This window comes from Oncorhynchus tshawytscha, linkage group LG01 (assembly GCF_018296145.1).
Source record: "Oncorhynchus tshawytscha isolate Ot180627B linkage group LG01, Otsh_v2.0, whole genome shotgun sequence".
Lineage (NCBI taxonomy): Eukaryota > Metazoa > Chordata > Actinopteri > Salmoniformes > Salmonidae > Oncorhynchus > Oncorhynchus tshawytscha.
In genome coordinates, this window is record NC_056429.1 from 89,542,031 (window position 1) to 89,603,861 (window position 61,831).

The 61,831-nt window shown below is 42.9% G+C and overlaps 3 protein-coding genes across 7 annotated transcripts; 1 reads left to right on the forward strand and 2 right to left on the reverse strand.

The window, feature by feature from the left end:
* Positions 1-28,132: 28,132 nt before the first annotated feature.
* Positions 28,133-35,975, forward strand: LOC112259889 (ras-related protein Rab-4A-like). Of its 3 annotated transcripts, none has more exons than XM_024434612.2 (8): positions 28,133-28,300; positions 28,811-28,891; positions 29,074-29,188; positions 29,641-29,703; positions 31,464-31,618; positions 32,499-32,594; positions 32,752-32,896; positions 34,066-35,975. In XM_024434612.2, exons 1-7 carry the CDS (start codon positions 28,285-28,287, stop codon positions 32,865-32,867), a joined length of 642 nt encoding a protein of 213 aa, XP_024290380.1. In that variant the 5' UTR covers positions 28,133-28,284; the 3' UTR covers positions 32,868-32,896; positions 34,066-35,975. The 3 variants fall into 3 exon arrangements, with proteins under 3 accessions (XP_024290380.1, XP_024290349.1, XP_024290340.1); XM_024434581.2 differs by lacking the exon at positions 28,133-28,300 and adding an exon at positions 28,360-28,670 and having other exon boundaries at positions 34,367-35,975; XM_024434572.2 differs by lacking the exon at positions 28,133-28,300 and adding an exon at positions 28,365-28,670.
* A 6,662-nt stretch (positions 35,976-42,637) lies between these two features.
* On the reverse strand, positions 42,638-45,818 carry ccsapb (centriole, cilia and spindle-associated protein b). Of its 3 annotated transcripts, none has more exons than XM_024434482.2 (4): positions 44,963-45,818; positions 43,930-44,286; positions 43,214-43,521; positions 42,638-43,057 (listed from the first exon to the last, which is right to left on the reverse strand). In XM_024434482.2, the coding sequence occupies exons 1-4, from the start codon at positions 45,150-45,152 to the stop codon at positions 42,887-42,889; spliced, it is 1,026 nt and encodes a 341-aa protein (XP_024290250.1). In that variant the 5' UTR covers positions 45,153-45,818; the 3' UTR covers positions 42,638-42,886. The 3 variants fall into 3 exon arrangements, with proteins under 3 accessions (XP_024290250.1, XP_024290263.1, XP_024290259.1); XM_024434491.2 differs by having other exon boundaries at positions 42,640-43,057; positions 43,247-43,521; XM_024434495.2 differs by lacking the exon at positions 44,963-45,818 and having other exon boundaries at positions 43,930-44,943.
* Positions 45,819-45,904: 86 nt separating this feature from the next.
* On the reverse strand, positions 45,905-49,026 carry LOC112259792 (actin, alpha skeletal muscle 2-like). Its single transcript, XM_024434414.2, has 7 exons — positions 48,872-49,026; positions 47,769-47,905; positions 47,328-47,652; positions 47,038-47,199; positions 46,696-46,887; positions 46,416-46,597; positions 45,905-46,278 (listed from the first exon to the last, which is right to left on the reverse strand). Exons 2-7 carry the CDS (start codon positions 47,895-47,897, stop codon positions 46,135-46,137), a joined length of 1,134 nt encoding a protein of 377 aa, XP_024290182.1. The 5' UTR covers positions 47,898-47,905; positions 48,872-49,026; the 3' UTR covers positions 45,905-46,134.
* Positions 49,027-61,831: the final 12,805 nt, after the last annotated feature.

Genomic DNA, 61,831 nt, shown 5'->3' on the forward strand with positions numbered 1-61,831 from the left:
AACTCAGTATGTTTGGACACTTCATACCAGTCGTTTAAACTCAGTATTCTTGTACACTTCATACCGGCCGTTTAAAATCAGTATTCTTGTACACTTCATACCGGCCGTTTAAAATCAGTATTCTTGTACACTTCATACCGGCCGTTTAAACTCAGTATGTTTGGACACTTCATACCGGCCGTTTAAAATCAGTATTCTTGTACACTTCATACCGGCCGTTTCAACTCAGTATTCTTGTACACTTCATACCGGCCGTTTCAACTCAGTATTCTTGTACACTTCATACCGGCCGTTTAAACTCAGTATGTTTGGACACTTCATACCGGCCGTTTAAAATCAGTATTCTTGTACACTTCATACCGGCCGTTTCAACTCAGTATTCTTGTACACTTCATACCGGCCGTTTCAACTCAGTATGCTTGTACACTTCATACCGGCTGTTTAAAATCAGTATTCTTGTACACTTCATACCGGCCGTTTCAACTCAGTATGCTTGTACACTTCATACCGGCCGTTTAAACTCAGTATGCTTGTACACTGCATTATTTAAAAAAAATTTAAACAAGCAAGTTAAGACTAAACAAACTAACTGCTGGTTACTGTATGATAATTAGTTCTGACTAGACAAACCAACCCCTGGTTACTGTATGATAATTAGGGCTCAGTTTAACGGACCATTACCCCTTTTGATTTGATGTGACTGACTGATCCGTCTGTGAAGGTCCGCATGGGTTTTAAAAGTAAAAGCATCTGGACACTGAAAAGAGAGATAGAGTTCTAGCCTCAAATCAGCTGGTCTGCAGTCATTTGGACTTTTGCCAATACATTACTTTTGTTGCCAAGAGCATGGTTTCTAAGAAAGCAGTGATAAAATCTTAAAACGCCACTAATAATTGTGCTACAACTGTTTTGCAAAAAAAAAGTGTAATTTATTTAGTAAAGTAAGAAATCTCTTTGTCCAAAAAATATCTTTATCCCTTTTGCCCCTCAAGCTCCCTCGAATGTTCCCATTCCATTGTCCTTATTAAAACCAGACTGGTCTCATAGACTAGACGTAACATAGTAAACGTACATTTGTTGCACCAAATTAGTATGATATGTTATGTTTGGTATGGTTACATAAGATTGAAGGTTATTTAAGGCAAAACGAAAGGAGGGTGGATGATCTAGCAACCCAAAGGTTGATTGTTAAAATCTTATCACGAATAACTTTAGCATTTTAGCTAATTAGCAACTACTTACTACTTTATAGCTACTTTACAACTACTTCACATGTTAGCTAACCCTCCCCCTAAACTTAACCCTTTTAGCTAACCCTTCCCTTAACCCTAAACTTCACCCCTTTAACCTAACTCCTAACCTTAACCCCTAACCCTAATCCCTAGTCCTAACCCTTAGCCTAGCTAGCGTTAGCAACCTAGCCACCTAGCTAACGTTAGCCACAAGAAATTGGAATTCGTAATATATCATATGTTTAGCAAATTCGTGACATATTGTACGTTTTGCAAATTCATAACATATTGTAGGAATTTCAATTTGTAACATATAGTATGAAATGGAAGTATGGACATCCACAAATTAATACATACCATATGAAACATATCATACTAAATGTAGTGTCTCAGATTTAGGTACAAAATGATACAAAATGCTCTAAGACCAGGTTGCAGCAACTGTGAGGAACCTCAAATGTTGTTTTTCTTGGATGGGATGATTACATAGACTAGAGGTTGTTTATTTCTGTGTGACTTGTGCATGTTTACTGTGTTGGCGGAACAGTTGGAAAGTGTCCCAAACACTTTTCAACAGCGTACCCTTGCCGTTAAGATGTCACTACCACTGTACTTTATCTTAAACCTGTCCCTTGTCACACTGTCTCAGCAGTCATCCAAAAAGAACTTCTGTACGCTTGTTATATTATATCCTTCCCAGAACAATGAGGTGAGGATTCTGACATTCACCTTTTGAAATTGTAAAGCAGCAGAGTGTGTAGACACAAAGTGCTGCTGGGAAAAGAAGACCAAAAACAGCCTCCCTCTGGTTTATTAAGTTTTGGCCTAGAAACCAGATGTAGCCACCATCAGGTCGACCCCCTCCACACCCACTGTCAGAGTCATGACAATGGGCAAGAACCAGTCAGAGTCATGGCACTGGACCAGAACCAGTCAGAGTCATGGCACTGGGCCAGAACCAGTCAGAGTTATTTCTCTGGGCCAGAACCAGTCAGAGTCATGGCACTGGACCAGAACCTTTGTCTTGTTTTCCAAATTTGTGAGCTGACTCAAACGAGACAACAGGCAAGGCTTTTGAGGGAAAAACTAATCACCTACGTTCTCCTCCTGTAACCTCATAGCTTATGGCTCTCACATCCTCAAAGAATAGACTCTGCAGCAAACAAACAAGATGAGAAAACAATTGGCAATCCTATTTGCATCCTATGAATATAGTTTTTCCACAACATACACATTTTAAGATCACCATATCTCCATCATTTTAGCAGGAATTATTTTAAATGAAAGATTATTGGAGAGAGTTGACACAACTCTCACACACTGCTAGGAACTATTGGTTTAATGAAATCCCAGACTGCATTAAACACATTGAATTACAGTATAATGCTGACTGAGACTGCAGTGTTTTGTCTTGAAAACTCTATCTGATCCTTTTACCCCATATAACCAGCAAGTGGTTTACAATCGGTTGCCCCCATGTTCTTACTGGCTAATACTTTAAGCCACTGAGCCTCCAATAAACTGTCAGTTGGGATCTGATGACCTGGTATTGAGTGACTGATCTTGTGCTGATGAAAGGCAGGTATTGTAAAGGGGTTAAGACATGATGGAACAATGTGAGTTGAATACACAATTTGAGCTGAATTTGACCCCAAGATTGGGAGGAATACGTTACAACCTCCTGGAGATGCCTGACAACATGTTTAGTTCAGTTTCTATACCGGTTAGTTCCATTTGAACACATTCAATGAACTGATGTGATCAGACGTCCAGATCAAAAGGAGCAAACCTGATAATCTGGGCCTGACCAATAGAAAATGAAGTATGAAAAACAATTTTGAATCAATGGATATATCCTTTAGTACCTGGGGTCAATAAAACAACACTGAAATGTATATGCATTAATTTCGATGTTTCCATGCAGATATAGTGCCTTCGGAAAGTATTTACAGTGCCTTGCGAAAGTATTCGGCCCCTTTGAACTTTGCGACCTTTTGCCACATTTCAGGCTTCAAACATAAAGATATAAAACTGTATTTTTTGGTGAAGAATCAACAACAAGTGGGACACAATCATGAAGTGCAACGACATTTATTGGATATTTCAAACTTTTTTAACAAATCAAAAACTGAAAAATTGGGCGTGCAAAATTATTCAGCCCCTTTACTTTCAGTGCAGCAAACTCTCTCCAGAAGTTCAGTGAGGATCTCTGAATGATCCAATGTTGACCTAAATGACTAATGATGATAAATACAATCCACCTGTGTGTAATCAAGTCTCCGTGTAAATGCACCTGCACTGTGATAGTCTCAGAGGTCCGTTAAAAGCGCAGAGAGCATCATGAAGAACAAGGAACACACCAGGCAGGTCCGAGATACTGTTGTGAAGAAGTTTAAAGCCGGATTTGGATACAAAAAGATTTCCCAAGCTTTAAACATCCCAAGGAGCACTGTGCAAGCGATAATATTGAAATGGAAGGAGTATCAGACCACTGAAAATCTACCAAGACCTGGCCGTCCCTATAAACTTTCAGCTCATACAAGGAGAAGACTGATCAGAGATGCAGCCAAGAGGCCCATGATCACTCTGGATGAACTGCAGAGATCTACAGCTGAGGTGGGAGACTCTGTCCATAGGACAACAATCAGTCGTATATTGCACAAATCTGGCCTTTATGGAAGAGTGGCAAGAAGAAAGCCATTTCTTAAAGATATCCATAAAAAGTGTCGTTTAAAGTTTGCCACAAGCCACCTGGGAGACACACCAAACATGTGGAAGAAGGTGCTCTGGTCAGATGAAACCAAAATGAACTTTTTGGCAACAATGCAAAACGTTATGTTTGGCGTAAAAGCAACACAGCTCATCACCCTGAACACACCATCCCCACTGTCAAACATGGTGGTGGCAGCATCATGGTTTTGGGCCTGCTTTTCTTCAGCAGGGACAGGGAAGATGGTTCAAATTGATGGGAAGATGGATGGAGCCAAATACAGGACCATTCTGGAAGAAAACCTGATGGAGTCTGCAAAAGACCTGAGACTGGGACGGAGATTTGTCTTCCAACAAGACAATGATCCAAAACATAAAGCAAAATCTACAATGGAATGGTTCAAAAATAAACATATCCAGGTGTTAGAATGGCCAAGTTAAAGTCCAGACCTGAATCCAATCGAGAATCTGTGGAAAGAACTGAAAACTGCTGTTCACAAATGCTCTCCATCCAACCTCACTGAGCTCGAGCTGTTTTGCAAGGAGGAATGGGAAAAATTTTCAGTCTCTCGATGTGCAAAACTGATAGAGACATACCCCAAGCGACTTACAGCTGTAATCGCAGCAAAAGGTGGCGCTACAAAGTATTAACTTAAGGGGGCTGAATAATTTTGCACGCCCAATTTTTCAGTTTTTGATTTGTTAAAAAAGTTTGAAATATCCAATAAATGTCGTTCCACTTCATGATTGTGTCCCACTTGTTGTTGATTCTTCACAAAAAAATACAGTTTTATATCTTTATGTTTGAAGCCTGAAATGTGGCAAAAGGTCGCAAAGTTCAAGGGGGCCGAATACTTTCGCAAAGCACTGTATATGTGTTGACTTTTCCACATTTAGTTACGTTTCAGCCATTATTTTATAAATTAATTTAATGATTGAGTGAACTTGAAACTTTTAGTCATAAGTAGCATTCTTGTCAAATTTGTCAACACAATTATTACAGGTGTGCCCACTTGGGAGTCATCCTCATCTGGGATTTGAACTCACAACCTCTCAGTTGGGCAGCAACTTGACTTTCCTGCTATGCCACCAGCACCAGGTCTGTGGGTATGAAAGCATTTGGCCACAGATTTATTGCCAAGAGTACATTAAGCACTGTGCTAAAACACTGTAAATGTTTGTGTTGAGTCACCTTAAAAAAGTGTGTTTCCCTGCTACCTTAAAATAGTAAGTCAAATCCAATCCAGATTTCATCTTGAGTTAAATTAATCTAAAATGACTTCAACCTGCTCTTACTGAAAAAACACATTTTCAGGTGATCACTTGATCTTATGTGAAGTTAATGTGATAATATTTGGCAACATGTAAAGCAACATTTGATAACATGAAACTACACATGCGATCACATGTAAAGTGTTCCAGAAACACATTAAATCATTTGATTTTTCTGCAGGTCATAAAATCATGTAATCATTTCCAAAGAAGAAAGCTTCAGTTTCATGTTATAGAGCTGAATGCCATTAATTACAAGTCTGTCTTGGGGAATAATATAATTTCAGACTTCAAGGTTATGAAAACAAGTGAATCCACAATCAGTAGGGCACTTGATCTGTAAATTGACTTTTTCACCTCTAGAATTTAGATATGTTTTCATGTACCGTCTGACTCCTGCTGAACATGTTTTTTTGATTTACGAGACATTGTTTATTACATTATCAAGCCACTGTGTCATATCTCTGGCCCACTCTTGTGTTTTGGAATGAGATTCAGATAGCGGAAAGCCTGGGACATGACGTAATCTGCCAAGCATGTCCACAACAGATCTGTCAGATGTTTTTGTTTCCACATACTGAATTTTATCTTCTGTTTCTTGGTTAGACAGAGGATGAGAAACACTGTGGGGAAAGCAGAAGACAACTGAGGTTCATGAAAAAAGCAGCAGGTTATAATGACAGTATTTCAACAAATGCGTGTTCCAATGGCCAATGAGTCTACAGGAGACTAGACACACATTTTCACATTCAACCCTAGAAATGCTAGAGGTGAGGCTGACAGCAGAGAAATGCTAATTGTAATGAATCTCTTCGTCGTCTGAGGAGGAGTAGGAAGGATCGGACCAATATGCAGCGTGGTAAGTGTCCATGTTCATTTATTAGACTGAACACACAAAACAAAATAACAAAGTGAATGGAAGAAACGAAACAGTTCTGTCAGGTGACATACACTAAACAGAAAACAACTACCCACAAATCATAGTGGGAACACAGGCTACCTAAGTATGGTTCTCAATCAGAGACAACGATTGACAGCTGCCTCTGATTGGGAACCATACCAGGCCAAAAGCAGAAATACAAAACCTAGAACAAAACATTGAATTCCCACCCCAACTCACGCCCTGACCAAACTATAACAGAGACATAAAAAAGGAACTAAGGTCAGGACGTCCCATACTCACACTCATGGGACAGAGGGTGATTGACCATGAATGGAGGACAATGAAGATAGGCTGAATTGGTCGGTAAATGAACCTGTGATATCGTAGACCCTCTAACCCCTTCATTTTCGTTGTCAACTGTTTCTATGTGGTCTTCATGCTCCACCAGGCACTCCCCTAATGCTCCCTCAACTTTTCCCTTGTTAGATTCTAATTACAGCACACTGGGACTGTTCCCCCAGCCTCACTCCCCCTAATGCTTAATGAAATCTGAAAGGTCAATGCGTTCTGCACTGTGACGCGTTTGCATGGAGGAGGCGGCGAGGACTTTGTAGTCTCAACGGCAGAGCAGCACATTTGCTGTGATTTAGGGGTGTCTTGATTCAGACATTTTCATGTGAACTCAATGGAAGCCTCAGCCTCTTTCCCACTCTCTACAGGAATGCTTAGAGAATGTCCTCAAGCAGACCAAGCTGCAGTTATACTGTTATTCTAGATGTTGCAACAAATGTTGAGGATCTGTACTACCGAATAAAGGGAAATGTTACTGTGAAGTTCTCTTTTGGTTGTAAGGTAACTTTGACCTGAGTAGATGGTCAACTCCCTAACGGTCAAGTCTTTCGTGTTTCCCATGGATGTGTGTGGGTGTGTTGGGGGATGCTTCTATTCTCAGCAAGGGTGACCTTTAAAGAGGACTCTCATTGATCTAGTAAACAAGAATCCAAAGCTACATCTCATTCAAATCACCACATCTGATGAAGAGAATTGCTGGTTCTATTGTTTTCCCAAGCACATGTTTGCCTGCTTGAAGCCAGAGTACTACTACAGCACTTCCCCATCTTTAATCTGGCTATCACTTATAGTTATTCATAACGTTCTAATAAGTCAATTTGAAGAGTGTCGTCATGGGGAAACTATTTCCATTGACTATCCTACCCCACTGACAGCACATACCTGTCCTCAGTATGTAAGTCCTGATAAACAGTCTCCCATGAGTGTGAATGGGTGCAGGCTCTTTTCACACCACAGGTCACCCATTCTAAAAGGGCTCAATAGGGCCACCAATGAAACAATTGACTTGTGAATCAGTAGGCTGAGAGCTGCAACTGCCCCATTACATATTCACATCTCAGATGAGGGGGCCCTTGTTTGGTCACTTTTTTTGCACAGTGACCGGTGTTCAACTTAATACACATTGTCCATTGCAGGGTGTCATGGTGTCCTTGGTCCTCAGTGCCCCCAACTATCAAACATTTACCAGCCAGCATCACCCAGCTCAAAGCCACTGCCCTCTGATGCTCAAACAATTAACCAGAGAGGGTGGAAGGAGGGTGGGTGAGAGATGAGGGGTTGGTGTGGTAGGCAGACAGGGGAGAGGCCATTCCTGTTATTGTGGAAGCCTCTGCTGGACTTTGTATCAGGCTCTGTCTTGCTGACAAGGATGACACACAAAGTAGATATTCCATCCCCCAGCCCCTTCAAACACGGGGTATGACATGACAGTGACAGGATGGAAATCTACCCAGGCAGGTGTTTACGAATCAGCTCACATGACAACTTCCGGTTTCCTGTCTGACCTCTTAAGATTAGCAGTGCCAGGGTTCCCATCAGGGCCCAGAATGCTCCCAGTGACCCTCAGTAGACATGCCAAGTGATCCCAGCTCCCTTTGTGTGTGTTTAGTGAACACTCAAGTCCCACCCCCTTGCCCTCCTCTTCCATGGTTGACTCTTTTGATGCTCTCTGTCCACTGCCTCCCAGGCTGTCCATCCCCCAATATTGATGTGAGGTGGAACAATGGCAAACTCTGTGTACCATGAAGGACTGTGGGGGCATCACTGCCTGAAAGAAGACATTGGGCCTTTCAGAGCAGTAGGAGGGAATGTTTCTTTGATTGTTAATTTCCTTTCTGGTAATGTAATTCTGTGCCAATTTAATGGAAAATATTGCCGGCATCGATTCAAATGGATATGTACTGTACATGTAACAGTATAGCTTCTGTCCCTCTCCTTGCTCAAACCAGGGACCCTCTGCACACATCAACAACAGTCACCCACGAAGCATCGTTACCCATCGAGCCACAAAAGCCACGGCCCTTGCTGAGCAAGGGGAACAACTACTTCAGGTCTCAGAGCGAGTGACGTCACCCGATTGAAATGCTATTTGCGCGCACCACTGCTAACTAGCTAGCCATTTCACATCGGTTACACTCACCCCCCTTTTGACCAAAGTTGAACTTCCATCCCTCTCCTCGCCCCAACCTGGGCTCGAACTTTAGACCCTCTGCACACATCAACAGCTGAAACCCACGAAGCATCGTTACCCATCAAGCGGCCCTTGCAGAGCAACGGGAACAACTACTTCAAGGCCTCAGAGCGAGTGACGTCACCGATTGAAACGCTATTAGCGCGCACCACCGCTAACTAGCTAGCCATTTCACATCGGTTACATACAGTACATGTATTGAGTGCTAAAACGGTTTTGAACCTCTAAGCTACAAGTCTACTGGTCATCATAGCACATCTAATATGTGGGATATTTGTCGTTATGCAATACAAATATCCCACATCTCTTAAGGTCTAAAAATACCAGGCAGACAGTGTATAATAATGGACTGGGAGGTCTGCAGAATGCAGTGACTATGAACATCAAGTCTTGTTTGCTTGTATCTGTCTTATTTAGCAGACTTATATTTTAACTGAGTACCTTGAGGAAAGCATTTCACTCAGACTTCTCTCTAAATCTGGACTGCTGGGGGATCAAGAGGGGATGTACTTCCCTGACAAACTTGTTATGCAAGTAGTTTTCAACAAAATTAGACACTACCGGTTTGGAGTGGTCTTGACGCCAAACCATTTCAAGTCATGGTAACATTACAATATTATTGTCCAGGCATTACAAACTGTGGGCTTTTACAGGCTAGATCAGCTTATGAATACCTGCAGTGTGAGCCATTAAAGAGATGTTGTTGGCAGCAGACATTTCAAGCTGACTGTGCTTCTGTGATCCTAGGTTCCTAGTGTTCTGGGGTCCGTCTCCAGAGCAATCTGTCAAGTTTAAGGACAACTTGCAGTTTCTCTGGAGCCTGTACAAGGAGACCATTCAGGGCGTCTGCGTCACTGTTTGACACTGGTGTTAAGAGGAGTCATTCTTCTGGAGGGTAAATAAGGTTAATACCATTAGAGGTGGCCAGTTTGCCTGTGGGAAAGCAGCCCATCATATCCCAGCAGGGATCAGCAATGTCTGCAGGCAGCTCAACTGAGAGCCATCATTATTCATATACTGCCAGGAGTCTTAAGGTCTCCCCCAGTTTAAGTAACAAGTACTGTTTTGTTCAGTGTGGTATCGAATGACCACGAGTCATATATCTTGTATGGATGGTGTCTTTCCTCAAATCACTCTCACCTGTTAAACATGACCAAAGAAAGATCATTCTTTAGTTAGCTTGGTTGTTTGGAATTTCTGTCACAGTGTTGATACTGTTGACAGTCTGGTCCCTTGTGGCAATGGAGAGCTGGTTGTTTTGGAGGGGCTATTTGTTTAAAGGGACAAAGTCCATTGGTGTGTTTATTTTCACACTATTATTTCAAAAACATTGCTACAGTAACCCTAACCCTAACTACAGAGGGCTTACAGTATTATGTTACAGGACCCAAGTCTGTGTGGTGAATGAGAGTATCACAACCAGTTCTACTCTGAAGATCATCTGAATAAGAAATTATATTAGTCAGTTACATTTGTTATATAGTTACATACATCTGCCCACACAGGTAAAGCAACATCATTTACAACTCCGTCCCATTTCTCTGTTGCTCTTCCATAGCTGGAATATATGATCATACCCCAATTTAGATATTAGATCAGAAATAGATGTAACAAGTAGGAGCATATAGACAATGTCCACCATCCAGTCATTACCATGGTCTTTCCAGACCTTCAGTGTGCTCTGCCCCCCCCAGGGTCTGACCTGAACACAGATGCTAGCCTCTCACTGATTCACAGAAAGAAACTTCCCATATTTTGGAACAACATCCTGATGACATTTTTAGATTCCAAGGACAGGTCATTTCCCCTCTTCCTGGTTTCTATTGTTTTCTAGTGATACCATTGGTCCTCGAGGGGAGCAGGTTCCATGGTGTTAAACCAGCTTACAAGTTGTGAAAGAGAAGACCTCCGTTTTCATTTTCAGGCTCTACAGTAGCCCGGTCTACTGTATAGAGACTTCAGAGGCTGTTCTCAGTACGGCAGAAAGTTTGTAGTTTAATGTTACAACATGCTGGTTGTAATAATATTATACGGTTGTACTGTAGCATGAAGTAGGATCCAACATCATTCATTTCCCCACCTAGAAATAAATAGCATCAAACTATTTTCTGTTGCAATGGGAAAAGATTGTGAAAACATACAACACTAGAAGCTATCCAACGATAGTTTTGTCAAATTAAATACATTACAATTTCCTCAAAACCTAGAGGTGAACTAATTGAATTTTGGATATGTTCTTTTTTTTTTTACCCCAGTGGCATTGGTAGTCTGCATTCTCTTATCTCAACATATTCGTAGTAGCACTTATCAGATCTCATTGAAATGTCAAGCAGATGTCCATAACATATACAGTACATTCAGGAGAGTCTGACTAAACAGGAAATCTGACATAGCGACAGTAAGACTTCTTTACACATCTTTAGGCATAATGTAACATACCACTCCTATTCATCTGGGGATAGGCTACCTTGTTTATTGAATACTTGACAAAACAACTACTGTAGAATTAAAGAATTTAATTGGCTACCAATAAACCCATTTTAAATCTCAAAATAACACCTATTGAGGTCCTGTCCTCATCATTTTACATCTGGGTGGGGGGAGGTAAGTGGAGGCTTGGTATGTCTAGTTATAACAGACCTTCATAGGTGTCATTCAGTACATTTTCAAACCATAGGACCCAAGCCCTCAGAATTTAACACACCAGCTATGTGAAATCCAAAGGCGTGAGCAGTGTCCCCCATGATGGTTCCTCAACCACTCTTTCCCCCTGCTTTAAGACATTTCTGCTTCTGTTGATTTTACAGAAAAAACAAACAATTATGGGGCCTGGATGTTGCCATAGGGGTCCTTGTGAGTCTTATCTGGGAAAGACTGGGTATAGTGTACAGGAATTTGAAGCAAACTGATTCATAGAATATGAATATGGAGGAAATAGCTAATCTACTAGTGCACCCTTGTGGTGGTTTGGGTGTCTGCATTAGGAGACTTTATTGCATGGAGTATTCACTTCACTCCAAATTTTGAACCATAAACATCTAAAAACATATATAAATATAATAACGTTGACGCTGCCTGAAGAAGATTTTGTTGTCAAACCGTGTTGCATGCGTCCTGATGTCTTGTAAACTGTAGGCTATATTTAAGCAATAAGGCCCGGGGTGGTTTGGTATATGGCCAATTTTCCACAGTTAACATTCCTGGACACAGCCCTTAGCCACGGTATATTGGACATATATCACAAACCCCTGAGGTGCCTGATTGTTATTATAAACTGGTTACCAACGTAAAATACTTATTTTCCACCATAATTTGCAAATAAATTCATTAAAAATCCTACATGTGATTGTCTGGATTTTTTTCTTCTCATTTTGTCTGTCTTAGTTGAGGTGTACCTATGATGAAAATTACAGGCCTCTCTCATCTTTTTATGTGGGAGAACTTGCACAATTGGTGGCTGACCAAATACTTTTTTGCCCCACTGTATGTATATACTGTACTCTATACCATCCACTGCATCTTGCCTATGCCATTCTATACCATCACTCATTCATATATCCTTTTTATGTACATATTCTTATTCATTCCTTTACACTTGTGTGTGTATAAGGTAATTGTTGTGAAATTGTTAGGTTACATTACTCGTTGGATATTACTGCATTGTTGGAACTAGAAGCACAAGCATTTCGCTACACTCGCATTAACATCTACTAACCATGTGTATGTGACAAATAAAACTGTATTTACTGAACCCGCGATAGAGCGGGTTCAGTAACCACATTTGCCAAATCTGTATATTGTATCCCTATACAATCAGAGCCCACTGAATAAGGCGGCTGTTCTGATTGTACATTTGCCTAAGAAACACTAAAGGATTATGGTCCGTGAAGACCAGTACAGGCTAGGCACTGGAGCCTACATATTCCTCAAACTGTAAGGCTAGCAATAAAGCCAGTGTCTCTTGTTCAGTGGCGGAGTACCTTGACTGACATGAGTTGAACTTACAGGAGAACAAACTGACGGGCCGATCCACTCTCTCTTCATCTTCCTGCAAGAGAACCGCACCCACCCCCACTATACTAGCATCTACCTTCAACTTAAAAGGTTTGTCAATGCTGGGGCGGCAAGCACTGGGGCACTACAAAGTAGCGGTTTGGCAGATTCAAAAGCATAGTTAGAGTCCTGGGACCACTTAAATGTTACTTTAGGACTGAGCAGAGATGAAAGGGGAGCTACTATCGTTGAAAAATTCTTATAGAACGTACGATAGTATTCTACCATCTCCATGAATCTGCGCAACTGGGGGAGAGTCATGGGAGAAGGAAAAGCAACAATTGCTTCCACTTTGCCAGTTACTGGGCGCACTTGACCTCATCCCACTTTCTTCCCTAAGTTACAGTAGCCTTCGCAAACTCACACTTGGCAATATTGAGGGTTAAAGAAGCCTTCTCCAACCGCTGAAACACACTTTAAGGTGGCGAGGTGATCAGACCAAGTAGATGAATGATTCACCACATCGTCAAGGTAAGCAGTACAATTTGGCACATGCAAACAATGTTAACTTGGTGCTGAAAAGTAGCAGGTGCATTACACATTCCAAAGGGCATCACAGTGTATTGTACGAAGTTATCAGGCGTAATGAAAGCCGAGATGTCAGAATCTCGAGAGGCCAGAGGCACCTGCCAATTCTTTCAATGCAGTCATCTAAGCGAGGTAGAGGAAAAGAATCAGACTTTGTAATGGCATTTACACGACGATAGTCCGTACATAAGGGGGACGTACATAAGCGTTCACATTGCTGTAACGTATGGCGTAACTCCAATCCGTCCTCCTTATCCTCTTGGTCCCAGCCAGGCTTCAGCACCACTGCATACACACAGGAGATGGCGGGCTGGACCAGCTTACCTGAGGAGCTGTCTGGAAAGTCACGCATATGATATGCTTTCAGCATGTTAACATGACACACATGGGAAGAACACCTACATTCTGGGGTCTATATCACATAATTGGTGTCACCGAGTTTCTTTTCCACAAGATATGGCCCAGAAAAACGTGCCGACAGAGATGAGCCAGGGATTGGCAAAACTATAACTTGATCCCCTGGTGCAAAAGAAAGACCATCCTCTTTGTCATAATATAATTTCATGCATTTTTGAGATGAGGAGAGAGACTTTTTGGCTAACGTACATGCGGCGTGCAGTCTCTCCTGCATCTTACTGACATAATCCAACACAATTTTAGGGGCGCTACTTGGTGTAGGAAATAGGATATGCTCCTTCTGTAACGGTTTTCATGTGGTGAAGGAGAGTCGGACCAAAATGCAGCGTAGATTGCGATCCATGTTTAATGAACGAACGTAAACACGAATAAATATAAACACTACAAAACAAAGAACGTAAATGAACGAAACGAAAACCGAAACAGCCTATACTTGTGAAAACTAACAAAGACAGGAACAAGGACACTAAGGACAATCACCCACGACAAACTCAAAGAATATGGCTGCCTAAATATGGTTCCCAATCAGAGACAACGATAAACACCTGCCTCTGATTGAGAACCACTCCAGACAGCCATAGACTTTGCTAGATCACCCCACTAGCTACAATCCCAATATATACACACCACATACAAAAACCCATGCCACACCCTGGCCTGACCCAATACATGAAGATAAACACAAAATACTTTGACCAGGGCGTGACAGAACCCCCCCCCTAAGGTGCGGACTCCCGAACGCACCTCAAAACAATAGGGAGGGTCCGGGTGGGCGGTCCACTCCGGCGCGGGACGTGGACCACACTCAGTCAACGTCCCTGGATAGTCCACCCTCGCCGCCGACCATGGCCTAGTAGTCCTCACCCAGAACCCCACTGGACTGAGGAGCAGATCGGGACTGAAGGACAGCTCATGACTGAGGCAGCTCGGGACTGAGGGGAAGCTCGGGAGTGAGAGAAAGCTCGGGAGTGAGAGAAAGCTCGGGAGTGAGAGAAAGCTCGGGAGTGAGAGGAAGCTCGGGAGTGAGAGGAAGCTCGGGAGTGAGAGGAAGCTCGGGAGTGAGAGGAAGCTCAGGCAGGTTGATGGATCTACCAGATCCTGGCTGGCTGGCAGATCCTGGCTGACTGGCGGATCCTGGCTGACTGGCGGATCCTGGCCGACTGGCGGATCCTGGCCGACTGGCGGATCCTGGCTGACTGGCGGATCCTGGCCGACTGGCAGTTCTGGCAGATCCCGGCTGACTGGCGGATCTGGAAGAGTCCGGTTGACTAGCAGATCTGGAAGAGTCTGGTCGACTAGCAGATCTGGAAGAGCCCAGCTGACTGGCAGATCCGGAAGAGTCTGGCCAACCGGCAGATCCGGAAGAGTCTGGTTGACTGGCAGATCTGGAAGAGTCTGATTGACTGGCAGATCTGGAAGAGTCTGGTTGACTGGCGGATCTGGAAGAGTCTGGCCGACTGGCGGATCTGGAAGAGTCTGGCTGACTGGCGGATCTGGAAGAGTCTGGCCGACCGGCAGATCCGGAAGAGTCTGGTTGACTGGCAGATCTGGAAGAGTCTGGTTGACTGGCAGATCTGGAAGAGTCTGGTTGACTAGCAGATCTGGAAGAGTCTGGCTGACTGGCGGATCTGGAAGAGTCTGGCCGACTGGCGGATCTGGAAGAGCCGACTGGCGGATCTGGAAGAGTCTGGCTGACTGGCGGATCTGGAAGAGTCTGGCTGACTGGCGGATCTGGAAGAGTCTGGCTGACTGGCAGATCTGGAAGAGTCTGGCTGACTGGCGGATCCTGGCAGACTGAAAGATCTGGCTGCTCCATGCTGACTGGCGCCTCTGGCTGCTCCACGCTGACTGGCGGCTCTGGCTGCTCCATGTAGGCTGACAGCTCTGGCGGCTTCTTACAGACTGGCAGCTCTGGCGGCTCCGTGCAGACTGGCAGCTCCTTGCAGACTGGCAGCTCTGGCTGCTTCATGCAGACTGACAACTCTGGCTGCTCCATGCAGACTGACAGCTCTGGCTGCTCCATGCAGACTGACAGCTCTGGCTGCTCCATGCAGACTGACAGCTCTGGCTGCTCCATGCAGGCTGGCTGCTCTGGCTGCTCCATGCAGGCTGGCAGCTCTGGTTGCGCTGAACAGGCGGGAGACTCCAGCAGCGCTGTAGAGGAGGAAGGCTCTGGCTGCGCTGAACAGGCGGGAGACTCCGGCAGCGCAGGAGAGGAGAAAGGCTCCGGCAGCGCTGGAGAGGCGAGGCGCACTGTAGGCCTGATGCGTGGTGCTGGCACTGGTGGTACTGAACCGAGGACACGCACAGGAAGCCTGGTGCGGGGAGCTGCCACCGGAGGGCTGGTGTGTGGAGGTGGTACTGGATAGACCGGACCGTGCAGGCGCACTGGAGCTCTTGAGCACCGAGCCTGCCCAACCTTACCTGGCTCGATGCCCACTCTAGCCCGGCCGATACGCGGAGCTGGAATATACCGCACCGGGCTATGCACCCGCACTGGGGACACCGTGCGCACCACTGCATAACACGGTACCTGACCGGTCTCTCTAGCCCCCGGCAAGCACAGGGAGTTTGCGCAGGTCTCCTACCTGGCGTAACCATACTCCCTGTGAGCCCCCCAATACATTTTTGGGGCTGACTCTCGGGCTTCCGTCCGCACCGCCGTGCTTGCTTCGCCAACTCCATTCTCCGATAACCTTCTGCGCACTGCTCCATCGAATCCCAGGCGGGCACCGGCTCTCTCCCTGGGTCGACCGCCCACCTGTCTATCTCCTCCCAAGAAGTATAGTCCATACTGTCCTCCTCTTTGGGCTGCTCCTGTTGCCTCTTCTCCTGCTACACCTTTGGGTGGCTACACTCCCCTGGTTTAGCCCAGGGTCCTCTCCCGTCGAGGATTTCCTCCCATGTCCAGAAATCCTTATTGCGCTTCTCCTCTTTGGGCTGCTCCTGCCTGTTGACACACTGCTTGGTCCGTTTGTGGTGGGTGATTCTGTAACGGTTTTCATGTGGTGAAGGAGAGTCGGACCAAAATGCAGCGTGTAGATTGCGATCCATGTTTAATGAACGAACGTAAACACAAATAAATACAAACACTACAAAACAAAGAACGTAAATGAACGAAACGAAAACCGAAACAGCCTATACTTGTGAAAACTAACAAAGACAGGAACAAGGACACTAAGGACAATCACCCACGACAAACTCAAAGAATATGGCTGCCTAAATATGGTTCCCAACAGAGACAACGATAAACACCTGCCTCTGATTGAGAACCACTCCAGACAGCCATAGACTTTGCTAGATCACCCCACTAGCTACAATCCCAATATATACACACCACATACAAAAACCCATGCCACACCCTGGCCTGACCCAATACATGAAGATAAACACAAAATACTTCGACCAGGGCGTGACACCTTCAAAACTTTAGCGGACCCAGGGGGTGTGTCCAAACACAAGGTCAGCAGGGCTGAACCCTAAGGACCCTGAACTCTCTTTTGAAGAACATATCAAGACCATTTCAAGGACAGCTTTTTTCCATCTACGTAACATTGCAAAAATCAGAAACTTTCTGTCCAAAAATGATGCAGAAAAATTAATCCATGCTTTTGTCACTTCTAGGGTAGACTACTGCAATGCTCTACTTTCCGGCTACCCGGATAAAGCACTAAATAAACTTTAGTTAGTGCTAAATACGGCTGCTAGAATCCTGACTAGAACCAAAAAATGTGATCATATTACTCCAGTGCTAGCCTCTGGCTTCATGTGCTAGACACTGGCTTCATGTCAAGGCAAGGGCTTGATTTCAAGGTTTTACTGCTAACCTACAAAGCATTACATGGGCTTGCTCCTACCTATCTCTCTGATTTGGTCCTGCCGTACATACCTACACGTACGCTACGGTCACAAGATGCAGGCCTCCTAATTGTCCCTAGAATTTCTAAGCAAACAGCCAGAGGCAGGGCTTTCTCCTATAGAGCTCCATTTTTATGGAACGGTCTGCCTACCCATGTAAGAGACGCAAACTCGGTCTCAACCTTTAAGTCTTTACTGAAGACTCATCTCTTCAGTGGGTTATATGATTGAGTGTAGTCTGGCCCAGGAGTGGGAAGGTGAACGGAAAGGCTCTGGAGCAATGCACCGCCCTTGCTGTCTCTGCCTGGCCGTTCCCCTCTTTCCACTGGGATTCTCTGCCTCTAACCCTATTACAGAGTCACTGGCTTACTGGGGCTCTTTCATACCGTCCCTGGGAGGGGTGCGTCACCTGAGTGGGTTGAGTCACTGATGTGATCTTCCTGTCTGGGTTGGCGCCCCCTCCCTTGGATTGTGCCGTGCTGGAGATCTTTGTGGGCTATACTTGGCCTTGTCTCAGGATGGTATGTTGGTGGTTGAAGATATCCCTCTAGTGGTGTGGGGGCTGTGCTTTGGCAAAGTGGGTGGGGTTATATCCTTCCTGTTTGGCCCTGTTTGGAGGTGTCCTCGGATGGGGCCACAGTGTCTCCTGACCCCTCCTGTCTCAGCCTCCAGTATTTATGCTGCAGTAGTTTGTGTCGGGGGGCTAGGGTCAGTTTGTTATATCTGGAGTACTTCTCCTGTCCTATTCGGTGTCCTGTGTGAATTTAAGTGTGCTCTCTCTAATTCTCTTTCTCTGTTTCTTTCTCTCTCTCTCTCTCTCTCTCTGAGGACCTGAGCCCTAGGAGCATACCTCAGGACTACCTGACATGATGACTCCTTGCTGTCTCCAGTCCACCTGGCCGTGCTGCTGCTCCAGTTTCAACTGTTCTGCCTCATTATTATTGGACCATGCTGGTCATTTATGAACATTTGAACATCTTGGCCATGGTCTGTTATAATCTCCACCTGGCACAGCCAGAAGAGGACTGGCCATCCCACATAGCCTGGTTCCTCTCTAGGTTTCTTCCTAGGTTTTGGCCTTTCTAGGGAGTTTTTCCTAGCCACCGTGCATCTACACCTGCATTGCTTGCTGTTTGGGGTTTTAGGCTGGGTTTCTGTACAGCACTTTGAGATATCAGCTGATGTACGAAGGGCTATATAAATACATTTGATTTGATTTGATTTAAGGACTCTTGTATTGTTTCCCTAATAGCAAATACGACAAAGGGCACCTCCTCATCCCAATCGGTACTGGTATCCATGCAATACTTGCGTAGCATCGCCTTTAGCGTCTGATGCCAGCGTTCGAGGGCCTCTTGACTCTCCGGATGATACGGACTGGAGACCTGATGGGAAATACACAGCGTCTTTAACACATTTGAGAACAGTTCACATAAAGTTGGTTCCCTGATCAGTTTGGATTACTACAGGGAGTCCAAACAGAGAAGAACTTCACTTGTGCCTTCACCACAGTCGTAGCCATTATAGTACGAAGATGGATAGTCTCTGGGTATCGAGTAGCACTGCACATTATTGTTAGTAAGAACTGGTTACCTGACCTAGTTTTCTGAAACGGACCTACACAATCAATTATCACTCTACACAATCAATTATCACTCGTTCAAACGGTTCCCCCACCACAGGAATCGGGCAGAGCGGTGCACAAGGAACTGTTTGATTCGCTTTCCCAGTGAGTTGACATACATGACATGTTCTAAAATTTGGACCACGTCAGACTTCAACCTGGCCAGAAAAAATGTCGAAGGACTCGGTTATAGGTCTTCATGATCCCCAAATGTCCTAACCACGCCTGGTCATGGGCGAGTAACAGCACTTGCTGTTGGAACGGCGTAGGAACAACCACTTGACTCCAGTCACTAACGGTGTCATGAGCTGCCCATTTACGCATCAAAACTCATGCTTCCGTAAAGTAGGCGGTCTCCCTAGTTTTAGCTTCTTCAATGGAAATTACCAAAGCTTAACTTGCGAAGACCGGTGTCTCCCTTTTGACATTCAATCACCTTCTCGGGGGTAACAGACAAAATAATGTAATGTAATTGGGGCGCGATTTCGCTTTCCCCTGCCTTAGTTTAAGGGGGTAAAAACCATAGGCCTTGCAGAAAGAATACTCAGTACCTTGTCTTCTACCTCACCATTCTCAAAAATGGAACTAGACAAATCCACCACATCTCCCAGCTTGCGAGATTGTGCTCTCATTAACACACAAGCAGAAAAAACATTGGGAAATGCTTGAACCAATTTATCATCTGCAGTTTTGATTTCTGGGTTGTATACTACTTCTAACACAGGAGTGACATTACCACCAGCGATATTGTTCCCCACTAGAAATGTGACTCCTCTTACTGGCAGTGTAGACACTCACCAACACGGAAACGTCCTGATACCAATTCTGACTAAGTGGACCCAGTGTAATGGTACAGGTACAGTTTTTGTCTCTATACACTGAAATATGACATGCGAGCCACAATACATTTCAGGAGACCAGGGTAAAGCGTCAGTAATGATTACTGACTGTGCTGCCCCAGTTTCTCGTAAGAGTTGGATAGGCTTTTGATCAGCTTGTTCTCCAGTTAAGGAAACACAACCGGCAGAGATAAAACGGAGCATAGACAGGATCCAGTTTCCCAAATGCTGAATCAATAACTCGGTCCAACGGATGAGCCAGACTCGACGAAACCCATGCTTTTTAATTTAGGGGATGGTAAGAGGGACTGTTTCGGGTTATTTTTCAAAACCAGGCAGTCCCCAATCACATGACCCTTTTGGTGACAGTAAAAATATTCACGGAATTCGTGCGACGGCTTAGGGTCGTCGGAGTAAAAGTGACCTGAACAAGGCACTGATGACGTAATCGTTCAGCCTTCAAAATGAGGCGCACCAAAGACAGTCTTGCGTGTCAAAGCATACTCATCTGCCAACACTGCTGCCTGGGCCAATGTTGACACTTGGTTCATTTAAATGAACTACAATTCTATCAAATCAAATCAAATTTGATTTGTCACATACACATGGTTAGCAGATGTTAATGCGAGTGTAGCGAAATGCTTGTGCTTCTAGTTCCGACAATGCAGTAATAACCAACAAGTAATCTAGCTAACAATTCCAAAACTACTACCTTATAGACACAAGTGTAAGGGGATAAAGAATATGTATATAAAGATATATGAATGAGTGATGGTACAGAGCGGCATAGGCAAGATGCAGTAGATGGTATCGAGTACAGTATATACATATGAGATGAGTATGTAAACAAAGTGGCATAGTTAAAGTGGCTAGTGATACATGTATTACATAAAGATGCAGTAGATGATATAGAGTACAGTATATACGTATACATATGAGATGAATAATGTAGGGTATGTAAACATTATATTAGGTAGCATTGTTTAAAGTGGCTAGTGATATATTTTACATCATTTCCCATCAATTCCCATTATTAAATTGGCTGGAGTTGAGTCAGTGTGTTGGCAGCAGCCACTCAATGTTAGTGGTGGCTGTTTAACAGTCTGATGGCCTTGAGATAGAAGCTGTTTTTCAGTCTCTCGGTCCCCGCTTTGATGCACCTGTACTGACCTCGCCTTCTGGATGATAGCGGGGTGAACAGGCAGTGGCTCGGGTGGTTGTTGTCCTTGATGATCTTTATGGCCTTCCTGTGACATCGGGTGGTGTAGGTGTCCTGGAGGGCAGGTAGTTTGCCCCCGGTGATGCGTTGTGCAGACCTCTCTACCCTCTGGAGAGCCTTACGGTTGTGGGCGGAGCAGTTGCCGTACCAGGCGGTGATACAGCCCGACAGGATGCTCTCGATTGGGCATCTGTAGAAGTTTGTGAGTGCTTTTGGTGACAAGCCGAATTTCTTCAGCCTCCTGAGTTTGAAGAGGCGCTGCTGCGCCTTCTTCACGATGCTGTATGTGTGGGTGGACCAATTCAGTTTGTCTGTGATGTGTACGCCGAGGAACTTAAAACTTACTACCCTCTCCACTACTGTTCCATCGATGTGGATAGGGGGGTGTTCCCTCTGCTGTTTCCTGAAGTCCACAATCATCTCCTTAGTTTTGTTGACGTTGAGTGTGAGGTTATTTTCCTGACACCACACTCCGAGGGCCCTCACCTCCTCCCTGTAGGCCGTCTTGTCGTTGTTGGTAATCAAGCCTACCACTGTTGTGTCGTCCGCAAATTTGATGATTGAGTTGGAGGCGTGCGTGGCCACGCAGTCGTGGGTGAACAGGGAGTACAGGAGAGGGCTCAGAACGCACCCTTGTGGGGCCCCAGTGTTGAGGATCAGCGGGGTGGAGATGTTGTTGCCTACCCTCACCACCTGGGGGCGGCCCGTCAGGAAGTCCAGTACCCAGTTGCTCAGGGCGGGGTCGAGATCAGGCAGGTTGCTTCTAAAATCCTCCAACAGCATCAACTCCTGAATATCAGCAAATGTGTTAGCTTTGCTGGCTGAACATCAGCGATTAAACAGAGACTCTTTGTCCCTTGTAAACTCAAAAGTACGATGAGAGGGTTTTTTGTGGTTACTGAAGCGCTTATAAGCTTCAGGCACCAACTAATAAGCCAGCAACACGGTTGTTTTAACTATATCATACTGTAAACTGTCTTCCAGGGAAAGAGCGGCTACTACTTCCTGGGCTTTCCCAGACAATTTACGTTGCAACAGGAGCGGCCAAACCTCGAGTGGCCAATGCAGCGCAGCGGCCACACGTTCAAATGTAGAGAAATAGGAATCAACTTCCGACTCCCGGAATTAAGGGACTAAAGCAATATTTTTTACTTACATCGAAGTGGGCTTGATGATGGGCAGGTTGTGGAGTCGCCCTGGAGCCAGCATCTAGCTCCAGTTGTCAGATCCTAACCTCCTTGTCGGCTTCCATTTAAATTTTCCTAATTTCTAAATCAAACTCCATTTGTCTAACGCGCTCTTTATCTTTTTGCTCCATTTCCAAACGGGCCAGCCTCACCTTTAGCCTATCGGTCCCGTCTGAACAACCCGAATCAGAAGATAAAGGGTAGAATCGGGGCAATGTAAAAGGGGTATGAGAGACCACTTCCTCCGTGGCGTCCGCTGACTTGGCATCGAAAGGTCTACCAGTCACCTCTCCTGAAGCCTCCCTCTCACCTTTCAAGGAGAAAATTTGTTCTCACTAAACCCTCCCCGATTAGCACCAAAAGCTCAGACTTTAGGGCTTACTCAGGGACGAAGAGTCCATAATGGTCAACTATAGCGCAAAGGTCTACTTTACACAATCCCACCAACCGATCAACAGGGACATTTCAATAAACTGGAAGACGGCTGAAGCAGCCATGGTACACAGCAGCCTATTAAACACATGCAAACAAAACAAGTCAGCCAAACTCACAGCCTACCATCACACCTCAATCATCAATCACAGGGAGCTCAGAGCAGCGGGATCCGGTGGGTTTAAAGATGCCATTGTGTTACCTACGCCTCTTGGAAGAGGGAACGCAACACCCTGCTACAACTCAACTCCCCATAGAGTGAAAGAGGTATGTGATTGTAGGTGCGGGTAAGGATGACAGAGGCAGAGAATATTGCCATTAACAGGGGATTTATTTCCATAAGGTAAATGTGGGGAAAAGGGTCTGGACGGAACCAAAGCAAAAAATGTTTTTTAAAAAGTCCTCTCTCCTACTTTACCTGCCTACCCACTACTTACCTATTCTTAACGCCACGTATATCCGCAGGCCTCTTGCCTAAACACTTCCAAGGTTTCTTACCCTTCACCCCAGGGAACAAATTAAACAGAATAAGTCACCAAACTCAGTGAACAATTTGAATAAACCAAAAACACTAGGTACTATAGCAAACACATACCTCTGCTGGACCGGCTACAAAATACTTTTCAGCAAATTTACCAGACCAACAACCGGCACAGCACATACAAAGAAGCTCTACTAACAAAGGAACACTGGCTTTTCAAGCTGCAGAAGGAGTTGGTAATTGCAGACAGCTGTATCCCCTGACGAGAGGGCGGGGTCAGAGCGCCAATCTGCAACAGGGCCGACCAATCAGCTGCTTGGAATCCAGGAAGCCATCCTGAAACACACACACACAAACACATTCAAACCCAAAACAGCACAGACACTGGGGAACGTAACAATATATAATGCTGGATTAAATAATGATGTAGTAATAACTGCTTACTCACTTCTCTCCACTGATCTCCACAGTGACCTGCTCAAAGGGTTCCAGGACTCTGCACACCTCCTCCACCACCTCCCATTCCTCTTGGGTTAGAGCATCAACAGCTGTATTGACAATTGTCAGGGTAGAGATGATGGCATCCTTTTACTCAAGAAACCACTTCAACATATAAAATGTTGAATTCCACCTTGTAGTGCAGTCTTGTTTAGGCCTCAGCTCAGGCAGCTACCCCATCTGTCGTTGTGTAGACTTTAGTTTTTCAGCACCTACTGTGTTCCTGTAGAAGTATTCCACAGCTGCTTTCACTTTGTCCACAGTGGGCTTCATCACCTTCAAAGCATTTCTTACAATCAGGTTGATTGTGTGGGTAAGACATGGATGATGGGTCCATTTAAACATTTTCATGGCTTTGGTTATGGTAGCTGCTTTGTCGCTAACACAACAGACCACTTTTCCATCTACTTGCAATTCTCTGGCCACTCTCAACAGTTCCTCTGCCAAGTTCTCTGAGGTGTGTCTGTCGCTGAACTCAAAGCAGTCCAGAAGACAGCTAGACATTGAAAGATCTTCAATGAAGTGACATGTAACTGACATGTAAGAAGTGGTTACCCTTGATGTCTTGCAGTCAGTGGTAAGGCAAACTGCAGTAGCTTTTTGGATTCTTTCCCACACTGAAGCCTGTGTGCTCTCGTACAGTTGTGGAATAAGTGATTTTGAAAGGGTTTTCCTGCTTGGAATTGTGTACATTGGATTTAGACTATTGCTATAATTTCTAAAACCTCTCTCCTCCATGATCGAAAATGTCTCGAAATCGGTGGCAATCATTTTAGCCAATGCAATATCAATTTGGCCTTGTTTTGCTACAGACATAGACATTGGCATAAACTGGTCCATAGAAGACTGTGTTGCTGTGGGTCGTAGAGTAGGTCTACTTGACTGAGTGGATACATCTCCACGTGTGGAGGTGCTGGCTCCACCAGTATCACTAGCAGGCCTGCTAGTTTCTCGAAGCTTCGCTACAGCTAGCTTCACAGTTGGGTGCACAGTTCGCATATGCCGGTGTAGGTTGTGCGTAGAACCGTCTTTAGATGAGATTTTGTTTTGGCAAATTCTACACTGTGCTCTAACATTGTCTACATTATTAAAATGCATCCAAGTGCTACAGTGCTTCCGACTCATTTTTCAGCTGTTGTTTTCACAGCTGTCCTTCCTCTCTCTCCTCGGCTGCTAAGTGTGACTGTGAGTGAGAAGACTCGGCCCTCCCTCACCTCACATATCTTGGGTTCATTGGTTGACACTGCGTGTCTGATTGACAGGGACAACAGGTGAGGCTGTTAGTCTGAGCAGACAGTCAGAACAAATGTGTGCGCTTGATTAGTTAATTCTATTAATTTAAATCTTTTGATTATTCATATCTTAATTTGTTACATTTTTTTATAAATAGATTAGGCTCTTCTGATATGCGAGCCGACTCCCAACGTTTACCTACAAGAGCCGTCTCTTAGAGCCTACCCATCACTACAGCAGACTTTATTTATTCTTCAATGCGCTTCCCTTTGATGTTCAGTGTCGCTGGACTATTATTGCCCTGCCAGAAGTATTTGGGTTGACATTTTAGTTAAAGGGAGGTTGCTTGCAAGTTTATTGTGTGTTGTTATTTGAACTGTATTGACATGTGGCCGAGGAGATTTTGGACACCTTAAGGCCTTTGTTTTGTCTATGAACACCCACACACACACCCATTCATACCCTCTGCACTCCACTGGGAGGTAATACAGATTATTGCAAATCCTCAATTGTTGTTTACTGGGTTCGTTCTTGTCAATTGTTTCTATGAAGTTTCCATTAAATTGCTTTGCCATTATTATTGTATGAAGTATTATTGGTGGGGTTACCCCTGTGCTGTGATGTGTGTTTTCTATATGGTGTCTTTTCTCTCTACTGGCTATCTGGCAAACAGGCTACAGTCTAGGCAGTCTCTTCTGCTGATGTGTGTGTGTGTGTGTGTGTGTCTGGTAGTGGTGCTCTATCCTAATCTTTTCCTTTCGGCAGGGTTAATACCTGCATGGCGCCTGAACAAAGTCTTTATTTCAGCTTGTATTTCTTTCATCACATTCCCAGTGGTCAGAAGTTTACATACACTCGATTAATATTTGTTAGCATTGCCTTTAAATTGTTTAACTTGGGTCAAACATTTTGGGTAGCCTTCCACAAGCTTCCCACAAAAGGTTGGGTGAATTTTGGCCCATTCCTCCTGACAGAGCTGGTGTAACTGAGTCAGGTTTGCAGGCGTCCTTACTCGCACACGCTTTTTCAGTTCTGCCCAAAAATGTTCTATAAGATTGAGGTCAGGGCTTTGTGATGGCCACTCCAATACCTTGACGTTGTTATCCTTAAGCCATTTTGCCACAACTTTGGAAGTATGCTTGGGGTCATTGTCCATTTGGAAGACCCATTTGCAACCCAGCTTTAACTTCCTGACTGATGTCTTGGGATGTTGCTTCAATCCACATAATGTTCCCGCCTCATGATGCCATCTATTTTGTGAAGTACACCAGACCCTCCTGCAGCAAAGCATCCCCACAACATGATGCTGCCACCCCCGTCACAGTTGGGCTGGTGTTCTTCGGGTTGCAAGCCTCCCCCTTTTTCCTCCAAACATAACAATGGTCATTATGGCCAAACAGTTCTATTTTTGTTTCATCAGACCAGAGGACATTTCTCAAAAAAGTATGCTCTTTGTACCCATGTGCAGTTGCAAACCGTAGTCTGGCTTTTGTATGGCGGTTTTGAAGCAGTGGCTTCTTTCTTGCTGAGCGGCCTTTCAGGTTCTGTCGATATAGCACTCGTTTTACTATGGATACAGATACTTTTGTACCTGTTTCCTCCAGCATCTTCACAAGGTGCTGAACGCGTCTCCTTCCTGAGCGGTAATGATGGCTGCTTGGTCCCATGGTGTATATACGTGCGTACTATTGTTTGTACAGATGAATATGGTACCTTCAGGCGTTTGGAAATTGCTCCCAAGGATGAACCAGGCTTGTGGAGGTCTACAATTATTTTTAACTGAGGTCTTGGCTGATTTCTTTTAATTTCCCCATGATGTCAAGCAAAGAGGCACTGAGTTTGAAGATAGGCCTTGAAATACATCCACAGGTTCAACTCCAATTGACTCAAATTATTTCAATTAGCCTATCAGAAGCTTCTAAAGCCATGACATCATTTTCTGGATTTTTCCAAGCTGCTTGAAGGCACAGTCAACTTAGTGTATGGTAACTTCCGACTTCAACTGTACCACTATAGGCTATATATACCACTGAAGACTGAACTTCTCCTACTTATATGTATTCTTTGCATATATTATCTCTAAATGGTTTACTATAGTTTTCTGCATCGTATTGGCAGCCTACTTGTTTTTATTTTGTAGACAATATCAATTTTATTCTGAGGCAAACATTATGCCTAGGTCTATACAGAAGCTCATGTACAATCTGATTCAATCATACATGAACCATTAGATAGGTATAACTTGTGAAGTAATATTTATGTAATTGCCTTTGCATTTCACCTTCAATGTACATGTTCTTTACTCTGTAGGAATAGGGCAAACCATACAAGAAAATGACCTATAAACAAACAACCTGTTCTGCAGTATAAACTGTGTGGCACCGAGCCCTGAATGCTGATTGGCTAACAGCCGTGGTATATTAGACCACAAACAACCTGTTCTACGGTATAACATGTTTACCACCAAGCTTCTCTTCTTATGAGAAGCTGCAAGCAGCAGGTTCTTGGTGTACTGATCAATCTTAATAGCTATCCTTTATTATAGATAGGCTGAACTAGACATCTAACTATAACATAGACCGAGACTAGACAAGCTAAATATCTAAGTTCATTATATATTTAGGTCTAGGCCAACTAAATCAACTAAATCAAACCAATCATACCAACTAGACATCTAACTTGTCTTTAGTATATCAATATATAGACCAACATACTTGGCCTCCAGCCCTAGATCCAGACCAACTAGACTTAAGATCGTGGCTGTCATTCTGATGCTTTGTCACTCATTGTCATGCCAAACATGTGTGGCTTGACAATGATAGCAGATCTGAGACCAGGCTAGCTCTAATCAAGACAAAATGCTAACAACATGTCTAGCTAGACAATAGATCTAAAACCAATAATAATAGTTGAATAAAGCACACACATTTTCTGAATAAAATGTACCTATTCCAGTTTAAAATATAGATCTGGGTGTTAGAAATAGAAGTAATACAAAAGTAGCCTAATCCGATTCCTCTAAAATAGTAATACATTAAGTTAAATGTCTTTCAAAATAACTGTAGTTGCTATAATATATAGATATTTTTATGTTGATTGATGCTACTTTTACTTTGAAAAGGCGTTCTACGGGAAGTGAGAGTGAAAATCCAGTAGGATTCACGGATATCATTAGGGATTTTCCTTCAATTATTATTTTTATTTCGAAGCTGCTTTGCCTCAAGAAAAACAAGTGGACATAACTATTTTAACTAGATAACAAAACACAACCCTGGCCATGTCTGAGACATACGGTAGGAAATCTTCACTAGTACAGTAAGGTCGCATTTACAATAGATATCCAGAGGCGACGATGGAGCAGGTGTAACGTCATGGCTATGTCTCTATCAAAACAAATAGCCTATGCTAGCTAGCTAACGTTAGCGTTTCCTGTTTACTCGTTGATGGGGGTATAGCTTTAGCTAGATAGCTTGCATCTCTGTCAAATGTCATCATTAACTAATTGGTTTCTTATCTAGACAATCCTCTACATTTCAGAGAGCGACAGTAGCTAACGTTAATAAACTAACGTTAAATGTCGGCGAAAAAGTAGCTAGCTATACATGAAGCAAAAAGAATGCGTTAGTTCAGCTAACGTAAATTGTAGCAAGCTGATTAAACCAGGTGCTGGATGATTGGCATTGCAAATGCGTTGTTTGTGTACACATGTTAACTAGCTAGCTATCCAACTAGCCTAATGAATATGCATGATCTAATGAATATGAAAAATGAATAAAAAATGAAGTTTGTTTTCCCTCTTCTAGACTTCCTGTTCAAATTCCTAGTGATTGGGAATGCCGGAACTGGAAAATCATGTCTTCTTCACCAGTTTATTGAGAAGAGATGTAAGTCCTGTCCAATGCCTGGATTGTACTGACATGTTCTTCCTATCTAGCTAGCGTTAACATGTATTTTAGGTACAAGCTCCACTTTAAGGTTAAAAGAGCTTTGAATCAATACATTTGTTGTGATCAAATTATGTGTGTTGTGCTATTATTAACATGAAACAATTTAATTTAAATCACAGTCAAAGACGATTCAAATCACACCATTGGAGTGGAGTTTGGCTCCAAGATAATCAACGTGGGGAACAAATATGTCAAACTCCAAATCTGGGACACTGCAGGACAAGAGAGATTCAGGTATGATACAAGACAGCATTTCACATACCTACTCATACTGTGGAAGGGCATCAGACATTTTATTCAAACCAGATTGGACCGTTTCATCTCCAGCTGACCATTAGAGAACTGGTGCCAGATCCTTAGAACAGTAATGGAATAAATAATGGCCGATATGGCCATTATTTATTTTAGCGCTGCTAAAATGCTGATGTTGGGGAGTTACTAATGTGGAGTGCCGCTAAAATTCTGAAGCACTACTACTGAGCACCATGTAGGATTTTGTTTTGTGACTTGGATGGCACCTGATCATCTTCGGAGGACTGCACTAAATGCTGTTATGTATAGCTAGCGAAATTTGGAGTAGGAGATGGATAATGTCAATTTAATAAATGCAGTTCTGATGTGTAAAATGTCCCAGTTGGTACAAGGATGTATTTCAAAGTGATGTTACAATTGCTATTCTCTCCCAGATCTGTGACACGAAGTTACTACAGAGGCGCTGCAGGAGCGCTGCTTGTGTATGACATCACCAGGTAAGAGGAGAAATAATACATGCTTTATTATGGGTTACCTTCAAGGAGTATACTGTTTTGGAGCTGTCATCCATCTTTGTGAATAAAGAACAAATGTTTCTAAAAAGACATTGAATTTAGTACATAAGCATGACTCACAAATATTGAATTTAGTACATGAGCATGACTCTAGGGGACCTAAACTCAGCTAAAAAGAAACATCCTCTCACTGTCAACTGCGTTTATTTTCAGCAAATTTCATTTGTATGAACATAACAAGATTCAACAACTGAGACATAAACTGAACAAGTTCCACAGACATGTGACTAAAATAAATGGAATAATGTGTCCCTGAACAAAGGGATGGGGTCAAAATCAAAAGTAACAGTCAGTATCTGGTGTGGTCACCAACTGCATTAAGTACTGCAGTGCATCTCCTCCTCGTGGACTGCACCTGATTTGTCAGTTCTTGCTGTGAGATGTTACCCCACTCTTCTACCAAGGCACCTACAAGTTCCCAGACTTTTCTAGGGGGAAATGGCCCAAGTCCTCACCCTCTGATCCAACAGGTTCCAGACGTGCTCAATGGGGTTGAGATCCGGGCTCTTCGCTGGCCATGGCAGAACACTGACATTCCTGTCTTGCAGGAAATCCCGCACAGAACGAGCAGTATGGCTGGTGGCATTGTCATGCTGAAGGGTCATGTCAGGATGAGCCTGCAGGAAGGGTACCACATGAGGGAGGAGGATGTCTTCCCTGTAACGCACAGCGTTGAGATTAGCCTGCAATGACAACAAGCTCAGTCTGATGATGCTGTGTCACACCGCCCCAGAACATGACGGACCCTCCACTTCCAACTCAATCCCGCTCCAGAGTACAGGCCTCAGTGTAACGCTCATTCCTTCAACAATAAACACGAATTCGACCAACACCCCAGGTGAGACAACCTCGACTCGTCAGTGAAGAGCACTTTTTGCCAGTCCTGTCTGGTCCAGCGACGGTGGGTTTGTGCCTATAGGCGACCGTTGTTGCCGCTGATGTCTGGTGAGGACCTGCCTTACAACCGGCCTATAAACCTTCAATCCAGCCTCGCTCAGCCTATTGAGGACAGTCTGAGCACTGATGGAGGGATTGTGCGTTCCTGGTGTTGCCATCCTGTACCTGTCCTGCAGGTGTAATATTCGGATGTACCGATCCTGTGCAGGTGTTGTTACACGTGGTCTGCCACTGCGAGGATGATCAGCTGTCCGTCCTGTCTCCCTGTAGCGCTGTCTTAGGCGTCTCATAGTACGGACAATGCAATATATTGCCCTGGCCACATCTGCAGTCCTCAGGGACCCTGGGCATCTTTCTTCTTGTGTTTTTCAGAGTCAGTAGAAAGGCCTCTTTAGTGTCCTATGTTTTCATACCTGTGACATTAATTGCCTACCGTCTGTAAGCTGTTAGTGTCTTAACGACCGTTCCACAGGTCATTAATTGTTAATGGTTCAAGCATGGGAAACAGTGTTTAAACCCTTTACAATGAAGATCTGTGAAGTTATTTGGATTTTTACGAATTATCTTTGAAAGATCGGGTCCTGAAAAAGGGACGTTTATTTTTTTCTGAGTTTAGATATATGACTCATTGTTAGCACATTGGCTCCTGTCATCTTTTTTTGGAAAACGCCGCTCTAACCTTTCTAAAGTCAAATTTGATTCATTTAAACAGAACCATCTCATCTGTGTCTTCACTGCTCTCGTCCTCTCAATCTATTTTATCTATCTGACCTCATCGTCCTCAGCCGGGAAACCTACAACGCCCTGACCAACTGGCTGACAGACGCCAGGATGCTGGCCAGCCAAAACATTGTCATCATCCTGTGTGGTAACAAGAAGGACTTGGATGCAGACAGGGAGGTCACCTTCCTGGAGGCATCTCGCTTTGCTCAGGAAAATGGTGCGTTTTAGTATGAATGATGATCCCTCTTAACACTGAAATCCAACGGCTGTATGTATCAAGGGTCTGACTGGGAGTGCTGATTTAGGAGCAGGTCTTCTCTGTCATTTTATTCATTGTGTTCAAGAAAGCTAAGCTGATCCTAGATCAGCACTCCTCTAAAACGCTTGTTACTTATCACCCAAAAAAGTAGCTCCTACCCTCTAGACACTGCTGTAGAACTGAACATCTTGGAATTCCACAGACACCAAGGTGAAGCGATTACCATAATTTGAGTGTTTTCCATGCCCCACTAGAGGTCACTGTAGGACATCACTGTGTGAACTAGTGCACACAGAACCTTGGCAGTTTCATGTCCTCCACAGCTAAATGCTGATTTAGGGCTCTATTCAATCCGTATCACAGAAGTTCAGTGTTGCAGCGTGATTGAAATTTAAAGGCATTATCAGTGACTGTATTCATGGTAAACACTGCTTATGTCCGCTCCAGGTAGAGTCACTTTAACTCTGCCTGCATGTACATATTACCTCGAGTAACCGGTGCCCCCGCACATTGGCTCTATACCCGTATCCCCTGTATATAGCCTCGCTATTGTTGATTTACTGCTGCTCTTTAATTATTTGTTACTTACAGTTTTTTTTTTTTTACTCATCTAGTTTTTACTTAACACTTATTTTTCTTAACTGCATTTTTGGTTAAGGGCTTGTAAAGTAAGCATTTCACTGTATTTGGAGCACATGACAAATAACATTTGATTTGATTTTAATCCATTGTGCATTCTGTGTCACTTCAGCTTTACTTATTGAATAGAGCACTGGGTTTCATATCCATCAAGGATAGTCAATGTTAATATTGTGTCCCGCTGTCTTGTCTGTTTCAGAGCTGATGTTTCTGGAGACCAGTGCTCTGACAGGGGAGAACGTGGAGGAAGCCTTTGTGCAGTGTGCTAGGAAAATTCTCAACAAGATAGAGTCGGGTATCTCTCGGCTATCAGTGTCTTCTCACCTTAACCAACAGCAATGAAAGCATAGTTTACCAGCTGAACTGTTTCAGCTCAGGGAATTTATTTCAACCTTCCTCTCTCTCTCTCTCTCTCTCTTTGAATCTCTCTCTGTCTCTCTCTTCTCTTCCAGGAGAGTTGGACCCGGAGCGGATGGGATCAGGGATCCAGTACGGAGACGCGGCGCTGCGACAGCTGCGCTCCCCTCGCAGGGGACAGGCCGAGAGTGCCCAGGAATGTGGCTGTTAGTGAACAAGCTCAGTGTGCCCAGATCCAAGGTGAGAGACTGCTGCCTACTGCAAAGGATTCTGGTCTGGGACTGGTCCTGGCGTTATCACACTAGTAACTCAATTAATAGCTCAGTTTAGTGACATCCAAACTGCCGCCTCTCAAAATAGCAGGCACAGATAAAGTTGTAATCGTAGATGTTGCTTTTCACATGTTATATAAGAGGCCATTCAAAAGTCTTCTCCATTTCACAGTTGAGGCTGTTTCATTGCATGGGGCATTTTGAGATGCAAATCCATGAGCTTTAAAGATTTGTCCATAATTCACCAAATGCTGAAAGACTGCTAGTTTCATCTCCATTATTGTTGTCAGTTTCATCTGTTAATTCAAGCTCATCACATGCCGCCTCGGAGATGGGTTCGAGCCCTTAACTACTTCATGAACCCCTCTCTATATCTGTCCGTACATTAAAATGGGGATCAGTACTCAAATAAAATAAAACATCGCCAGAATGCTGATCCATGTTCTTCCCAAATGGTTACCCTGAATAGTTTGCAATGTTTTATTTTCTGTTGCTCCAAGGTGATCTCGGAAACTACTTCAGGGCTAAGTGTAAGTCTGTATCCCAAATGTAACTCCCTAAGTCTAGAGCCTCTTTATGGTACTGTGTCTCCTCCTGTGGTAATGGGGGAGAGTTGGATTGAGGCCAGGGGGCTGTTTTTAGGTATCTCACAGAGGGAGGAGCCATCTATCTATTTCGGTCCTCCAGCTCCCAAGTGGCTAATGTGTCGGTGATACAGAACCATAGCCATCCAAACCGACTCCACCTCTTTTGGTATAGGGGAGGGTAAAGGTCATGAGAATGACGAGCCTCCCTACTAAGAAGCTGTCTGTATGCGGCTCCACACAACTGGGGTCGATACAGTGTTCCCTCTGGGCAGATATATATTTAACCCGAGATTCTCCTGACTCCTGTTGGGTAAAGGGTCTCTGAAGTGCCTTATTTGGGTGTTGTAGTATTTCACAAAAACTGCCAGGCATAAATAGAGGGGTACAATGTCTGCAGACAGTATTGCCAGCCCGCAGTTGTAACTCTGTTAATTGCACATTGACACAGATGTGTATTGGCTAAAGGGGCTAATAAAGGGGCTACAAGATCCCTACTCACCTGTGTGCCTGGGTGTGTATTGGATTCAAAGCTCTCTGTCCTTGTTTCCAGGCAGGTTGGTGAAGACTCAGATGACAGATGTAGGGAACATGATACATCGTGGCGGAGCAACTCTTCCCTGACCTTTTTCTAACTTCCCAACTTCTGGATGTTCCATCAGTGATCCATAGAGAGTCCCAGATTTTTGGCCCCAATCTGGAATGCTGAGCTTGTTCCTGGACCCCTCAGACACAGGCAGAGATGCCCCTGTTCCAATCTCCTCTAAGAGTGGACCAAGCCCTTCAATCATCTAGGCTGTATTCGTAATGCGTCTTTAAGTCGGAGTGCTGATATTATTTATTTTTCCTCTTAGATCATAATGAATAAGACAACATGGACAAGGGGACCTGATCCTCGATCAGCACACTTAATCAGAGACACTAAATGATTACGGGCCCTGGAATTTTACTTACACCCCTGTACTGCTGCCCTATCCCTACCCACAGCATCTTGCATTATGTACAGTACTATCTGTATAAAGAATATATCATTTAAGTACCTCAAAGCATGTTTTATGGACTGAATATCACAGTATTTCATTAGCTGAAGAATAATCTATCAATTATGACATCACATTTTCCTTTGTCATGTTACGGTGAGAATTATCAATCAGCACTGTCTCATGCCTGCTGGTTTCATTGACCTGTTGTTTGTCATGTTACAGTGAGAATTATCAATCAGCACTGTCTCATGCCTGCTGGTTTCATCGACCTGTTGTTTGTCATGTTACAGTGAGAATTATCAATCAGCACTGTCTCACGCCTGCTGGTTTCATCGACCTGTTGTTTGTCATGTTACAGTGAGAATTATCAATCAGCACTGTCTCATGCCTGCTGGTTACATCGACCTGTTTGTCATGTTACAGTGAGAATTATCAATCAGCACTGTCTCATGCCTGCTGGTTTCATCGACCTGTTGTTTGTCATGTTACAGTGAGAATTATCAATCAGCACTGTCTCACGCCTGCTGGTTTCATCGACCTGTTGTTTGTCATGTTACAGTGAGAATTATCAATCAGCACTGTCTCATGCCTGCTGGTTACATCGACCTGTTTGTCATGTTACAGTGAGAATTATCAATCAGCACTGTCTCACGCCTGCTGGTTTCATCGACCTGTTGTTTGTCATGTTACAGTGAGAATTATCAATCAGCACTGTCTCACGCCTGCTGGTTTCATTGACCTGTTGTTTGTCATGTTACAGTGAGAATTATCAATCAGCACTGTCTCACGCCTGCTGGTTTCATCGACCTGTTGTTTGTCATGTTACAGTGAGAATTGTCAGTCGGCACTGTCTCACGCCTGCTGGTTTCATCGACCTGTTGTTTGTCATGTTACAGTGAGAATTATCAATCAGCACTGTCTCACGCCTGCTGGTTTCATCGACCTGTTGTTTGTCATGTTACAGTGAGAATTATCAATCAGCACTGTCTCACGCCTGCTGGTTTCATCGACCTGTTTGTCATGTTACAGTGAGAATTATCAATCAGCACTGTCTCACGCCTGCTGGTTTCATCGACCTGTTGTTTGTCATGTTACAGTGAGAATTATCAATCAGCACTGTCTCACGCCTGCTGGTTTCATCAACCTGTTTGTCATGTTACAGTGAGAATTATCAATCAGCACTGTCTCACGCCTGCTGGTTTCATCGACCTGTTTGTCATGTTACAGTGAGAATTGTCAGTCGGCACTGTCTCACGCCTGCTGGTTTCATCGACCTGTTGTTTGTCATGTTACAGTGAGAATTATCAATCAGCACTGTCTCACGCCTGCTGGTTTCATCGACCTGTTGTCATGTTCTTTGTGTTGATATTATTAGTTGTTTTCCCTAATTGTTATGACTCATGCTTTTAAAAATGTATTCTCAATAATATAGCTACTCTTTTTTTTAAAATAAAGTATAACAAAATTGTGTAAATTGTGACAAGGCGATTCCTCTTACTTTATTACGTGTGTCTGTAATATCCATTTCAAATACTTGGTGACACTAAAAATGAAGTTGATGTTCTACCTGTAATAAAACTGTAATTACTATAGTAAGTCTACCTGTGTAACACTAATTACTATAGTAAAATTCTACCTGTATAATAACACTTCCTATAGTAATATTCTACCTGTATAATAACACTTCCTATAGTAATATTCTACCTATATAATAACACTTCCTATAGTAATATTCTACCTGTGTAATAATCTACCTGTATAATAACACTTCCTATAGTAATATTCTACCTGTGTAATAACACTTCCTATAGTAATATTCTACCTGTGTAATAACACGTCCTATAGTAATATTCTACCTGTGTAATAACACGTCCTATAGTAATATTCTACCTGTATAATAACACTTCCTATAGTAATATTCTACCTGTATAATAACACTTCCTATAGTAATATTCTACCTGTATAATAACACTTCCTATAGTAATATTCTACCTGTATAATAACACTTCCTATAGTAATATTCTACCTGTATAATAACACTTCCTATAGTAAAATTCTACCTGTATAATAACACTTCCTATAGTAATATTCTACCTGTATAATAACACTTCCTATAGTAATATTCTACCTGTGTAATAACACTTCCTATAGTAATATTCTACCTGTGTAATAACACGTCCTATAGTAATATTCTACCTGTATAATAACACTTCCTATAGTAATATTCTACCTGTGTAATAACACTAATTACTGTAGTAATATTCTACCTGTGTAATAACACTAATTACTGTAGTAATATTCTAGCTGTGCAAAAACACCAAATACTATAGTAACATTCTACCTGTGTAATAACACTTACTAGTAATAGTAATGAATTACAGGTAGAATGTTATTGTAAGTCTACCTGTGTAGATCATCAAGGACAACAACCACCCGAGCCATTGCCTGTTCACCCCGCTATCATCCAGAAGGCGAGGTCAGTACAGGTGCATCAAAGCTGGGACCGAGAGACAGAAGCTGTTTTTCAGTCTCAAGGCCAGTAGACTGTTAAACAGCCATCACTAGCATTGAGTGGCTGCTGCCAACATACTGACTCAACTTCAGCCATTTTAATAATGGAAAAATTGGATGTAATAAATGTTTCAATTGTCACTTTAAACAATACCACTTTATATAATGTTTACATACCCTACATTACTCATCTCATATGTATATATTGTACTCTATACCATCTACTGCATCTTGCCTATGCCGTTCGGCCATCGCTCATCTATATATTCTTATTCATTCCTTTACACTTGTGTGTATAAGGTAGTTGTGAAATTGTTATGATTACTTGTTAAGTATTACTGTATGGTCGGAACTAGAAGCACAAGCATTTCACTACACTCGCATTAACATCTGCTAACCATGTGTATGTGACCAATAAAATTTGATTTGATTTAATAAAACTATAGTAACAGTCTAATTAGTAATATCTGTGTAATCGTATAGTTATGGAGTTGTGCATGTTTAGTTATAAAATAGGTGGATAAGCTGGCTCACAGACAGGAAGCTAATGCACGGTGATCTACTTACCTTTTGACACCTTGCACCAAAGTTAATATTGACGCCAGTCATTTCATTCAATGACCTTTTTCCCAATGCAGATCGGGACTTTTCAGATCCCTGTTAGAAATGGCAGTCTCCAAAATGTCATTCCTCTGCTTAGATTGACCGTTTGCTGGAGCAAGATCGCAATATATTAATATGGTTCCCGAGACATGTAACACTTCTCCAGGCTCGACGTGACTGCAGAAATGACAACCTGCAATGCCACCATTGAGTTGAGATGACTGACAGTAAATCCACTGCCCCCCCCCCAGGGTAGGACTGATCTACTACAGTTTTTTGAAGATGATGACGTTCATCATGAGAGAAGGCACTGACAGTTACAGTACAGAAAATGCACATCACTACTACATGATGGTATGTCCTCTCCCCACCTTCCCTCTTGTCCCCTTAATGTAACATATGAGCATAGTAATGGATGGCATTGTCCATATTTTTGTTAATTGACATTCCAACATTAGATATAATTTGAGGCATATTTGTGGTTGTGCTGACGAATTGTTGAGTATCCAGGTGAAATATGCCTTTCAATCTCATTACTGTAATAAATATTTTCTGGTGGATGTTTTCCAAGTCACACATTTCAGTAAAAAAAGTAGTTTATTCATTATTTTAAGCATAGCACACAATATCAAAATGCAATCTGATCTCAGTATCAGTACCATTAAATGTGTAAAAGCGTAAACATTTAAGTTTGAACATACAAAATAACACTTAAACAAGAAAATAGTGGTGAGATTTTGAATCTGTTGGAGCTGGACATGAGCTCCCTCCTTACAGGTTGTCTGTGATCTAGACTCACTAGTCCTACTGGCTTTATTCCAAGTAATGTAGCCTCGCATAAACATATTCACTTCAGCACCGACAGGTCATTATACTGACAGGAAGATGTCCAAAAGCTTTGAGTAAATCAAGACCTCCATGTAATGGCTACAGCAAATTGTATTGTTCTATACTTCACAACATGGACATTTTGTGTACTGCAGCTTACTCACACAGATATCAGTGAATCAATTGTTATCCGGTGCTGGTAGATTATTACATTTCATGCATCCTGTGGTTATGATCACTGTAATCGAAAGCATTGACCCTGTTGTAGCTATTTGAAACATAATATTAGTTATTTACAACTTATTGCTTCTATTTATTGCACATTATTTAATCCAAATTAGTTCTAAACGTTGTCTTATGGTCTTTTACAATAAAACCTGTGGTGTTAAAACATAATACTGACAAATAAAATGAATATATGACAACAGAAGACCATAACATAATACTGAACCACCCCAAAAAATAGATTTGACCATGAGAACATCCACATACACTACATTTTGACCTTCATTATCTACAGTATGTACAGAACATTGTCACTGAGGTCAATGTGCTATTGAGGTCACTTTTGGGAGAGGTTTATCAATGACATCTATGCTGTGTCCAGATTTTCATACCTTCACACGGTTCCTGTACCATACTGGGGTATACGGTATTACTTGCAGTGCACACAAGGAGCGCTATTTCTTTCCAAACTTAAAAAAGAAGGCAAAAAGCTAATTTAGGCAGCAGGGATCTTGATACAGGAGGGAATTGATTGTTTCAGTTGTAACCAATAAGAGTGATCTTGCAGGTCAGCAAACCAAATGCATAGCTGGAGTCCTGAGCTGGAAATAATTTATTTGGCACGTTAGTTAACTTTTAGTTAGTTATAAGCAGTAACGTAGCACGTGCCCTCTGCTAGATGGTTTTGAAAATTATACTGTCTGTATTTCAAAATAACCCGGTATACCGCCTAAGCCTAATGCCTCCTGAGAGTAACCCTTGGCTGGGGGATGGGGCCTGGCGGTGCAATAAGCTGAGACCAGGACTATCGAGTGTCATTCTGTGTATAAATACCTTTGGACGGTGATATTGGGATTTCACAAACGGAGGACTATTTACTGCACATTGTTACTGCAAGATAAACAATTCCATCCTTCAGAGGATTTTCTGCATGACCGTTGTGAAACTTCAATTAAGTTAATGCATGATTTGGATGCAATACTTTACAGTACCAGTCAAAAGTTTGGACACATCTACTCATCAAGGGTTTTTCTTTATTTTTATTATTTTCTACATTCTAGAATAATAGTAAAGACATCAAAACTATGAAATAACACATATGGAATCATGTAGTAACCCAAAATGTTTTAAACAAATAAAAATATATTTTATATTTCAGATTCTTCAAAGTAGCCACCATTTGCCAAGAGTATGCAAAGCTGGAATGCTTTCCAACCATCTTGAAGGAGTTCCCACATATGCTGAGCACTTGTTGGCTGCTTTTCCATAACTCTGCGGTCCAACTCATCCCAAACCATCTCAATTGGATTGAAGTCAGGTGATTGTGGAGGCCAGGTAATCTGATGCAGCATTCTATCACTCTCCTTCCTGGTCAAATAGCCCTTACACAGCCTGGAGGTGTGTTGGGTCATTGTCCTGTTGAAAAACAAATGATAGTCCCACTAAGGCCACATCACATGGGATGGCGTATTGCTGCAGAATGCTGTGGTAGCCATGCTGGTTAAGTGTGCCTTGAATTCTAAATAAATCACTGGCAGTGTCACCAGCAAAGCACCATCACACCTCCTCCTCCATTCTTCACGGTGGGAACCACACATGCGGAAATCATCCATTCACCTACACTGTGTCTCACAAAGACACAGCGGTTGGAACCAAAAATCTCAAATTTGGACTCAGACCTATGGACAGATTTCCACCAGTCTAATGTCCATTGCTCGTGTTTCTTGGCCAAAACAAGTCTCTTCTTATTGGTGTCCTTTAGTAGTGGTTTCTTTGCAGCAATTTGACCATGTAGGCCTGATTCATGCATTCTCCTCTGACCACATGATGTTGATGTCTTACTTGAATTCTGGGAAGCATTTATTTGGGTTGCAATTTCTGAGGCTGGTAACTCTAATGAACTTATCCTCTGCAGCAGAGGTAATTCTGGGTCTTCCTATCCTGTGGCAGTCCACGTGAGAGCCAGTTTCATCATAGCGCTTGATGGTTTTTGCAATTGCACTTGGAAGAAACCATTGACTGACCTTCATGTGTTAAAGTAATGATGGACTGTCGTTTCTCTTTGCTTATTTTATCTGTTTTTGATATAATATGGACTTGGTCTTTTACCAAATAGGGCTATCTTCTGTATACCAACCCTAACTAGTCACAACACAACTGATTGGCTCAAACACATTAAGAAGGAAAAAAATTACACAAATGACCTTTTAAGAAGGTACACCTGTTAATTTAAATGCCTTCCTGGTAACTCCCTCATGAAGCTGGTTGAGAGAATGCAAAGCTGTCAATGCAACTTGTGACTACTTTGAAGAATCTCAAATATAAAATATATTTTGATTTGTTTTACACTTTTTTGGTTACTACATGATTCCATGTGTGTTATTTCAGTTTTGAAGTCTTCACTATTATTCTACAATGTAGAAAATAGTAAAGATAAAGAAAAACCCTGGAAGGAGTAGGTGTGTACAGTCGTGGCCAAAAGTTTTGAGAATGATACAAATATTAATTTTCACAAAGTTTGCTGCTTCAGTGCCTTTAGATATTTTGTAATGTGTTAATATGTTACTACAAGCATTTCATAAGTGTCAAAGGCTTTTATTGACAATTACATGAAGTTGATGCAAAGAGTCAATATTTGCAGTGTTGACCCTTGTTTTTCAAGACCTCTGCAATCCGCCCTGGCATGCTGTCAATAAACTTCTGGGCCATATCCTGACTGATGGCAGCGCTTTCTTGCATAATCAATGCTTGAAGCTTGTCAGAATTTGTGGGGTTTTGTTTGTCCACCCGCCTCTTGAGGATTGACCACAAGTTCTCAATGGGATTCAGGTCTGGGGAGTTTCCTGGCCATGGACCCAAAATATCAATGTTTTGTTCCCCGAGCCACTTAGTTATCACTGTTGCCTTATGGCAAGGTGCTCCATCATGCTGGAAAAGGAATTTTTCGTCACCAAACTGTTCCTGGATGGTTGGGAGAAGTTGCTCTCGGAGGATGTGTTGGTACCATTCTTTATTCATGGCTGTGTTCTTAGGCAAAATTGTGAGTGAGCCCACTTTTGGAGGATGGCCTGGTGTCAAGAAGGGCAGCAAAGAAGCCACTTCTCTCCAGGAAAAACATCAGGGACAGGCTGAGAAGCAACCCCACATGAATGGTCTCAGGATGCTTTACTGTTGGCATGACACAGAACTGATGGTAGCGCCTTGTCTTCTCAGGACAAGCTTTTTTCCGGATGCCCCAAACAATCGGAAAGGGGATTCAACAGAGAAAATTACTTCACCCCAGTCCTCAGCAGTCCAATCCCTGTAACTTTTGCAGAATATCAGTCTGTCCCTGATGTTTTTCCTGGAGAGAAGTGGCTTCTTTGCTGCCCTTGACACCAGGCCATCCTCCAAAAGTCTTCGCCTCACTGTGTGTGCAGTTGCACTCACACCTGCCTGCTGCCATTCCTGAGCAAGCTCTGTACTGGTGGTGCCCCGATCCCACAGCTGAATCAACTTTAGGAGACGGTCCTGGAGCTTGCTGGACTTTCTTGGGCGCACTGAAGCCTTCTTCACAACAATTGAACCGCTCTCCTTGAAGTTCTTGATGATTCGATAAATGGTTGATTTAGGTGCAATCTTACTGCCAGCAATATCCTTGCCTGTGAAGCCCTTTTTGTGCAAAGCAATGATGATGGCACGTGTTTCCTTGCAGGTAACCATGATTGACAGAGGAAGAACAATGATTCCAAGCACCACCCTCCTTTTGAAGCTTCCAGTCTGTTATTTGAACTCAATCAGCATGACAGAGTCATCTCCAGCCTTGTCCTTGTCAAAACTCACACCTGTGTTAATGAGAGAATTACTGACATGATGTCAGCTGGTCCTTTTGTGGCAGGGCTGAAATGCAGTGGACATGTTTTCTGGGGATTCAGTTCATTTGCATGGCAAAGAGGGACATTGCAATTAATTGCAATTCATCTGATCTCTCTTCATAACATTCTGGAGTATATGCAAATTGCCATCATACAAACTGAGGCAGCAGACTTTGAAAATTAATATTTGTGTCATTCTCAACTTTTGGCCACGACTGTACTGTATGAACATTAAAAAGTTTTAAAAGCTGTGAGAAAAGCATGGTGAATGCAAACTTTGGAAACAAAATAATTCTTTATGTTTTCTATTTGATTTCAAATACCATATTCCCCGTCCTATGTTAATCAAAAGTATTGCACTCTATATCTATCAGGACCTGGCAGAAAAGCAGCGCATGTACTCTGTCATCCAGGGGTCAAAGTCAGGTTTGGTTATGGTCACTTTCTCCAGCTCTGCAGACCGCACTCTCCACTTGTCCATTTTCTGCACCTGCTTCTCAACCTCCCGTCTGGTTTTGGCCCGTAATGCAGACTGGTGGATCTGAGGACCACAAGAGTTAGTGAAATGAAGTAAAGGAATACTATGGGCCAGTTACTGGAGATTCTCCATTGAACATTCCTTTTAGGTCTGGACTAGGCTTAATCTGGGTCTGACAAACCACCCCATTGACCTACTACACTTAAACACTTGACAGACCTTTTGGAATTTGCTTTGGCTGTGAGTAATCACCTCCTTGGTTGATGCAGCTGGACCCACATTGTGAGTCTTCTTCCTAGCCATCTCAGCTGGCTTATCACCCCCTCCATACAGGGCAAATGGGTGCCTGTTTTTCTTGTCAGTCTCTTTGGGCTTCCGTAGCTGGCTCCATGCCCTGGGGGGCTTTCTGGACTGTTTGGTTTTAGTTTGGGCCTCTGGCTTCTTCCCTGACTCAGGGGCAATTAATCCTTGTCTCAGCTTCTCTTCCTCTGTCTCTCCACAGCCTACGCCCACAGCACCCTGTACATCTAGGAAGGGATGAGGAATACTCATGAGTTCAATAATTGTTTTAGTATACCTTAGTTTTTAATATGTGCAAGTGTTGTAGGAAGAAACAGTTAACAGTGTGAAATAAATATTTTTTATCTTTCCATGTTAACTTATCAGTATGAGAGTCCTATTGTTTCATTATTTATTTATTTTATTTTAACATTATTTGACCAGGCAGAGACCATGTACAACAAAAACACGAGTCTTTGGTAGCTGTTAGCTACTAGATTTAGCTAACAGCTAATTCCCATCTGCATAAACATCTCAAATATATAGGTGAAATTGTGCAAGACATTGTAAGAAAATTACTGAGGATATATGTATAATGAACAAACATTTAAATAGTTGATAATAAAACTGTAAACATTGACCTTAAACATGTTTACCAATGGGTGGCGGGTTCTCCGGAGTTGCAACTTCTTGCAGTTCTTCTGAAATGGGGATCTTCTGTTCCAATGGTTCTTTAGGTGGAATCTTTCTCGCACATTGTCGTTGTGAATCTTCTTTTAGGACCAATGGCTCAACTTTATTATTTTGAGGAGTGGACCAGCTGGATTCCGAGTCACTGTCATTGTTCCAAAACCACGGATTATGAGTTTGTTCCAAAAGCCTTCTCGTCAGTCTGTACTTTATCATCTCCTCATAACACTTGACGTAGGTTTCCCATTCCGGGTCCTTGAATCTCTTCATATACTCCGTTCGGATCCTCTTTGTAACCATTCTTAATTCCCGTTTGTTAGACCCTTAACAAAAAGAAAATGTGTTTGAATTAATTCCTGTCTTGTTACAATGTAAAACTGTTACAGAGTAGCGAGCAATACCAGACTATACCTAGCCTACTCATCCCGCGCCAGACATTTAAACCAAAACATAGGGGGTGTAGTACGAATCCTAGAGAGAAGACGCCAATGGCTGAACAGCTGTGTGATGCAAAATTGACGCACCCGTTAATGCGCCGCCCTCTTAAAAAACGTCGTCATACAGAGGACGTTCTTCAAACGACTCTTCTAGATTTTATGCCATAATATTTTCAGTGTAGAGAAATTGGTGTTTTTTATCATTAATTCTTATTTGAAGCTCTAGCCAATTAGCCATAAAGCGTGTTGTAATGTAATCGTTATTGCATTGCATTCACTATGTAATTAATTATTAAACTGGTATGACATGATTATTATTGGAAAATTAAACTGATAATAGCATATCAATCTCCATATTCTATTGTCAGAATACACTAAGTAGGAAAATAAAACGACTATATAATGTAGGTAATGTAGCTTACACTGCAACGAATGCAAAATGTGCAAGATAACTAGATTATGCACGCTGTAGCCTATGCGATTTAATTCTGCACAGAACTATAGAATGTCTGAAACTGTATTGCAAATCGTAGGTTTGAACATTCTAATGTATTATACTTACAGCATATAGAGTTACTGGCTCGGATTTCACGGAAGCAAAACACAACAGATGGTGTTTCGTGTGCTGTAATCATAGGCTTGCTACGTCTAAGCCCCGCCCGGAGTTGAGATCCATTTAGAATGCCATTTCCTCCCAACAGGTGGCCGAATATATGAGAATAGGGTGAGAATGCACAGACCAAATGAAACATGGTATAACATGAGTCTGATCAGATGCTTTTAAATAGGTGGTAAATGTTGCCTAGAATACAGGAATGTTGTGGCTAAAATGAATGTCTGCAGAATGCGCTGAGTAGCTCTACTCTCGGAGTGCTGGTGCGCAGGGTTTTGCTCCAGCGCTAATATGAGCAACTGATTAGTAACCTGCAATCAGTGTGCTAGATAGCTAGAGCAATGTTTGGTCAAAATCGTGGATAGGCCTACCTGTCTTTTCAAAAGGATGGATGGGTCGGGCGCTTTGAAGAGTTTGAAACGTGTGAAAGATTTGCTCTAAAACTGTGTTCAATTATTTGCCCATGTATTCTAAATGAAGAATATGTCCTTGGAATATGAGATTAGTATCAAATCTGTGTTGCTGCGAAGTTTAAAATACCCGGGAAGGAGCAAGCATAGCACATTCAAGCGAAGGAATAGCCGAGAGTCACCTTTCACTCTCCAAGCCAAATCAAGAGTCTTAAGACTCCACGCAAGTCAGTTTGCGTGCAGTTTTATCGCGTGCGCAAACGTCCGAATGTGTGAAATTTGATAACAATTAATGTGGTTGACCTTGGTATTTCCAATAGCCTATTATCTCACAGTGCCATTGCATTCAGAATGAAAATCCTAAATTTGCCATGAAGTCTACCTGTGCATGAGCACGAGTAGGCAAGCCTATTGGTTCATTGCATGATGATCATGGTATGTCTTTTCTAACATAGGCTGTTGATTACAAAACAGAAATGTATGAAAATACCAAATAATGGACTTTAATAACTTAGTATTTATGTACATTCACGTTCACATGTTGAATAATAACATGGCATGTTTCGTTCTTGTTGATGTTGGTTGACATTTGCAGATTTTCTCCCCAGGTAACATGGTTACAAAATAAAAGCGTGGCAAAAAAAGTCCAGTAACAACATGTTGTTTCTCTTCGCGATCCAGAGAAAGCAGACACTGGAGACGATGATAGGTTTAGAAGCACTTGCGGTGGACAATGCTGGGGCCTGCCTCGTCGTATTCCTGCTTGGTGATCCACATGGCCTGGAAAGTGGACAGGGAAGCCAGGATGGAGCCACCGATCCAGACGGAGTATTTACGCTCAGGGGGGGCGATGATCTATAGAGAATGAAGTTGAGTATTAGATTTGAAAGGCATTACATATTAATATTGTATTGTTGAGATCTATTTTATTTTTCCAAAAAGTTATTTTAAATGTCAGAATATTGTCATTGGGTTGTCGATTATATAATTACCTTGATTTTCATGGTGCTGGGGGCCAGGGCAGTGATCTCCTTCTGCATACGGTCAGCAATACCAGGGTACATGGTGGTACCGCCAGACAGCACGTTGTTGGCGTACAGGTCCTTACGAATGTCAATGTCGCACTTCATGATGCTGTTATAGGCGGTCTCGTGAATACCGGCAGACTCCATACCTGTTCAGATCATATCATATTAGAAACACAAACTCTTTAATTCGACCAACATAGCAGGCATATATATTACCCCTACTCGTTATACGATGATTACGTACCAATAAAGGAAGGCTGGAAGAGGGTCTCTGGGCAACGGAAACGCTCGTTACCGATGGTGATGACCTGACCATCGGGAAGCTCGTAGCTCTTCTCCAGGGAGGAGGAGGAAGCGGCAGTGGCCATCTCGTTCTCGAAGTCAAGAGCCACATAGCACAGCTTCTCCTTGATGTCACGCACGATCTCACGCTCGGCTGTAATGAAGAAGTATTTTTGCTCAGAAAATGGAACAAATTATTGCAATTATGCACAGCCAAATGCGAACGTCTTGTGCGTCTTTTCTCATTTGACAGATTACGCATGGCATTCTCATGGTTAGTAAAACAAGGCAAACGAAATCTCACCAGTTGTGACGAAGGAGTAGCCACGCTCAGTGAGGATCTTCATGAGGTAGTCAGTCAGATCGCGACCAGCCAGATCCAGACGCATGATGGCGTGGGGAAGGGCATAACCCTCATAGATGGGCACGTTGTGGGTCACACCATCACCGGAGTCCAGCACAATACCTTGAACATAAACCAAAACGTCAATATTCATCTGAATTAACTCATAATAAAGAGACATGGTTGGCTACACGTAGCCGATATGTTGTTTCAGGTTAATTATTTAGATGCGTAAACTCTGCATTCCTTACCAGTGGTACGACCGGAGGCGTACAGGGACAGCACAGCCTGGATGGCAACATACATGGCGGGGACGTTGAAGGTCTCAAACATGATCTGGGTCATCTTTTCACGGTTAGCCTTGGGGTTCAGGGGGGCCTCAGTGAGCAGGGTGGGGTGCTCCTCGGGGGCCACACGCAGCTCGTTGTAAAAGGTGTGATGCCAGATCTTCTCCATATCATCCCAGTTAGTAATGATACCGTGCTCGATGGGGTACTTCAGAGTGAGGATACCTCTCTTGCTCTGAGCTTCATCTCCTACGTAGGAGTCCTTCTGACCCATACCGACCATGACACCCTGGAGGAAAGAGGAGACTCGTTGGTTTATATGGGGATGTAGCCTATTCCCAGTCAAAACATTAAGTGTGAGGGGGGGGGGGGCTGTTGCAAACATCATTGGAGAGCAGATCTTACCTGGTGACGAGGGCGACCAACGATGGAGGGGAAGACAGCCCTGGGTGCGTCATCACCGGCGAAGCCAGCCTTCACAAGGCCGGAGCCGTTGTCGCACACAAGAGCAGTAGTCTCGTCGTCGTCACACATCTTGGGTTCTTAATAATACAAGTAAAAATGTATGTTAATTTTTCTGCTTGGCGCACGCACGTCGGAGCTGTGTAACACATCACAGAACAAGATAGCGCACGATGCACACCGAAACTGTATGTCCAATTTATTATGTATTGTACAAGCCACAAATGACAGCTAACACACAGGACTTGTTTAGATAATCATAACATTTACTCATGCTACTATGTCGATATTATTGTAATGAAACAGGCAGGGAGCAGGTCTCGAACCCTCGACCTTCTAGACCGAAGTCCAGCGCACTATCGACTGTGCCGCAAAAGCATGGTCAAGCGACAAAGTCGATATCCGCGCTTATAAACCCAGGGTCGTTACACTACTCCCTCCTTTCAAAGAGCGCGTCCTCGCGCTAGTTTGCGACTCTTCGTCTTACAGGAACGCGCTCACGGGTCAAGCACCTGCACTGTTGTTTGACACTAATGTAATGAAACAAGCAGGGAGAAGATCTCGAACCCTCGATCTTCTAGCCCGAGAGATTCACCAATTGATGTTGTCGCACGCTGAATTGCCTACTGGACATATTTTCCTTATTGTATACCCATGTTATAGGCCTACACTAATTTGTTCTATGAGTGTAATGATCTCTGCAATTATTTTTTCTCAACTCCATGAAACTCCTCCAATTTATTTCACAACACAAAATAAAGGTAGGCAAGTCTATTAGGCTTCTACAAAAAGGGTTTACCAAATAATCTGATAGAAAGGAAAATGTGTATTTTATCGTTGTTCTACCCTTCCCCATGTTGTAGCCTATACAATTCCATTAGTAATTTCTTCAGGTGAAGAGCCTGTGACATCACTATCAGTATCTTGTGTAATATTAATTGGTCCCGCAGACGTAAAATAAAAACAAATAAGAGTATTTCCATTGAAATTAATCCATAAATAGTAGATCCAGTCTTTTGAGGTTTGTGTTGATTCCAGGTTCTTACCTTGTCTGTCTCAAATGAAGCTCAGAACACGGAAAACAACTGCTGCTGGATCGAGCTACAGTGGCACTTCCAACCTTATATACTCACCGCGTTCGGCCTATTTCCCTTACCCACCATTGGGAATGTCTACGTATTCCATTGGACATTTACCCAGCCGTCATCCATATTAGGTTCTTCGGGGTGACAGGGGGAGACTTCGAAGGCAGGTTACAGGGCTCCCCGGTTTCGAAGTGAGCTGCAGGGCTCTCCATGTATGGGACTGTTGTCCTGATTCCAAGCCACGGTGCCAGAGCCGTATATGGAGAGCCTGTGATTTGTAAGACACCCTCATGGCAAAGCAAACTTTAACTGCAAACAGGATCCCGGTTGGAAAGCCCTTCCCTTATCAAGGACCGCAGCCTTATAGCCATATAGGAATGACAACACCAAGGAAAGAAGGTAGTTTACGTTCTTGTTCTGTCAAACTACTGCAGGCTGATTACAAAAATGTGAATGTTCCTTTGAGAATGGAATTCCTTTCATATAATTTTAATGCAATTGCACAGCCGTTTTAACAATGGGTTGGTCTGTAATTTTTGCTAGTTTGATCTTTGGGATTTTACTCGGTTTAGAGCTCTAGATCACAGTGGGGTATCGAAACAATGACAGATGCCCCATTGACTCAGGCCTGTAGTAGCATACGTTTAATGAACTATTTCCATGATGCTATTTGCTAGTTGCATGCATACAAAGTTATAATTTTTTGAAATGTAGATTTTGTTAGAAGACCAAATAAAGGTATTATTATTCCATCAGTGTATTTATGGCCAGCGTCAGACAGATCCTCTGAAACAGATCATAACAGCTATACTATGCTAACTAAGCATGTTATGGTAAGCAGCATAGTATGTTATTTATTGGGTTTAAAACCAGTTCTAGTAGGTCTAATACATTTATTATACAGTAGATATATATATATATATATATATATTTTTTTTTAAAGAAATAGTCCAGGTCACCTGCTCACAGCAACACCCCAGTCAAATCATTTGTTGACAGAGACCCTAGGAGGCCAGGGTTAATTCAGTGTTGGCATGACGACCCTGTCTAAACCGTTAGCAGTGTAGCCAGACCACATGACACGATAAACTATCCAAGAATCTCATATCTAACCTTAGAATGCTGTCTTTATGAAAATGAATAGCTGCTGAGCATTATTTTCTATTGAAATTCTGTGAAAATTAGTCCTTCCATTCACAAGATCTTATCTTGTGTTGTACAAAATAAATAAAGTGTTTTTTTAGTAGCTCTACATCTGAGGCTGGTTTGGTTTGACAAGGTCTGCAATCCCAGCTGCTGCCACTCAACTGTCTGACCCAGCAGGTGATGCCCCAGTTTAGCCACTCAGAAGACCACTCCAGCCTGAGCTAGAGAACCTTACACTCTTAGAAAAAAAAGTTCTAAATAAAATCAAAAGTGGTTCTATTGCTTGTTAGTATATTATGTATTATGGCACCCCTAAAGGTTTTAATACAGAAGCCCAATTAACCCATTTTCTTGAACTGCCTAGAACCTTTAGGGGTGCCATATATGAAGCAAGTGATATAAACCTTTCTATAAACTTTTTTATATGAGTGTAATAGGGCAAGGATAAACTAGGGCTGGGATTCAATCCAATCGCCTCACGAGCTTAGTTCAACCATCGTACCCCATCAAAACCCCAAATATAAGATTTGTATACCTCACAGTTAGTAAACAATGTAAATGTCAACAAACAGCCTCAAAATATGATTAAACTATAGTGTTGATGTCATGGATGGCCAGTCTTTGCATCCATAGCTCTGTCTATGAATTTGAGAGTGGTTACATTTCTCCAGGGCCATCCCTCAGATTTTTACCAAAACCGAGATGTGGTGTCTGCTTTATTGTTTCAATTAAGGATTCTAGCTTTAATGAGGTTTAGAGGTCTCTGCTAGTCACATTAATTTGGCACCTCTGTTTTCATGACAGATAGGCTGCACTTCATGGCCTGACCTACATTACATGGCCAAAAGTATGTGGACATCCCTTCAAATTAGTGGATTTGGCTATTACAGCCACACCTGATGCTGACAGGTGTATAAAATTGAGCATACAGCCATGCAATCCTCATAGACAAACATTGGCAGTAGAAAGGCCTGTACTGAAGTGCTCAGTCACTTTCAATATGGAACTGTCATAGGATGCCACCTTTCCAACAAGTCAGTTTATCCCATTTCTGCCCTGCTAGAGCTGCCCCAGTCAACGGTAAGTGCTGTTATTGTGAAGTGGAAACGTCTAGGAGCAACAACAGCTAAGCCCCAAAGTGGTGGGCCACACAAGCTCACAGAACGAGACCGCAGAGTGCTGAAGCGCATAGGGCATACAAATCGTCTGTCCTCGGTTGCAACACTCACTACCGAGTTCCAAACTGCCTCTGGAAGCAACATCAGCACAAAAACTGTTCGTCGGGAGCTTAATGAAATGGGTTTCCATGGCCAAGCAGCAACACACAAGCCTAAGATCACCATGCGCAATGCCAACTGTAAAGTTTGGTGGAGAAGGAATAATGGTCTGGGGCTGTTTTTCATGGTTTGGGCTAGGCCCCTCAGTTCCAGCAAAGGGAAATCTTAACGCTATAGCATACAATAACATTCTAGACGATTCTGTGCTTCCAACTTTGTGACAACAGTTTGGGGAAGGCCCTTTCCTGTTTCAGCATGACAATGGCCCTGTGCATAAAGCGAGGTCCATACAGAAATGGTTTGTCAAGATCGGTGTGGAAGAACTTGACTGGCCTGCACAGAGCCCTGACCTCAACCCCATTGAACACCTTTGGGATGAATTGGAGCCAGGTGTAATCAGCCAACTTCAGTGCCTGACCTCACTAATGCTCATGTGGATGAATGGAAGCAAGTCCCCACAGCAATGTTCCAACATCTAGTAGAAAGCCTTCCCAGAAGAGTGGAGAGGCTGTTATAGCAGCAAAGGGGGGACCAATTCCATATTAATGCCCATGATTTTGGGATAGAGATGTTCGACCAGCAGGTGTCTACATACCTTTTATCATGTAGTGTATTAGGATTAGTCAAAAATCCAAGGAATTGTTTTGGATAGCTCAGATATCTGAACTGAAATTATGCTGTACAAAAATATAAATGCAACATGCAACAATTTCATAGATTTGACTGAGTTACAGTTCATATAAGGACATCAGTCAATTTAAATAATTTCATTAGGCCCTAGTCTATGGATTTTGCATGACTGGGCAGGTGCGCAGCCATGGGTGGGCCTGGCTCCCTAGTGGGTGGGCCTATGCAGTCAGCAGGCTATTTGCGGGGACTTGCTTTCATTCATCCACATGAGCATTAGTGAGGTCAGGCACTGAAGTTGGCCGATTACACCTGGCTCCAATTCATCCCAAAGGTGTTCAATGGGGTTGAGGTCACGGCTCTGTGCAGGCCAGTCAAGTTCTTCCAGCCAATCAGAATGCGCTTTTTCCCACAAAAGAGCTTTAATGCAGACAGAAATACTTCTCCGATGTGGAGGTCTGCGGTTGTGAGACCGGTTGGACATAATGCCATATTATCTAAAACGACATTGGAGGCAGCTTATGGTACAGAAATTAACATTCAAGCATCTGGCAACTGCTCTGGTGGACATTCCAGCAGTCAGCAGGCTATTTGCACACTCCTGCATCACTTGAGACATCTGTAGCATTGTGTTGTGTGACAAAACTGCATATGGCCTTTTATTGTCCCCAGCACAAGGTGCACTTGCGTAATGATCACACTGTTTAATCAGCTTCTTGATATGACACACCTGTCAGGTGGATGGATTATCTTGGCAAAGGAGAAATGCTCACCAATTAGGATGTAAACAAATTTGTGCACAAAATGAGAAAAATGCAATTTTTGTGCATATGGAACATTTCTGGGAATTTTTATTTGAGCTCATGAAGTATGGGACCAACACTTTACATATTGCATTTCTATTTTTGTTCAGTGTAGTTCAGGTAAAATGATAATTTTTTTAAACACACTTTACACACACAGATTGGAGAGAAAAAAAATCAATAGGGTAATAGCACCCTCTTTTGGTATAAGGAAATATTTTCAGAGAATATGTGATGACTGAGTATGATATAAACCTGTCATGTAATGTCAGTACCGCATCTGCTGTATTAGTAGGGCTATTAGTGGGGGTTAATTTGAAAAAGTATTCACAGAATATCAATTAGAGATTTTATATAGATATGAGTAAAAGTGATGTTGCCCGGTTCCTACTCCAGTCCACGGGGGACCAGAGTGGTGTCACACTTTTTCCCCACCCGTAGCAAAACACAGCTGATTAAATGAATTACATTCTAAACTGAATATCATGATTAGTTGATTATTGGAGTCCGGTGTGTTAGCTAGGGCAATACATAGATTGGAATTAAATTTTACCTACTGAATGTTAGATTGTTCAGACATGGTCACCAAACTGGTAGCAAAGTCCCAAAAGCACCTTTGAATAGCAGAATATTTTCATGGATAGGCACATAATTTTCATAACTGATCAGTGGCGGTTCATTCCTTGCTTTATCACCTGGAATATAAGATATTATTTGATTATCATCTACATTTATGACAATGTAGCTTGTATTTCAGTTCTCTGTATGTTTGCCGTGTCTTAGAAATAGATCCGCCTAATGGACAATATTTACGTGACATACATCAGAGTTTTAATGTCCTTCTTATTTTCAGGAAAAACTAACCTCTTGAGGATCTGCAATGAGTTGGGTGTCCTCAAGAAGAGAAGCCAACCCCATTGACCATCTCAAAATGAATCCCAGCAGTTATATGAGATATCTGCAGTACTCACATTTGACACGTCCAAAATCATCCATGATCTATTTGATATGCACATGCAGCTTCATCTGATTCACACACTGACGTACTGAGGAGTGTAGCAGAGCACATCACCACACAGCTACTGTAAAGGCACTTTCTCTACATTTAAAGAACTCCCCTGTCCTCTGCTCTTTTCAACGCTTGCTTTTGCCCCTCTTGGAAGAAGGCTAGTTTCTCCATCAGCTTCCTGAAGAGGCCTTGGTAGTTGCAGAGGAGCTGTGCGTGCTGACCACACTCCACCACACACCGTTGGCCCAGCACCGCCACGGCGTCAGCGTTCTGGATGGTGGTGAGGCGGTGGGCGATGATCAGCACCGTTCTCCCATCCATGAGCCGCTCCAGAGCCTCCTGGACAAGGAACTCATTCTCTGCATCCAGGGCACTGGAGAATAGGGAGGAAACATTATTTAAAAAAAAAAAAAATGTAAGTTAAAATTAATTGATTAGAATTAGATCAGAGGTCCATTGAGTTCTCTTTCAAATACTTGTTTCGGTCTCTCACTATTGGGAAGCGAGAGACCTTACTCGTTATCAGATAACCAGGGTTAACGCAAGTAACCTCAAGTTATAGCTCACATGATATTGTTGGGTTGTTTGACTTTTGACATCACCCAGCTTATTGACCTTGCTTAACTGTCCAAAATGAAGAGGAAGAGGCTGAAATAAAACATGTGATGTGATTATGCACATCGCTTACCTTGTAGCCTCATCAAGTAGAAGTATCTTGGGGTTCTGAAGGAAGACGAGGGAAGTAAACATTACTTTAGCTCATGTAACTAAAAACATCCATTGTTGACACATGCAATCGGGTGTAATTAAATTACCTTGAGCAGAGCCCTTGCAATAGCAATTCTCTGTTTTTGACCACCTGTTGGTTCAAGTAAAATAAGTCATTCCATTCCAGCTGTTAAAGAAGCTATGATGAAGAACTCCATAACAAAACCCATATCTGTCTGTAGTCAGATCATTCAGGGTTGAGAATGTCCAATGAAGTCCAACACCATCATTAGGAAATGTATGTATTTGTTTCACCTGACAGTAGAACACCCTTCTCTCCCACCACTGTGTCAAAGCGTTCGGACAAACCTCGGACAAACTCGTAGGCATTGGCGATCTGTCCAGCTCGGTGGATTTCCTGAACTGTGACCGTGTTAAAGTCGGGCGCTCCATAGGCAATGTTCTCAGCGATGGAACAGGAGAAGAGTGCAGGCTCCTGCAGACCCATAGAGTACAGGGACAGAACACACCTCACAACACCAACTCAGCCACAACAATGGGAACATGTGGTCAACTAATAATGCCATCATGTGACCCATTACCTGACTAACAGTTCCAATGTGACTCCTCAACCAATAAGGATTCAAATCTCTCACATCATGCCCGTCAATAGTGATCACACCTACAGAGCAAAACAGGGATCTCAAAATCAGAAGACTTGATGAAATGTAAGACACATGCACACAGTGACATCAAATCACATTTTATTGGTCACATACACATGGTTAGCAGATGCTAATACGAGTGTAGGGAAATGCGAGCAGCTTCATGCTCTTACAGCATGAAGCTGCTGTAAGAGATGGCTGCAGTCCTCACCTGAGTCTGGGTCATAGAGCCTGAGCAGCAGGGAGACCAGGGTGGATTTGCCCGATCCGCCTCAGCACAATACCCTCTATAGAGAAATTAGGTGGAAAAAGGACATGCCAGTTTAGATGCAGAGGAGTGTGAAGTGTGCTGTAGCTATGGTGTTTTGCACAATGCTGTCTCAGTGTGGTCTAGAATTAGAGGGGAATGATGCTGACCATTAAGGGGGAAATCAAGCTTCCTGTCCAGTACCTCCCACAGCCGTGGCCCTGCTCCACAACCCTTCATCAGCTCAAAGTAGAACGAGCTCAGCCCTATTCAACCAAACAGACAATTAAACAAATGTTTAGATGAGCTAAGCAACTGAGAATCCGTTTTTTATTTAAGTGTGATTTGTTCATTTATTAATGAGCTGGGGTTTTCCTCAGAATGCATGGATTGGAAATGAGACAATTGTATGCACCCTACCTGCAATGCTAATGTCCACCCAGAAGGCGTACATGAGGAATGAAGAGCACTTTCCCACAGTTATGTGCTCGGTGGCCATCAATAGCCCTCCCTTATACAGCACAGAGAGGATGATGATGTTACCACTGAGTCCTGTCCAAAAAAACAACATACGAAAGCAGTTTACAACCCAATAGGCCCTGAAGGAACATAGACCAGAAAAACACAAGCTTCCATCACAGATCAGACAACTGTGATTCCTGTCTTTCAAAAGACCAAAGGGGTGGAGTACACTTCAACTGACGTGATTGACAAAATGTCAACCATCTCTTTAGGGAAAATTGGGCAACATTGAATGGCTGAATGCTCACCACTCCAAAGAACCCGGCCAGCAAAATAGTTTCCTGTTTGGCCAGGTGGAGAATGTCGTTGGCCTTCTCTGTATACTTGGCCACTTCTGTCAGCTCCTTACCAAACGCACAAACTGTCCTCATGTTGCTGATACGCTCTTCCGCCAACTACAAGAGGACAGAACAACAGAGTATCAGTCTGATCAATTGGTTTCAATTCAATATTTTTTGTTGTTGTGACAGAAAGAACTTTGATCAAAACAGACAGTCAGCAATCTACGTAGAGTAACCAGAACAATGGAGCCGTTTAAGTCGGGTGTACATGACACGATTTTGGCCATAATTTAGCGGTTCCAGACAAGTTTTCGAGATGCGTTTGAGTAGGCACGAGGCCGTCACCTACACTCGTTTAATGTTTGCAGGTCAAAGACGCAATCTGAGGGCTACGGATCTCGTCATTAGTCACAGACGTCCCAATATTTTCAAATATATTTTATTTTATCGGCACAAAATCGGCAATGCTCTTGTAGTGTGAGATGTACAACAAGTTTTGAGAGCGGTGATCAGCAATGGCAAATGAGAGCTCACTAGAGAAACCAGTGAGATTACGTTTTGCATCACATAATGTGTACTCTCGAGCAGGAGCAATGGCTACTAATAGTATGCGTTTGTACTTGCATTTAACCAAAGCGAAAGAGTCAAATCGTTACAGGTCTGAAGTTCACAAGGAATGTTATTCAATTCAACTCTGTATGGCAAGAGTGAATGTCTGACTAGACGTTTACAAGGCTGCTTTGAGCCATAGCTCATCACTATTTTAGTCTGTGCGCTACAATGTTGGCAAGACAAACAACTACAGATAGTTATTTAATGTGAGAGGCTCAGCGATGTTAGGATTTTAAAAGTTGTGTAGTGTCCACCCGAGGAAAGCCGTACCTGAAGGGATGAAAAAAAATCACATCTTCCTCATGACAAACCAGTTGACTTACTTAAACCAGTTGACTTACATTCTGATGTGACTCACAATCTTAGAACTGACACCAGTACAGAGAAAACAAACCAGTTTAACTGTTTCTCACCACCATGCTGATCCCAGCTGCTGCTTGAGCGAGAGCGCGGAGCCCACCGGAGAGGTTGTCAGTGAGGGAGTGCCCGATGACAGCCGTGTTGGCAGACAGGCGGTTAATGAGCTCCCCGGTACGGGTCTTATCAAAGAAACCTGCCTCAGAATCGTGGAAAATAGGGATACGCGTAGATTTCTTACAATATGTTGCCCTGCAAGAGTCATAACCTAATTGCGTAACACATTTCCTCTGTATGGCATCAAAGTGTAAAGTAAGTTAAGTTCCCTCATAGTCAGTCAACTGTGTAATCGCTATGGAAACCTCTGCATGCACTGGAAGCAAATGGTGACACACACCTGATATTTGCATGAGGTAGACACGGGCTGCATTGGCAGCGCCCCCACAGAGAAACACCCCTAAGAGCGTGATACACCGAGAGCAGAGGGAGGCACTGAAGTCCTCTGAGGAGCTGGAGTAGATGGTGTCAAGGACTTGGGCCAGCACTGGAAACCACCAGGAAACCCACAGCCGCTGTGGAGGATAGCGTTGATCAAATATAAGAATCAAAACCGAAAGTTACTTCATTATTGTTAAAAAAATATATAAACTTTCATGACAACAAATAGGGCCTAAGTAAGGAATAAAGGTTGTAATGAACCCAACCCTACACAGGCACAAGTTAGTGATAACAGTGTTATTTCAGTGCCACGTTTGTCATTTTAGAAGTTGTCCCTGTTGTACAGTGAACCAGTGACATGTTCTACCCGACAGACGCAAGTTGGAGTTTGTTTTGTTTCTGTTGATTGCAGATCTTTTCTGTCAACTTCTTGTTGTGTTGCTTGTTCGGAGTCTGTGGAGGAGCTGTAGTTGGCTAAGTTTACCGTGGTTGTCCATGAGCTCCTCAACTATGCAAGTGGAACACAATGCACGAGAGAGGTGCATCTCCGCCGGGGTAAAAGCGGTTCGAACCTTTTCCACTTTACCTCTCGCCCACGGGACGTCTGGCATTCTAATCAAACTAGTCTATGTGTACGGGATTGAACCTTGCGTTTCAAAAGATTTACGACTAGACATCTTGACAACAGCAACAGCCCCATTCTGCAAGACATTTAGCGAGCGTCTAAGAGACAGAAAAGCAAGAACAATGACAACTCAAGTGCGCTAGCGTTAAGGAGACCTCTTTCTGAAGCTATTTCCTGGTTTTCAAACGTAAATGAACCATGTGTATATCTGTTTCCAATTAAACAAAACTTAATTGATGAAAGTCAAAATAGTGGGAATGAAATGGTGTGTGTTTTATTTGCATTATCTAAAACATTTTGGTGAATGGACGGAGGTCGTTCATAACTAAAACTCTGCTAATGCGATTTCCTATTCCGAGGGGTATTCCAGTAAAATGGTTTAACAAATTCAGTATTTGGGTGATTCTACATCTTCGGGCACTTTATCCCGGCAAGCTTTCAGGAATTAAAATGTATTGAAACGCCATTTTACCAGTATTATAATCATCTTTGATTTGTCTAGAAATAATATCCGATAGCTGCGATCGTATTATTCAGGAATGTACAGTGGGGCAAAAAAGTATTTAGTCAGCCACCAATTGTGCAAGTTCTCCCACTTAAAAAGATGAGAGAGGCCTGTAATTTTCACCATAGGTACACTTCAACTATGACAGACAAAATGAGGGGAAAAAATCACATTGTAGGATTTTTAATGAATTTATTTGCAAATTATGGTGGAAAATAAGTATTTGGTCACCTACAAACAAGCAAGATTTCTGGCTCTCACAGACCTGTAACTTATTCTTTAAGAGGCTCCTCTGTCCTCCACTCGTTACCTGTATTAATGGCACCTGTTTGAACTTGTTATCAGTATAAAAGACACCTGTCCACAACCTCAAACAGTCACACTCCAAACTCCACTATGGCCAAGACCAAAGAGCTGTCAAAGGACACCAGAAACACAATTGTAGACCTGCACCAGGCTGGGAAGACTGAATCTGCAATAGGTAAGCAGCTTGGTTTGAATAAATCAACTGTGGGAGCAATTATTAGGAAATGGAAGACATACAAGACCACTGATAATCTCCCTTGATCTGGGGCTCCACGCAAGATCTCACCCCGTGGGGTCAAAATGATCACAAGAATGGTGAGCAAAAATCCCAGAACCACACAGGGGGACCTAGTGAATGACCTGCAGAGAGCTGGGACTAAAGTAACAAAGCCTACCATCAGTAACACACTACGCCGCCAGGGACTCAAATCCTGCAGTGCCAGACGTGTCCCCCTGCTTAAGCCAGTACATGTCCAGGCCTGTCTGAAGTTTGCTAGAGAGCATTTGGATGATCCAGAAGAAGATTGGGAGAATGTCATATGGTCAGATGAAACCAAAATATAACTTTTTGGTAAAAACTCAACTCGTCGTGTTTGGAGGACAAAGAATGCTGAGTTGCATCCAAAGAACACCATACCTACTGTGAAGCATGGGGGTGGAAACATCATGCTTTGGGGCTGTTTTTCTGCAAAGGGACCAGGACAAATGAATGGGGCCATGTATCGTGAGATTTTGAGTGAAAACCTCCTTCCATCAGCAAGGGCATTGAAGATGAAACGTGGCTGGGTCTTTCAGCATGACAATGATCCCAAACACACTGCCCGGGCAACAAAGGAGTGGCTTCGTAAGAAGCATTTCAAGGTCCTGGAGTGGCCTAGCCAGTCTCCAGATCTCAACTCCATAGAAAATCTTTGGAGGGAGTTGAAAGTCTGTGTTTCCCAGCAACAGCCCCAAAACATCACTGCTCTAGACGAGATCTGCACGGAGGAATGGGCCAAAATACCAGCAACAGTGTGTGAAAACCTTGTGAAGACTTACTGAAAACGTTTGACCTCTGTCATTGCCAACAAAGGGTATATAACAAAGTATTGAGATAAACTTTTGTTATTGACCAAATACTTATTTTCCACCATAATTTGCAAATAAATTCATTAAAAATCCTACAATGTGATTTTCTGGATTTTTTTCTCTCTTTTTGTCCGTCATAGTTGAAGTGTACCTATGATGAAAATTACAGGCCTCTCATCTTTTTAAGTGGGAGAACTTGCACAATTGGTGGCTGACTAAATACTTTTTTGCCCCACTGTATATATTTTCATTTTTCTCAGACAGCCATAGACAAATGTAATTTCCATCACATAATTAAACATCCATTTTAGTTGAAAATGAAATATCATACAAGTATTTTATAACACATTTCTTATACATTTGTACATTAACTTGCACTGAGTATTATTTTAAGTGCTTTTTAAGGTTTTCCTAAAATTAATCATTCAACATAAACACCTGAATGTATAAACTTGCCTCTGTGACAGCTGAAAATATTTATTCATCATTAAAAAAAGAAAGAGATTTCCACCCAAACTTTTAGTGAGATTATGATAACAACTATATGATTTCCCTATCTAAAACAAATCAATCAATGTAAATTAGACATAGTATACTAATTTACCTAAAACATATGGGTGTGGTGGAAATGACAAGGTGTGGTGGAAAAGACATCTATGTAAAAAATAACAATATTTTATTGCAAACATTTTGAACGACAACCACTGTAAAACATGTAATTAACTTAAAGAAAAAGTAAGATTCCAAAAGTGGGCAGAGCGCAAGGACGTAGGCCAGTGTTTTTGAAAGATGAGCCCAGATTGCAGAGGGGTCATCAGCATAGAAGAGCTCAGTGAGCAAAGTGAAACGGTATCATTTGTGGTATGTCCAACACAGGTGTGGAGGGTCACCTGCATGTGAGAATCACCAAAGTGAACTGCCTGGATTTCACTGGTGTATTTACACAGGTAGCTCTCTCAGTGGCACAACTTTGATTTTAGAAGTGGGGGGAAAATAATAATTATAATTAGTTTAATCCAGTCAGATAAACATTCCAAACAGCATACCCGACCGCTTGGAGGTGTCTGCATGGTCCTAAAGCACACCGTTGCCTCATTTTGTATTACATTCAAATGATAAAACTGAAGGGGACAAAAATGCAATTTCAGAATGTGAGGGGGACATGCCCCCCCGTCCCCATCCTCAGTGAAAGTTGCGCCCTTGAGTTCTCTGCAAAGTCAGTATGCACAATGATCTCCTCTTTCTGCAGATTCTCTTAATTCTCCCAGTTTGGAGTAATGGTGTCGAATATTGTACATATGTTTCCCCAACTTCTGTTTCAATCCTTTGGAGAAGTTCTCCAGTAGAATATGCAGTGTGTCACACACCTTTTCTTATACTGTCAAATGTACAGTGAACTTCTCCATGTTTCCCTTCTTTGGGAAACTTTTAATCAGGGTGATCGGAAACATGACTGAATACAAACAGTGCAGCTATTCCCTCCGCAAGGCAATCAAACAAGCTAAGCGTCAGTATAGAGACAAAGTAGAATCGCAATTCAACGGCTCAGACACAAGAGGTATGTGGCAGGGTCTACAGTCAATCACGGATTACAAAAAGAAAACCAGCCCAGTCACGGACCAGGATGCCTTGCTCCCAGGCAGACTAAATAACTTTTTTGCCCGCTTTGAGGACAATACAGTGCCACTGACACGGCCCGCAACCAAAACATGCGGACTCTCCTTC

Excerpts from the sequence above, each read along its gene's own strand:
- LOC112259792 (XM_024434414.2), bottom strand. The coding sequence starts at position 47,897 with ATGTGTGACGACGACGAGACTACTGCTCTTGTGTGCGACAACGGCTCC. Across the intron at positions 46,888-47,037 it reads CTACTCCTTCGTCACAACTG|CCGAGCGTGAGATCGTGCGT; the intron begins GTGAGATTTCGT and ends TCTTCATTACAG. Across the intron at positions 46,279-46,415 it reads CCAGCACCATGAAAATCAAG|ATCATCGCCCCCCCTGAGCG; the intron begins GTAATTATATAA and ends CATTCTCTATAG.
- LOC112259889 (XM_024434581.2), top strand. The coding sequence starts at position 28,610 with ATGAAGCAAAAAGAATGCGTTAGTTCAGCTAACGTAAATTGTAGCAAG. Across the intron at positions 28,671-28,810 it reads TAGCAAGCTGATTAAACCAG|ACTTCCTGTTCAAATTCCTA; the intron begins GTGCTGGATGAT and ends TCCCTCTTCTAG. Across the intron at positions 32,595-32,751 it reads TCTCAACAAGATAGAGTCGG|GAGAGTTGGACCCGGAGCGG; the intron begins GTATCTCTCGGC and ends CTTCTCTTCCAG.
- ccsapb (XM_024434482.2), bottom strand. The coding sequence starts at position 45,152 with ATGTTTCATTTGGTCTGTGCATTCTCACCCTATTCTCATATATTCGGC. Across the intron at positions 44,287-44,962 it reads AGCCAGTAACTCTATATGCT|GGTCTAACAAACGGGAATTA; the intron begins GTAAGTATAATA and ends CTTTTTGTTAAG. Across the intron at positions 43,058-43,213 it reads GCCAAAGCAAATTCCAAAAG|ATCCACCAGTCTGCATTACG; the intron begins GTCTGTCAAGTG and ends TGTGGTCCTCAG.